The following is a 72,089-nucleotide window of genomic DNA, read 5'->3' as shown; positions in this document are numbered from 1 at the left end:
CTGAAATGACAATTCATCACTCAAGTCTACATTTTCACTAGCTGTTCTACATGCCTGGAATGTTGTCCTTCTTCTCCATCTCTTGACTTGCTTGGCTTCCTGTAAACCCTTGCTAAAATCCCACTTTCTATATGAATCTTTTCCTTAACCCTCATAATTCTGATTTCTTCCCTTTGTTGATTATCACCAACTTATCCTAAATATAACTTGTTTGTAAATAGTTGCTCCTACCCTGACTCAGACTGTAATTTCCTTGAGGACATGGACTCTCTTTTTGTTTGCATTTGTATTCCCAGGGTTCAGCACAGCCACTGGTACATAATAAACCCTTAATAAAAGCTAGTTGAGAGACAACTAGGTGGAAAGTGGATAGAGCACTGTCCCTGAAGTCAGGAGGACCTGGGGTTAACCTGGCCTAAGCACTTACTAACTGCGTCACCTGTGCAAGTCACTTAACCCTGACTGCCTATCCAAAATAAATAGATTAAATAAATTTTGGTTAACTAAGTAACTGAATAGTTTCAAAGAAGTTCCATTCAAATTCTAGCTCTGAGACTTATAGGATATTTGGTTAAGTCATATAGTTTCTCAGGGCCTCAGTTTGCTCAGTTATAAAATAAAAGGGGTGGGCAAAATGATCTTTCTGGTCCCTCACAGTTTTAGATCCTTGGAAATCTATGAGTTCATATTTACTTCTTTAAGAGACTCTCCCCACCTGTTCTTCATTAGGATTTTTAATGTTTCATGGATTTCCACAATATGGAAGAATAAACAGAAACTGATAAAAAAAAGTTACTAGTATGGTATGAAGGAGAAAAATCTTTGCAGCTACTCTCATGAAGAGTATTTATGGATTTCAGGTGACCTTATGAGGCCCCAGTGTGATGGATTGAGACTGTTAAAGAAAATTTAGCTTCAGATGCTAGTTACTGTAAATGTGAGTCTCCATTGTTAAGATTACATCTAGAATATTGCATTGGCAAACAGGAGACTATCTGTATCATATCACTAAGACATAGAAGGGTATGGAAACTTTGTATCATATCACTAAGATATAGAAGCATATGGAATAACTTTGTTACTTTAGAAATAATTGGAGCAACTGGGGATTTAGTTGAGAAAATAGATATGAAGGGGGGACTCAGGAATTTTTCTTCAAATGACTTCAATGGAGGAAGGGAGAGAAAAGTTCTGCAGACTTAATTTCAATAGGAAGGGGCAGGTTATAAGTATATCAAAGACACATAATTTGTAACTTGTAGAATTAAACATAAAGGAGTAGGGGAAGGGACTTTTTCAGGATCATGAAACCAGCATATGTCAGAGAAGTGACTTCAATTCAGATTTTTCCTGATTCTGAAAAAGGGCCAATAGACACTATACTGGCTAGCTGTCCTTCATTCTCAAAGAGGACTAAAGACATCACTATTTTTCGCTCAAAGCACTGTGTGTCTGACTGTGGCCAATCAGATCAATACAAACTAAGGTTCTACAATGGGTCAGGCACAAATAGTCCACATTAATATTTGGAGTGGAGATAGTTCTAAATTTTCATATCTTACATTTCTTTGTAATTATTGAAATTCTGCTCATAGAGCATATTACCTTCTTTAATTCAGGTATGCCATTCTGGGTTATCCTGTTCCAATGTCTCCCATATATAATGAAGGATACCAAAGTTCTTCAGAAAGACCTTGTGATTGGCCTTGTATCAGTTCTTCTGACCACCATGTGAACATTTGCTTTGTGTGAGTTCTCTGTAAAATAGTCTTTTAGGCAAATGTACTTTTGGCATTCGAACAATATAGCCACTCCATCAGAGTTGCACTATCTACAGTAGAATTTGAATTTTTCGCAGTTTGGCTAGAGAAAGGACTGCTCCCCAGATTGCTTCTGGTACTTTATCTTACCAAATGATCTTGAGAATCTTCCTGAGAATTCAGATAGAAGTGATTCATTTTTCTGACATGGTTCTAGTAGATTGTACAGGTTTTACAATATAGTAATTAGGTCAGAACAAAAACTTTGTTGATCTTCACTTAGGTGGGCAGTTTCATACCTCTTCTCTCCCACACTTTCCTTCAGAACCTCCCAAATACTGAGCTGAATCTGGAAATCTATATATCAATCTCATCATCTATGTGGTCATCCCTGGAAGGTATACCACTTAGGTATGCCAACTTATCCACAGAATTCAAAAATTTCTTCATGTATTGTAACTGATAGTTCCACAAGTAGATGCTGTGGTACCGACTGGTAAAGAACCTCTAAAACAGAAATGCTTGTTTTATTCCACAAATTAAAAACAAAATATTTTCTTTAAAAAGAGAGTTCCTATGTCCAAAGGGCTATAAAACTGTAAAAAACAGCAATATCACTACTAAGTCTATATCCCCAAAAGATTATAAAAAGGGGAAAAGGGTATACACATGAACAAAAAATATTAATAGCAGCTCTTTTTGTAGTGGCAAAGAATTGAACCTGAGGGGTACCCATCATTTGAGAAATGGCTGAACATGTTGTGGTATGTGAATGTGATGAAATACTATCATTCCATAAGAAATGATGAGCAGTCAGATTTCAGGAAAATTTAAAAAGCCTTCCAAGGACTGTTGCTTAGTGAAGTGAGCTGAGATAGAAGAACATTGTCTATAGTAACAGCGACATCATCCAATGATCAGCTATGATAGACTTAGCTTTTCTCAGTTAATACAGTGATCAAAGACAATTCTAAAAGACTTGTGATAGAATGCCATCCACATCCAGTAAAAGAATTATGAAGTCTGCATGTAGATCAAAGCATATAATTTTCACTTTTTTAAATGTCTTTTTTTACTTTTTCTCTATCATGGTTTTCCCCTCCCTTCACAGCATGACTAAAATGGAAATGTGTTTAACATGATTGTGTAGATGTACCCTATATCAGATTGCTTGCTGTCTTCTTAGATAGGAGAGTAGTCAGAGAGAGAGGGAGAAAATTTTACAAAAATGAATGTTGAAAATGATCTTTATGAAATTGCTAATTTTTCAAAATAAACTAAAAAAAGATTAGGAAACGAAAGTGCAGATTATGAGTATATGACAAAGCGATTCAGTAATTTGTTAAGGTGCTTAATACAATGTAAGGCACAGTATTAGGTATTGGGAATGAAGAAATAAACTGTAAAGCAGAGAAAGAAAATCAATAAAAAGAGAGCTCCCTAAGGATCAAGTATAAATTTGGAATTTTAGACTAATGCATAAAACTTTATCAAGACTAACAATTGGGAGAAAGTCAAACCAATCAGGCATTTATTATGCATCTACTTTGTACTAGACACCATGCTAAGAAATGGAGATACAAAGAAAGGCAAAAACTCAATCTTTATTTCAAAGAGCTCACAGTCTGATGAGGCAGACAAAATGCAAACAACTGCATAGGAACAACTAGACATGGAATAAAATGGAGGTAGCCTCAGAAGGAAGGTATTGAGATTAAAAAGGACTGAGAAAAGTGGGACTTGACCTGAGCCCTGAGGGAAGCCAGAGAAGCCAGGAAGTTGGGTCTTCAAGTGAAAGGAAAGAAAGATAATTTTTTCTATACTTTAGTCACAGTCCTCTCAAAGAAGCCAAAAGTCAACAACAATATATCTAGGTATAGAATCACAAATGATAAAGAATTATGGGAGTCAAGTAAGAACTGGGGAATTTTTGATAAAGGTTTAGTTTGCCTATTAAGTTTAGGCAAAATAAAATCTAGGCTAGATGGTAGCTATTATGTGTACTTTTGATTAATTACAATTAATTTTATTTTTAGTTATAGTTCTTGTCTTCTGTGAATAAATAAAAGAGCACTGCTTTTAATGGTCCACAATGTATAATGGATCATAGGATAATAGATTTAAAACTATAAGGGGTTTCAGAGCTTATCTATAACAAAAATGTTGTTTTACAGATGACAAAAATGAAGTCCCAAGAGATTAATTTGCCTAGGATCTCACCAAAAGCAAACATCAGACTGGATTTAATCCAGGTCTTCTGACTCCAGACAAGTAATTTTATATATCAGGAAAATGATCAGAAAGGTAAAGTATCTTCTCTATATCTGCACAGCTTGTAAAGCATCAAAGGAAAAATTTTGTCCCAGGTCTTTCTGGCTCCAAGTCCCTATCAGTCCCTTGGCAGAAGAGAAAGCCCTCAAAACAAGAAGTTCTACTGGATTGATCATAAGAACCAATATGGTTCTTATGAGAAATTGATAAGGTTAAGTAAGCCTAAGAACCAAGATCGATCACTTAATATAAATTCTATAATCTCCTGCATACATTCTCATACTTTTCTCACTACTTTATGTGACTTACCAGTGAAAAAGTGTCCATTTCAACTATAAACCTCACTCAGGATTGATGGAAGTATTTTTCATTTTACATGGATCTTCCCCAGTATCTAAAGCAATTCATAGATATTAACTGATTATCCAAGGACATAATAGAATAGTAATAAGAATCATTGCTTCTAACCTTTAAAGACCCCAATAAATAAAATCAGCTTACTCAAATTCAGACAAATTCAGACCTTCCCTTCTCTTCCCTCCCTTCCCTTTTCGATTTCATTTTATTTTCCCCTTTCCTTTTCTTCCTTTCTTTTCCTTTACCTTCTAATACTCTTGGATATACCACTTTATGATTCTCTGCAGATTCTTGTCTATTTTCTTCCTCTCCAACCCATCATCATTCTCCCCCCAACCCAAATTCCTTTCCTAATCACTCATTTCCCCTGAGTTAACACATAGAGAGTCATCAAGCAGACCTTGATTAGCCTCTGATATAATATGCCAAATTGATCATTTCACTATGCTTATGTTTCTCCATTTTCTCATTAGTGTTGAATATTACACATCACAAAGAACCTGCCATAGTTTTCCTATTCCGATCCATAAGTTGGAGAGTAACTTAAGCATCAAGAAAAACCAGTCTTCTAAAATCTACCTATGATACTTATTTGCTGTGTAATCTTGGGTAAATCACAGTCACTTCCTCATCTGTAGAATGTGGATGGTAAATCCTATAGGACCTCCCTCATAAGTTTGTTATAAAGCTGAAATGAGTAAAGTGGTTTTGTAAAGCAGTATTTAATGCTAAATATTATGGGTTCTTCTCAGAAAGGATTCTTAACCATTTTTGTATGTTATAATCACTTTTGGTAGGCCAGTGAACCTATAGACCCCCCTTCTCAGACCAGTGTCTTTAAATGCATAAAATGCATAGGATCACAAAAGAAAAAACTCTAAAGAGCTAACAGTTATCAAAAAAAAACCAGCAACCAAAAACAAGTTCATAAACATCAGATTAGACCTTCTCCCCTATATCAGAGCACTTTTTGATGGTGCCTATTTGAGCATAAGATTTTATATATATATATATATATAAAATGCTAGACAGAGTCATGGGGCCATTAAGCCCACCTTCTAACCCTATTTGACAGATGAGGGAAATAAGGCAAAAGGAGTTTGTCATTTGTCCAAAGTCCCATGAAAAGGAAGTATCTGAGGCAGAATTTAAATCCAAGTCTGATTCTAAACACAACATGCTATCATTAGACTCTACCTCAAATAAGGAGATCATTTTAGGGATTCTGGGAATGAGTTTCCCAAATAAATTCCACCTTTCCCATTTGTCTGACTAGTTCCTGACATTGCTTAAAAAAAAAAAAAGTTTTCAGTACCAGACTATTTGCCAAAGGTACAAATGCCTGAGGAGTATAAATGTTTACTATATTTTATACTAAGATGCAAATAACTGATATCAGATCTATTCCAGAGATTCCTTTTTGAAAGGGAAGAGGCAAAGCAAATATGGAAGAGTGAAAAAATCACTTAATGCCTGAAAAAAAAAACCAGACCAAAGATTTCCCAAGGGGGGGGGGGGAGAAAGGAAGAGAATTGACAATGAAAACACACCAGCTAGATTCAAATTTTTGCTCTGAGATGATTCTATAAGTGTTGGGACTGGGAGGAGTACAAATAAGGAGATATTCATAAAAGGAAATACTCAAAGAGTTCCCAAGAATCAGGAAACAGAAAAACTAGATACTGCAATTGTTTTTTCAACCACATTTCTGCTCTCATTCTTTTTACCACAATGTGGTTATGTGGACCTTAAACAACAGGTGATGGGAATTGGCCCAGAAAAACCAAAGGTTTGAAATGTTTCAAAACAAAAATAAGCAACTAAAGTTTTATTTGAAAAGATTATGAGATTGCAAAGAACATTGTTCTAGGGACCTGTGGTTTTTCACTTGTAATGAAGACAGATAGGTCTCCTTCCCTCCCCAACCTGCCCCCCAGCTCATTTTGTTGAAAATAGATTTAGTAAAAGAGTGACATTCTCCATTCCATCCCAGGCCTCCCCAAAATACTTCCTCATGCCTCCATAGCCTCACAGTTCCTTAAATTCTCATATTTAATGATCGTTTTTAAACTGTGGATAGTCTTTTTTGTTTTGTTTTTTTAGGGTTTTTTTTTTTTTTTGCCAGGCAATGGGGGTTAAGTGGTTTGCCCAAGGCCACACAGCTAGGTGATTATTAAGTGTCTGAGGTCAGATTTGAACTCAGGTATCCTGATTCCAGGGCCAGTGCTCTATGTACTGCGCCACCCAGCCGCCCCTATTGGATAGCTTTTGTTGAAATATAAATGTGATTTAAAAAGAACAACATCTTAAGCCATCACTACTCATTATCACTTTATTTTTTCATCTGTGACATTTTAGCTTTAATCACCAGACTAACAGGCCCTGTAGGGAAATTGGAATGTTGTAAAGAAAAAAGGGATTAAGTCCTTAACTTCAAACAGCAAGACAGCAGAGAGTCTTGCCTATCAACTGAGAAATGGCTGATTAAGTTGCATATGTATATTACTATACTATAAAAATGCAAAGAAATACATGATTTCAAAATAACAGAAAGACAAATAAGTTTCATAGAATGAAATAAGTAGAATTAAGAAAAAAATTTATTCTATACCATTATTATTTTAAAAATGAACAAATATGGGGACAGGGTAGGCAATGAATAAGTAAGATGGAGGGAAAGAGGATGTAAGGGAGATAAAATAGTGAAAATGCAGACTGTAACATTGAAACAGATGCTCAGATCCCATTTCATAGCTACCCTTTTTACTTTTTAAAAAATTTCATTTTATTTTATTTTTCCCAATTAATGCAAAGATAGTTTTCAAAATTCATACTTTTACAGGCTTTTTAAGTTCCACATTTTTCTACTACCCTCTCTACCCTCTCCTCTCCCTGTGGCAGGGAACAATCTGATTGATATAGGTTATACATTGCACAATCATGTTTAACATATTTCTATATTAGTCTTATTGTGAAAGAAAAAATAGAACTAAGGGGCAAAAACATAAAAAAGAAAGAAAAAGCATAAGTTTTTAAAAAAAGCAAATAGTATGCTTTGCTCTGCATTCAGAATCCATAGTTTTTCCTCTGGATGTAGATGGCATTTTCCTTAACAGGATTGTCCTTGATCACTGAACTACTGAAAGGAGTTGCATACTTTGTAGGTGATCAATTCCTCAATGTTTCTGGTTCTGCTCAGCATCAGTTCATACAAGTCTTTTTCTAGGCTTTTCTAAAGTCTGCCTGTTCATGATTTCTTACAGAACAATAGAAAATTCATCACATTCAAATTCAAATCCACAATTTGTTTAGTCATTCCCCAATCTCTTCAATTTCTAGTTCTTTACCAAAGAACTACTATAAATATTTTTGTACGTGTGGGTTTTTCGCCCTTTTTATGATCTTTTTGGGATACTGACTTAGTAGTGGTATTGCTGGATCAAAGGATATGCACAGTTTAATTGCCCTTTTGGTCAGAGTTTCAAACTGCTCTCCAGAAAGTTTGGATCAGTTCACAACTCCATTAACAGTGAATTCATGTCCCAGGTTTTCAACATCCTCTTCAACATTGATCATTTTCCTTTTATGTTATTTTTATCAACCTGATAGATGTTAATTTGCATTTCTCTAATCAATGATTTAGAGCATTTTTCAAATGACTATAGATAGCTTTAATTTCTTAATCTGAAAACTGCCTGTTCATATCCTTTAATCATTTATCAGTTGGAGAATGACATATTCTGATAAATTTGACCCAGTTCTCTCTATATTTTAGAAATTATTTCTTTGACAGAAATTCTAGCTGTGAAAATTGTTTTCTGCATTCCTTCTAATCTTGGTTGTATTAATTATATTTGTGCAAAACCTTTTTAATTTAATATAGTCAAAATTTTCAATTTCATATATTCTCTATCTCTTGTTTTGGTCATAAATTCCTCCCCTTTCCATAGACCTGAGAGATGACACTTCCTTGTTCTCCTAATTGGTTTAAAAATATCACCCTTTATGTTTAGATCCTGTACCCATTTTGACCTTATCTTGGTTAAAGGGTCTTGTTACATGATTTGTATTCTAGAAATTTGGACTATACAAGAATGCCTTAAGAATAGAACTGAAATTCATAATCTACTAAAAAAGAACATATAGAATAAATTTTTTTAAAAATCACTTTGATTTTTAAACTTCTGGTGAACTCCTCATTCCCTGTTGATACAGAAAACTGAACTATAGGGTTTAAACAATTTGAATTAAATTATCAGTCTATCAACAAGCATTTATTAAATGTACTGGATCATGCAAGCCACTGACAATATAAAGACAGAAATGTATCCTTTCCCTCAAGGAGTTTCTATTCAATGCAAGAGACAGTAAATTCAGGTGGAAGTATATTCATTATGTATACAAAATAACCACAGGATACTTTGAGTGAGGCAGTAGATGCTGGAGAGATCCAGGAAGGCCTCATGTAGAAGGTGAGCTTTAAATGAGCTTTGAAGAAGGCAAAGGTGAAGAAGGAATATATTCCATGACTGAAGGGCAACCTGTGTAAAGCATGGAAATGGGACATTGGAAATGCAGTAGCAAGTGTGTAAGAAAGCAAGGAAACCAGTTTTGCTAAGTCAAAGACTACCTGAAGAACCAGGCTTGGAACCATGTTGTGAATGCCAATCAGAGGAGTTCTGTATTGTATATGAGAGATAATGGGGATCTACCAGACTTTATAGTCTGAGTAGCAGAATAACTATGTAAAACCTATATTTTAGGAATATCATTTTGAGAGCTGAGCAAAGGAAAATGGATGGGGGGGGGGGGGGAAATGGAAGTAGCCTTTACTCAGCTGAAGGGCCTCCCTTTAGTTGCCATCATAAAAAGAGATGCTATAAATACTTTGGTACAAATAGGACCTTTTCCTATTTCTGTCATCTCCTTTGATTATAAACCTATCAATTGCATAGCTGGGTCAAAAAAGTATGTTTTCTTTAGTAATTTATTTTATTTTAATTTCTGATTGTTTTACAGAATGGTTGCATCCATTCACAGGTCCCTTTACACTTGCAAAAGTCCCTGTAAGAGCAGTCCTTTTATTAGATAAAAGGATAAGAGAGATGAAGAGTCAAAGATGACATTTAACTTTGAGCCTGAGGGACCAGGAATATAGTATTCCCTTTTATAGTAAAAAAAAAAAGGTGGTGGGGAGGGGGGAAAGAGCTTGGGGGAAAGATGTTTGGTTTTGGACATATTGAGATAAGATATCAACTGGTCTGAAAAACAATTGGAGATATGAGATGTATACATATACACATATGTATATTATAAGTATATATATATATAAATACATGCATGTGTCATTTATATGAGATGATAAACTCATAGTTGATGAGGTCACTGACAGATTGTAGAAAGAAAAAAGCTTAAGATATAAGTATACTTTATTCAATGAAATGAATGTTAACTTCTGAAAAACCATGTTAGCCAAGCTGTAGTGGAGATGAAAGATCAGCCAGAAAGATCAATATTGTAATATAGTATCAGGTGTCTACCCAAATTTGTATCCTTCTAGCTTTGGTGATAGAAACTTGTGTGGGAGGAGCAGATGAATAGTTTTTGCACACAAATTCCAATAAACCTTTACCCCAAGACTTATTGTCTTCTTACAGGAAGAAATGACAAAGATTTCATTTCTAAGATACATAAAGAATTCAGTAGAATTTATAAAAAGAAAAACCATACTCCAATTGATAAAGTAATTGACAGCTATTTCTCAAGGGAAGAAATCTAGGCTATTAAAAAAATGCTTCCAATTCAATATTAACTAGAAAAATACAAGTTAAAACAATACTGAGGTCCTACCTCATACTCACAGATTGGCAAAGATATCAAAAAAGGAAAATAAAAACACATAGGAGGCATATTGATTGGCAGACCTGTGAATGGGTATAACTATTCTGTAAAACAATTTGGAATTAAACACAAAAAAATTACTAAAGAAAACATACTCTTGACTCAACTATGCAACTGGTAGGCTTATAGACAGAGGAGATGACAGAATAAGAAAATTTATACCAAAATTTTTGTGCCTAAGTATTTGTACCAAAATATTTATAGCATCTCTTTTTTGTGGTGCCAACCAAAGGGACACCCATCAGCTGAGAAAAGGTTGAAGAGGTATAATATATGACTAGGATAGAAAAATGAGGAAATACATGATTCAAAAAGATAAAAGTTATATATGTATTGATGACTGATGCTGAGTTAAACAAAGAGAAACAGAATATACTCTAACATCAATATTTTAAAAATGAGCAATTTTAAAGATTTTTTTTAAAAACTGATAATGGAATTAAGTGAGCAGACTAAAGACAACAATTTATAGAGTAACAACACTATAAAGACAAATAACTTTGAAATTTGAAAGAACTATAATCAGTAAATGATCATCTATTTTCCAAGGGACCAATGATGAAACATATTGTCTACCTTCTTACAGAGTTGGTGGTTTTAGGCTAGAGAATGAGGTGGAATAGAAAATAGTTTTCTGTTAACTAAAAACAATTTTTTTTTTATTAAATAGAGAAGCAGGAAATTACAACAGATGTACAATGATGCATGCACTTAAGAGATGAAATCACTTTATTCTTGTTGTGTCTGGTCCTCCGTGACACCAATTAGGCTTTTCTTGGCAAAGATACTAGAAAGGTTTGCCATTTCCTGCTCCAATTCATTTTACAGATGAAGAAACTGAGGCAAACAGGGTTAAATGATTTGCCCAGGGTCACACAGAAGGCCAGAGAACTCACAAATTTGAGTCTTTGTATTTTTAGTTTCACTTAATTGTTTTACTTTGTTACATGATGCCTTTCACAGAATTAGTCAATGTTTGTAAAAAGCAAAGAACACCACATTTTTTAAAAAGAAATAGGGAAAAGAGGAATTGTGAAGGGATTTAATAGTTCTGCAATTCTGAAAGAGATTAGAGATTGCTCTTTAGAAGGGAAATAAAAATAAAAATCTTATGGAAAAGATAAAGGAGAAGAATGAAACAAAGAACTACTTGAGCTAAACAAGAAAGACTAGAGTTAGAGAAGAAAAGAAGTCTCAAGCAGGAAAATGTGAAGAAGGCCAAAAAAAAAAAAAACCAGATAGGATTCAAGCTGAAGAAGCAGGAAGACAGTGATGCAAGCTCTTTGGAAGCAGGGTCTACTTTCTTTTTTGTATTGTCATCGTTCTCAGGGAGTTATTGGTCCTCTTCAAGAACAAAGGACAAACAATAATCTGTCTATATACTCAGTACCTAGTAAGTAAAGTGCTTGGCTACAGAGCAGGGAGTCAATAAATGTTTGTGGGATGGAACTGAGTTCTAGAGAAAAAGAAAGGGGAAAGTTAAGTGAAATAATAGAAAATGAAATGCTGAAGCAAAAACTATATAAAGAGGAAAGGAAGTTGGGCAGGTGACTGTAAAGGGACTAAGAAAGGAGAGAAACCTATGCAGTTGAAGATCCTTAAAAGCAATTTAATATGGCAATTATCCAGGGAAGCAACTAAAAATAATGACAAAGGACTGATACTCACTTTTCCTAAGTAGGATGACCAGGGGAAAATTTGCTTGCTGAAATTTATACGTTTTGCAGCTTGTATTTTTGCCATAGCCAAATGATTCCTATCTATTTTCAAAGTGTATTCCTCTTACCCTCCTAGAAGACAAAAGGAGAGGATTCAAGGAAAGCCCCTCTACTTTCCAAGTAATCAGAGAGAATGAAGTTTCTTTTTTAAAATTAGAAAAGGGCCTTCCAAATGAAAATTAAAAAAGAGAAAATTCTCACAAAAGTAGACCTCTGATTTGTCTTAAGAGAGTGGAGAATAAGAAAAAATATGAAAGGAAAGAAAGGAAAGAAGGAAAATGAAATAGCTGGAGCTAGGAGTCAGATCTGTGGTTCTTTCCAATTAGGAAAATGCTATTCCCTCTGAGGAGGAAGCAGCTGTTTGTTCAAATATATCCACAGGTGCTATCAAATGAGAAACTATCTGGTAATGATGCAGGGAAGTGATGTAGAGAATTATGAATGTAGCAGAAACAAAATTTGTAATCTTAAATGCTATTAAATCTTGTTAAATGGGTGGAACTTCCCCACTCTTGAGATGTAAATGACCCCCTGTTGATTGTAACCTGACTCCCATTGACACTATTATCTTGTCCCCCATTTTCCCCTTCACTGAACTTTGGCCTAGATACTGGCATGGCAGGAAATGACATGTTGAACTTGGGTGTTGAGTACTTTGGGACAGGAAGGACCAACACCTAGCTTGCCATTGGAAGATACCTGGCCCAAGGTGTAAGACCACTCCCCAAGCACCACCCTCTGGCCAACCTATCATAGAAAGGTATAGCTCAGTCATTCCCAGGTTGAGCTACTTATCCTTTCTGCAGTTAGCCTACTCTGGCTATTCCACTACATCTATGTTCTTCTTTACTACTTATTCCCTGATTGTTCCTCTTCTACTCATTCTCACTATCTTGTTGCTTCTCTAAAGATTCTAACAAACTTTTTGTAGTAACCTATGAACTTTTGTGGTAACCTGTCAATTAAAATTTAAATTTTTTTCTTATCTTCCTGAGTCAGAATTTGATGATTTCTTCACCCAAAATGAACCCTAACCCCCCACCTTCCCTGAGGCATTTTCTCATCAACACAATGGCAACCTAGATGGGAGTAGTTCTGTGGACTTTACCTGGGCAAGATGAGATTTGGGATTTGTGTAATGATTTGTTTTTTTAAAAGGGGAAAAAGATTAATATTTCTGGATTAAAGCTTAAAATGTAGTAATGCCAGGCTTCTGACTGGAGACAGCACACACTTAAGTTAATAAGAATATATTTTCCTGCAGTCTAATAAATCTAATGAAAAAGATCTTTAAACAGAAAAGGAAGGAAAATGGGGAAAGCTAGCTATATATATCCAGCAATCTAGATGCCATAGAGAGAAGCCATAATGTAACAAGTTAAATAGCAGTAGAGATGACTCGAATTCACAGGTAACAAAATCCAAAAAAGAATCCAACAATGAAACCATAGACCTCCATTGTCTATGAATGCATAAAGCAGTACTCATAAGCAAGAAAAACTAGAGATCCTAATGCAGGAAGGGAAAAACTAATTGTATTATTAATAATAATGCACAGATATTGTGCTTTAAAAATAACTAGACAGTTTATAACTAGACATAAAATAACTAGACATATATTTTTTGCATTGGATAATTTCATGAGTATCATGAGACCTGCTTGGATTGATTAACTATTCATCAGGTGTTGCCAGGTATTCTATTAAATGCTAGACAAACAAATTTGAGGGGAGGGAGAGAGGGGAAGAAAATACACAAAAGAAATTTAAAACAGGGGAGGGATTTTGTAAGTGTTTAGGAAAGTCCAGAGGATTGTAACCACAAATGACTGACCCAAGAGCCAATGTGAGTTTTAGGAGGCTCTCTTCATTGCCATCTCATCCAAGGTGCTCCAAGGGCAGAAAGTTATGATGAGATCTGATTTTCAGGACTGTTGTAATTTTGTGGGATAAGAAAGTTTCTGGAAAATGATTGAGAAGACCAGCATTTACCATCACAGGATGGTAAATGAAGAGATGGTTGGCTTGGGCTCTTTAAATAAAGGTTCTAGAAGAAGTTTTACACTTCTAACCTCTCCAATCCTCTGTGAAAAAGTCCCAGGGCAGGACATTTAGAGACAGTGACAAAACTTATCATTGAACTTCTAGAAAGAAGGCAGGATAGAACCCAAAGGGAGAAGAAAGACCCCAATGACCACATTGCAGGTCTACGGATGAGGATAGGTTTCCTGGGATCAGTTTGGTTCTAGTGCTGAAGAGTAAAGCAAGATAGAGCCCCATTAAGATAATTCTATCAGTCCACAATATCAGCTACTAGTGAGCTGGATTGCCAAGTGAGAGGAGAAGGACAAATGAGGATTGTGGATTTACTGACTTTCTGTCACCCACAAACCTCTCCCACATCCAGGCTTATCTGTCCCTAAGGAGACTACTAAAATGCATTCCCTGGGGTGAGTGAGTTTGAGGCCAAAATATGTCTGGGAAAGACTGAAAGACTCCTTTCCCACTTGTGTCTCATTCCTGAATCTTGAGTAAGAACTGGTGCCCCAAGAGAGTCTTAAATGGATAGAACAAGCATTTATTAAGGATTTACTGTATGCCAGGCACTGTCTTATGGTCTTTACAACTATCTCATGTTATCTCACAATAACCCTAATGTAGATGCTTTTATGATTCCCATTTTACAGTGGAAAAGACTGAGTCAGAGGTTAAATGACTCAACAGAGACACATATAAGTAAACATATAAGGCTGGATTTGAACTCAGATCTTCTAGACTCTAGATCCAATATTTTCTCTATTATACTACATAGCTTCCCTATATTTAAAAAGGCCACATTTCAGTAATGTGACAGAGAGAACACTATTCTGGTAGACAGGAAATTTGGGCTCAAGGTTCCACTTAAACATTAAACCTACTCATTTGCTTCTTCTGTAAAATGAGAAGAATCTTAGTTCTGCATCTGAGTTTATGACCTTTGGGGGTTCAAATGATTCTATCTCAGCCCAGGCCCAGAATCAATAAGAGTTGAATGAACTTTTCCTCCATGACCTTGAACAAATCATACCAGTTTCCCCCTCTCTCTGGGAACTCGTTTTCTTCCTTTATAAATTAAAGAAGTTGATTTAGAAGTTTCATAATGTCCTTCCAGCTCTAACATTCTGTATGAGGATGGCTTCCTCCCCCTTCCCCAAAGTAACTGTATTTATGCTTATAGGGATTACCGCTCCATTTCCAACCCCCAGAATTCATATGTCTTATATATCAAGTGTTAAAAAAAATGCCCCTGTCACCTAGCTATAATGAATTTTTTTTTCTTTTGGTTCAAACCTGTGACTTGGTCAGTATAGGGATTATGATATAACATCATATTTACCCAGAGGCAGATATTTTACTTTTCTAAGTCCTCCCCTTCCTTCAAGGCTCAGTTCAAGTCTCAGATCCTTGCAAGAGTCTTTTCCAATAATTCCAACCTACATTTGTCATTCCTATCCCCATTTTTTATGTGAATATCCTTTCTTCTCAACAAAATGGCAAAATCCTACTTGGGCAGGAAATTAGTTCATAATCTATTTCATATGTCCAATATCTAGCTTATAATAGGAGCTCAGAAAATTATTTTCTGAGTGGTTTTAACTTCAGTATCCATGAAGTATCTTCATCCTTATTAAAAACTGAATTTCTAGGGGCAGCTAGGTGGTATAGTGGATAAAGCACTGGCCCTGGAGTCAGGAGTATCTGGGTTCAAATCCAGTCTCAGACACTTAATAATTACCTAGCTGTGTGGTCTTGGGCAAGCTACTTAACCCCATTGCCTAGCAAAAACCTAAAAAAAAAAAAAAAAACTGAATTTCTTTGTGAAACTTCAGATATAACTTTCAAGAGTTTGATGATATTTCCCATAACCCCTTCCAAATCCAAACCCAGCACCCAGCTACATAGCTCATCAAAAAAAAAAACCCTACTTATTTTATTAATGTTTGAATAGACCAAAAAAACACATTATAACAAATATTGCCAAATACATATTGAAAATATGTTATCAGTACTTGGAATTTCTTTTTTAAAAAAATTAATTATTTATTTTCATCCATTTGTACATGTATGTTTCCAAGTTACAAAATTTTCCTCCACTCTCCTTTCCCACCCACCCCCCTACCCTCAGCAGGGAATAGTCAGATTAGCATTTTACATACATATTTTGTTAAACATATTAGTGTTTTTGGCATGAGGAATTAGGATTAAAGGAAAAAGATACATAAGAGATCATTTTTTATAAAATATTCTTCAGATTCAGAAGGGTTGTTTTTTTCCCACTGTGTTTTGTTTTGTTTTTCTTCCTCTGATTGAGGATAATATAGTCTATAACCAATCAAATACAGTTGGCCTAGCTATCTGGACTGTCAAGAAGAGTTGCTCCCATCAAGATTGTTCATCTCATAATATTGATATGTACACTGTTCTCTTGGCTCTACTCCCTTCACTCAGCATCAGATCCCATAAGTCCTTCCATGCTTCTCTAGAGTCCAACCATTTATGATTTCTTATATAACAATAATATTCCCATAGTATTCATGTACCATAACTTGTTCAGCCATTCCCCAATTGATGGGCATCCACTCAATTTTCAATTCTTTGCCACTACAATAAGAGTTGCTATAAATATTTTGGAACATGTAGGGCTTTTCCCATTTTATAATTTTTTTCTGTATATAATCCTAGAATTAGAATTGCTGTATCAAAGGATATGAACATTTTTATTGTTATTTGGGCATATTTCCATATTGCTCTCCAGAAAGGTTGAATCCCTTCACAACTCCACCAGCAAAGCATCAATGTCCCAATCCTCCCACATCCTCTCCAACATTGATCATCTTCCCTTTTTCTCATCTGGGCTAATCTAATAGGTGTGAGATGATAGCTCATTGTTGCTTTAATTTGCATTTCTTGAATCAACAGTGATTTGGAGCATTTTTTTCATATGATTATATATATATATATATGTATATATACATATATATATATATCTTTAATTTCTTCATTTGAAAACTGTCTGTTCGTGTCCTTTGACCATTTATCAGTTGGGGAGTGACTTGTGATCTTATAAATTTGATGCAATTCTTTATATATTTTAGAAATGAGACCTTTATCAGAACTGGTTATAAAGATTGTTTCTCAGTTTTCTGCTTTTCTTCTAATTTTGGCAGCATTGATATTATTAGTGCAAAAACCTATTAATTTAATATAGTAAAAATCATTCATTTTGCAGTTTATAATGTGCTCTAATTCTTATTTGGTCATAAATTTATCCCTCTTCCATAGATCAGATAGAGTTTTTTGGTCTATTTATTTATCCATGGTATCTCTTTATGTCTAAATACTGTACCTATTTTGACCTTATTTTGATATAGAGTGTGAGATGTGGTTCTATGCCTAGTTTTTGCCATACTATTTTCCAGTTTTCCCAACAATTTTTGTCAAGTAATGAGTTCTTATCCCAGAGGCTGATGTTTCTGAGTTTGTCAAATAATAGATTGCTGTAGTCATTTATTGCAGTTTCTTTTGAACCTATCCTTATCCACTGATCCATTACTCTACTTCTTAAACAATGCCAGGAAGTTTTGATGACTGCTGCTTTACAGTTTAGTTTTAAATTTAGGAGAGCTAGACCACCTTCCTTTACATTTTTTCCCAATAGTTCCCTTACTATTCTTGCCCTTTTGTTGCTACAGATGAATTTTGTTACCATTTTTTTCTAGCTTGGTAAAGTAATTATTTGGTAGTTTGATTGGTATGGCACTGTATAACTAATTTGGATAGAGTTGTCATTTTTATTATATTAGCTTGACCCAAACATGAGCATTTGACATTTTTCCAATTATTTAGATCTTACTTAATTTGAGTGAGGAGAGTTTTATAAATTGTGTTCATACAGTTTCTGAGTTTGTCTTGGGAGGTAGATTCCCAAGTATTTAATGTTGTCTACAGTTATTTTAAATGGAATTTCTCTTTCTCTTTTTCTTGAGCTCCATTGTTTATATATAAAAATGCTGATGATTTTATTTTGTATCCTGCTACTTTGCTGAGTTTGTTAATTGTTTCAAGGAGTTTTTTAGATGATTTTCTTGAGTTAAGTGTACTATCATATCATCTCCAAAGAGTGAAAGTTTTGCTTCCTCATTGCTAATTCTGATTCTTTCAATTTCTTTTTTTTATCTTCTTGTTATTGCTAGCATTTCTAATACTATATTGAATAGTAATGGTGATAATGGGCATCCTTGTTCTACCCCTGAATTTATTGGAAATGCTCTGAGTGTATTCCATTAAATATAATATTTGCTGAAGTTTTAGATAGATACTATTTATTATTTTAAGGAAAACTCCATTTATTCCTAAACATTCTAGTGTTTTTAAAAGGAATGGATGGTGTATTTTATCAAAGGCTTTTTAAGCATCTATTGAGATAATCATATGATTTCTTTTGGTTTGGCTATTGATATGCTCAATTGTGTTGAGTGTTTTCCTAATACTCCTTACCTGGAATAAATCCTACCTGATCATGGTGTATTATCCTGGTAATAACTTGCTGTAGTCTCATTGCTAAAATTTTATTTAAGATTTTTGCATCAATATTCATTAGGGAGATTGGTCTATAATTTTCTTAGTATGTTTTGGTTCTTCCTGATTTAGGTATCAGCACCATGTTCATGTCATAAAATAAATTTGGCAGGACACCTCCCTCTCCTATTTTTTAAAATAGTTTGTGTAGAATAGGAATTAATTGTTCCTTAAATGGTTGGTAGAATTCACCTGTAAATACATCTGGACCTGGAGACTTTTTCTTAGGAAGTTTATTGCTGGTGTCTTCAATTTCTTTTCTTGATATGGGGTTATGTGATTTATTTCCTCTTTTGTTAATCTGGGCAGGTTGTATTTTTGTAAATATTTATCCATTCCACTCAAGTTGTCCAATTTATTGGCATACAGTTTGGCAAAGTAGCTCCAAATTATCTCTTTGATTTCCTCCTCATTGGTAGTTAGTTCATCCTTTTTATTTTGGATACTGTAATTTGGTTATTCATGTAGGCATTTAGAGATATAAAGTTTCTCCTCAAAACTGCCTTGGCTGCATTTCATAAATTTTGGTATGATGTCTTGGATATAATTATTGATTATTGCTATTATTTGCTTTTTGATCCATCCATTATTTAATATAAAGTCATTTAATCTCCAATAAATTCTTGGTTTATCTTCCTCTGACCCTTTATTACATGTAATTTTTATTGCATCATGGTCTGAGAAGTGTGTATTTATTATTTCTGCCTTTCTGCATTTGATTTTAAGGTATTTGTGCTCTAGTACAGGGCCAATTTTGGTGAAGGTGCCATGTACTGCCAAGAAAAAGGTATATTCTTTTCTATCCCCATTAAATTTTCCCCAGAGGTCTAGCATATCTAAGTTTTCTAAGATTTCATTCAGCTTCTTAACTTCCTTCTTGTTTACTTTGTTAGATTTATCAAGTTCTTAGAGAGGAAGATTGTGTTCTTCCATTATTAAAGTTTTGTTGTCTATGTTGCCTTATAATTCACTCAGGTTTTCCTCTAGGAATCTAGATGCTATACCACTAGGTACATACATGTTTAGTAATGCTATAGCTTCATTACCAATGGTGCCTTTTAAGAAGATGTAGTTTCCTTCCTTATCCTTTTTAATGAGATTGATTTTTGCTTTTACTTTGTCTAAGATTAGGATCACTACCCCAGATTCTTTTTACTTCTGCTGAGGCATAATATATTTTGCTCCAGTCTTTTATCTTACCCTTTGTGTATCTCTCTGCTTCAAATGTGTTTCTTGTAAAGAACATATTGTAGAATTCTAGATTTTAATCCATTCTGCTATCAACTTTCATTTTATGGAACAGTTCATCCCATTCACATTTACAGTTAAGATTACCAATTCTGTATTTCCCTCCATGCTATCTTTCTTACTTTATATTTTTCTTTCCTTTTCTCTTATTCTTCCTCACCAAAATTTTATTACCCTTCCCCTTTGATATTTCTTTTAAAAGTTTAACTTTCAGTTTATTTTCACTTATACCTTCACTTCCCTTTTATCAGTCCCTTCTTCCCTTACCTTTCCCTGTCCCCCACCCCCACCCCGGTAGATTAAGTTAGATTTTTAAACCCAAGTGGAAATGTGTTTTATTCCCTCACTGAACTATTGAATAGAATTCTCAGCATTCACATTTTCCCTTCTTTCCTTCTGAAATTATAAATTTTTGTGCCTCTTCCCTTGTTGTTATTTATCACTCTAATATTATTAATCAGGTATCATCAATCACAGGTCAATTATTTGATTGCTTGACAAGCTCCAATTGTTATCAATATACCATCACAGATTGTTTACTTGATTGCTTGATAAGCAGCATTGACTCAAATTGTATCAAATTATAATTATAATCATTTTTTACCTTTCCCTGTTTTTCAATTACCTTTCAAGTACCCACAATCTTCCTCACAAGCCAAGTATCATCCAAAGCCATATACTTCTTGAGCAATTTGTGCCCTTCCCCCCAGTCCTATTTGCTTTCACACTTTACCTCCTGCCCTCCCCATGTAATATACTTAAAACCTTGTTAGGGAAAGAAAGGACTATTGTCTCTACCCCTTTAACCCTCCTCCCTACCCAGGGTACTTAACCCCTTGTTAAATGAAGCACTGGTTAATTCAAACCCTGATCTAATTTACTGAGAGAATCTTGAAGATCTCTAAAGTTCTGGGAGGCTCTGGAGGTCTCACCTGAGAACTTTACAAATGATTGTTAAGTAACAGAGACACTGCCTCAGGTCCTCACACTCTATGATGCTCTCATTAAACAAGGTGTTTAGCACCTTGTGAATAAAGTGAGTGAAAGTATAAGGAGACACATAAGTTAAAGTTAACATTGGACCTCTTCATTTGAGAGACAAGACCCAGTTATACCTATATCCTTCAGGTTCATTCTCTTCAATTATATTCTATACTCTAATTATCCTTAGAGAAGTAAAGTTCTAAAGAATTAGAAGTGCTATATCTTCCCTTTTAGGGTTGTATACAATTTGATAGCTGACCAACATTTGTTTAAAACAGTTTTGTTTTTTTAGTCCCCTTATAATTTACCTTTTTTATACAACTCTTCAGTCATGTATTTGAATTCTCTGTTCAGTTCTGGTCTTTGTATCAGGAAATTCTGCAAGTCCTCTATTTCAATGAACGTCCATCTTTTCCCCTGACAATATATGCTGAATTTTGTAATCCCAGGTCCTTAGCTCTCCAAAATATACTATTCCAGTTCTTCTGATCCTTCATTGTTGAGGCTGATAGATTCTGTGTTAGTCTGATTGTGTTCCCTTTATATTTGAATTGTTTTCTTTTTTCTGCTTGCTATATTCTCTCCTTTATTTGAGAGCTCTAGAATTGGGCTATTACAGTTCTTGGAGTTTTTAATCCTGGAGCCTCTTTCTGGAGGGGTTCTGTGGATTCTTTCAATGGTTATATTGTTATCTTGTTCTAGTAGATTGGAGCAGTCTTCCCTTATAATTTCCTACATGATGTTTTCCAGGTTCTTTTGTTGATCCATGCTTTCTGGTGGTCCTATGATTCATAGATTGTCTCTCTGGATCTATTTTCCAGGTCATTCATTTTCCCTAGAAGGTACTTTACATTTTCTTCAGTTATTTCAGTCTTTTTATTTTGTTTGATAGAATCTTGAAGTCTTGTAGATTCATTAGTTTCTAATTGTTCAATTCTAATTTTTAGGATTTTATTTTCTTCAATTAACTTCTGTGTTTCCTTTTCCAGTTGGTTATTTTTACTTTTAACAGAGTTGATTTCTTTAGTCAATCTTTCACAATTTTCCTGCATAACTTTCATTTCTTTTTTCTATTTTTCTTCATCCTCTTTTCTTTGGTTTTTAAATTATTTTTTAAGTTATTCAATGAGCTTTGTATTTGAGTCCAATTTATAGACTGTTTTGATACTTCCTTTGTGAGTGATTTTTCACTGCTTTCTTCTTCAGACATGGCATTGCTGTCATCTTTGTCTATAAAGTAGTTTTCTATAGTGTGCATTCTTTCAGCTTTTTTGTTCATCTTTGCTGTTTTAATTCTGCTCCTGGGATATTTGGAATATAGATCCAAACTTTTATTTTGCTGAGTCTGGGGTCTGATTCCTAGTTCATTGTTGACCAAGATGTTGCCTATGTATTCCAGGCCTTGCTTTTGCAGAGGTTTGTTTGGTTTTTTCCCCTCCTTTATGTCCAGATTCTGACTTAACAGGATTGTTCCCAACCTAGTCCTGTCTTGTACCCCAATGTTTTCAGGATTCAGACTTTGTTTAGGGTTGGGATCCTCTCTATTGGATGGCTATCTAGGTGCTGGGACTTCTGTTATTATGAAGCTGTCAGGGACCTGGATTGCACTGTGGCTAAAGCTTCCTGCTGGCTTTCTTCACTCTCCCACCTCCTGGACTTTATTTCCTCTTATCCCCCAAAGAAACAGACCTTCACAGAAGATCCTCCATGATATCTACAGTTGAAAACTTCTTTGAATTTTCTCTTTTTCTTGGTGGGATCTGTAGTATGAACGTCAGATTAGAGACTTCATTTTTCTTTGGTAGGGAAAGGCTCTGGGAGCATGTTAGCTTTGTACTATCATCTTGGCTCTGCCCTGGAGGTCTCCAGTACATGGTACTTCAACATTAAAAAATCTATTATCATTGAAAATACATTATCTCCTATGTGTACTGTAAAATAATAACTCACTAACATGTATAAACAAACAATAATTAAGAGTACTAGTTCTTTTACTAGCACTCTAGCTAAAAAAAGAGAGGAAAAATCCATTCCAGTTGGATGGTTTCGATGACAGCTGTGAATTTTCTTATCTAAACAACACATTAAGCTATGGCAGGGCTTCATTGTAGTGAAGAAATAGACATGGCTCTTTGCCTTCAGACCTTTAATTAATGTTTCCTATCTAGCATTAATGTATCTGCTGGGAGAAAATGCAGTTCAGAGACATTAGGTCTTAGGTTCCTTGACCTTAGGAAGAATAATACAAGACACAAGTAAAATTATGTGCTTGGAGCACATAGGAGAAAGAGGGAGGGAAGGAAGGAAGGAAGGAGGAAGGGAGGGAGGGAGGGAAGGAAGGAAGGAAGGAAGGGAGGGAGGAAGGGAGGAAGGAAGGTTATTGAAGTATTTTTTTTCTTTAAAATGCAGATGACCAAAGAAAGACAAGAAATAAACAAGGTAGTCAAAACAGCTTTGAAAGATTCAGTTTTAATTTATTATGTACTTAAAAGGAAAAGCAAGTTGTTTCTTGCAGAGATCTAAAGTTTTCCGGTACAATCCATTCTCTTTGTCAGTTCTATTATGAATATGAAAATACTCATATTAGAATAATAAAAAAAGAATGTTTAAAGAGAGGAAGAAAGAAGAAGAAGAAGGAGGAAGAAGAAGAAGGAAGAAGAAGGAGGAGGAAGAAGGAGGAAGAAGAAGGAAGAAGAAGAAGAAAGTAGGAAGAAGAAGGAAGAAGAGGAAGAAGAAGGAAGAAAAAGGAAGAAGAAAGAAGAAGGAAGAAGAAGAAAGTAGGAAGAAGAAAGAAGAAGGAAGAAGAAAGAAGAAAAAGAAGGAAGAAGAAGAAAAAGAAGGAAGAAGAAGAAAGAAGAAGAAGAAGGAAAAAGAAGGAAGAAGAAGAAAGAAGAAGGAAAAAGAAGGAAGAAGAAGAAAAAGAAGGAAGAAAGAAGAAGAAAGAAGAAGAAGAAGGAAAAAGAAGGAAGAAGGAAGAAAAAGAAGATAGAAGAAAAAGGAAGAAAAAGAAGGAGAAAGAAAGAAGAAGAAACAAGAAAGAAGAAGAAGGAAAAAGAAGGAAGAAGAAGGAAGAAGAAAGAAGAAGAAAAAGAAGGAAGAAGAAAGAAGTAGGAGGAAGAACAAAGAAGAAGAAGAAGGAAAAAGAAGGAAGAAGAAGGAAGAAGAAAGAAGAAGAAAAAGAAGGAAGAAGAAAGGAGTAGAAGGAAGAACAAAGAAGAAGAAGAAGGAAGAAGGAAGAAGAAGAAAGAAAGAAGGAAGAAGAAGGAAGAAGAAGAAAGAAAGAAGGAAGAAGAAAGAAAGAAGGAAGAAGAAGAAGAAAAAGAAGGAAGAAGAAAGAAGAAAAAGAAGGAAGAAGAAAGAAAGAAGGAAGAAGAAAAAGAAGGAAGAAGAAAGAAGAAAAAGAAGAAAGAAGAAGGAAAAAGAAGGAAGAATGAAGAAAAAAGAAGATAGAAGAAGAAAGAAGAAAAAGAAGAAGGAACAAGAAAGAAGAAGAAAGAAAAGGAAAAAGAAGGAAGAGGAAAGAAGATAAAGAAGAAAGAAGAAGGAAGAAGGAAGAACAAAGAAGAAGAAGAAGGAAGAAGGAAGAACAAAGAAGAAGAAGAAGGAAGAAGGAAGAACAAAGAAGAAGAAAAAGCAGAAGGAAGAAGAAAGAAGAAGGAAAAAGGAGAAAGGAGAAAGAAGAAAAAGAAGGAAGAAGGAAGAGGAAGAAGAGAAGGAGGAGGAGGAAATAGGGATGTTTAGCCTGAAGAAAACAGGTAGCAACAAGATCTTCAGGTACATGGAAGACAGATAAGCCTTGTTCTGCATGACTCCAAGGAGCAAGGGAAAGATAAATAATGTAAGGCAATATTTTTTCCTGGAAGCAATCTATGAATTCTTTTGATTAACATTTTGTTTTCTATATTCAGATGTATTGAGCAATTAGGTTGGGGGGGTGTTCTTGTTTTGTTTTTACATTATTTTTTACATTGCAGCATTCATGTTTTTTGATTTGTCATATTTTTCTGGGAAACCTTTAGACCTTGTGCTGTTTCTATGTATCTTGTCTTCAAGACCAATAAATTTTGATTATAAAGGTACCATGTATTCTTTTAACTTTATTGCATTTTGATTTTTTTTCTTCCGGATGGCTCTTCACTTTAGTAAAATTGTATTTATAATCAGTTGTTCTCTCTTTTATTTCTTTGGAGAGACTCATTACTGTGCATTCAAGTTTTCCTCTTCTGCTAATTATTTATGCTATGGAGTTGGAAATGTGTTAATAAATACTTAGCAATAAGTTTTCCCCAAAAATGTACACATCTCACTTTTAGGTTTAAACTGCATTATTAATATTTTATCTATCATTTTTTCTTAAGTCTAAAAATCAAAAACAATAAGGCATGTCCTGAAATGTAGCATTTGCTAATTTCTAAGGTATGCTCATACTGGAAAATTTAACAAAGATTTCTTATAAACTACTTTAAGAAGGTTCTAGTTTGCCTCTGTGTGCAAGTCATAAAATTGCCATTTGTTTCTTTTTAACTTTTATTTTAGCCTTTATTTATCTCTTGACTCATTCAAGATCATCCTATATGATTTCATAGTCTCTTGAGAATTCCCATGGTCTTTTGCCTAGTAAGCAGTTGGTTCAGTTTTCTATTTTTTTATAATATTTATTAGACATAATTGAACTTGTTTTGATGCCATCTTCCCTGTTGATTTTCTTCTTCTGTACTAATTTTAATAATTAAATTATTTCCTCCTTTTTATTTTTAGTTATCTATTAATTACTTTCTGACTCCCCTTTTATGGTAAATCCCCTTGAAGTATAAAATAGCTTGAGTTCAGCCTTTCTCTCATTTGGGGGAATTAACTTTTCACTGACCTCATTCCCTGTGTCTTAGTGACTTCTGAGAAGATAGATTTGGCCCCAAGTGGATGCTAGTCCTCTTTACTTCAGACCTGAGATAACGCCATATACATCCTGATACCCTGCCCCAGTATCCTTCATTTTTAAGTTTTCTAAGTACTGTAGTACCGAAGTAGTACAAAAACTGTAGTACTGTTTTCCTATACCTCCTCTTTCTCCATAAGGAAATGGCGGAGTTAATATTTGCTCTTGGGTGCTATAGAATATGGGATAAAGGTAGATACAGGTTATTATGGTGGAACATTGTGGTAGCAGCAAAGAAATTGCTGAATGGTTAGAAGAAATCAAGCTGATGGGATAGGTTGTTCAGCTCTGTCAGAATGTGGAGGATTTTGAGGGACAGAGCACTGAGGGATTGAGTTAGGGATTATGGATTAGACATCATTGTTATTAATTCATCAGAGTGTTATATTCTTAGACTTCTTATTATCTTGGCATGAGGAATCAGTTGCAACTGTTTTACTTTTTGCACACAAATTATATTTGAGGAAGTTTTGAGAGTTCATGAGAATTGGGGGAGGGGGCAGGGGAATATTTAATCTTCCATCATATTGGTCATATAACCTAGAAAAGTCTTCCAATTATATTACATAAACTTTTTTGGAATGGGACCTATGACTTCTCTGCCTTGCACATGGTTTTAAGTTAATGTTAAATTATTCCAGTTGTCATTCTTCCATAGCTGAAGGCTTCTGACCTAGAAGCTTGCAAAATCTATGACAAATATCTGTTGGTAAATAAACTGTTAGATTTAGCCTCTACATGCCTTGAAGTTCTACACATGAAGTCCTCTAGTAGATTTGATCAGTTCATAATTTCTTGTCTATATCCAGAAGTTCAGATCTTCCATAGTATATAACTGTCTAATATATTAATTAAACAATAGAATAATGACTAGAGCATTGGAATTAGAGTTAAGAAGATCTGAGTTTGAATCTTGTCTTTGACTCTTACTAGTTGGGTGGCTCAGGGAAGAGAGGCCTAGGTTTATATCAGGAAAATCTGAGTTGAATCCAGCCTCAGATGCCTACTAATTGTATGACCTTGGGAAAGTCACTTAATCTCTATTTTCTCATCTGTAAAAGGGGGATGATGATATCCTCTCTCAGGACTGTTGTGAAAAATCAAATGATAATAATAATAATTATTATTATTATAAAGCACCTAGAACGGTGTTTAGGAAAAAAAACATTGATTGATTGTTATTATTACCCCTCTAACTCTCAGTTTTCTCATGAGTGAAATAAGGCTAATAATATCTATTGTATATATTTTCATAAGGTTGTGGGAAGAATAAAATAGTATGTGTAAAAAGCTTTGAAAACCTTAAAGTGTTCTAGAAGTAGCTATTATTATTATTATTATGTATTATAACTATGAACATTGGTGTCTTATTTCCTTACTAGATTGTAAAGTTCCTTCTATCTAAGAACTTTGTCTAATTTAAACTTTGTTATTTTCCACATGCCTAGCACAGTAGGTGCTGAAGAAATGTTTTATTTTATTTAACTCAATACAAAGACAACTGGCAAGGCAACAAGTCTTCTAAGGGAACTGAAGTGATCTGAAATATTGTTAGTATGACTAGTCATTCTACATAATGCAAGTCTCCCTTCTTATCTTACCTTTCATTTGTAGAAACTGCTTTATGCCTCTTGCAGACATAAGATGATACCAAGAATTGACATCAAGAGATAATTTTTTTTATTTCTGTAGCACTATGAAAGTTTATAAAATACTATGTGATAGCAACTATGAAATAGATAATATACCATATCAATCACTATACCCATTTTACACATGAGAAAACTGGCACAGTCAAAGTTAAATAGCTTATGTAGGTTTACCTGGTTAATAAGTACCAGAGGCAGAATTTGATCCTAAGTCCTTTGAATAATGGTCCAGCATTCTTTATATCATGAAGCCTTAAGAGTCTATTTGAGGGGGCGGCTAGGTGGCGCAGTGGATAGAGCACCGGCCATAGAGTCAGGAGTACCTGGGTTCAAATCCGGCCTCAGACACTTAATAATTACCTAGCTGTGTGTCCTTGGGCAAGCCACTTAACCCCGTTTGCCTTGCAAAAACCTTAAAAAAAAAAGAGTCTATTTGAGGGCAAGATATTTAATATAATCAAGCTGATAAAATGATAAGCATAAAAGATAATATCAAGTGAGCATAAAAATGTCACCCTTATCTCAGTTGGGGCACAGCCATTCCATCCAAATGGACTGAAATATTTCCCATGGATCCAAGTTTTCTGTTATGGAATAATATTTGAATGCAAAAAAGGATATTGTTTATATGCACCCAACCCTCCATTCTGGGATTATTTCTAGATTCAAACCTCTTCCATCTATCTTTTTACCCTACTTAGGTTACAATGACTAATATTACTGTGGGATTTCATGTGAGATAATTTTCATGAAATAAAATAAAAAGGCTCATGTCAGGTCAAGAGTACCTAAGGAACGATCCTTTCTTTGGTCCTTTAAGGTTCCTTCCTACTGTGAAAACTCTGGTGATATACAATCATTTCAACAAATGTACTTCCTGCTATATTAGCATCTGAAAGCACAGACACAAAGAATTTGCAGAGGATGGAGACATAGGAAAGAACATTGAAGATATATGTAATTGTAAGCCAATTAGAACACTAGGTGAGATTGAGTTTGACTCATCTCTCTACTTGCCTCATAGAATTACTTGATCAGGTTATCTTTTTAATTTCCTTTTAAAATAATAGTCATTTCAGGAGTTTTCTTTACAGTTATTCTTTCACTGGAATTAGATTTTTTTTCCAAATAAGCACAGGAAGTGATTTTTTTATTATCTTCTTTTAAAATTCAATAGCAGTAACATCAATTTGAAATAGATATCAACTTTTCCTTACTTTGGAGTTCAGTTGATTTTAGAGATGATGTTATTCAGCAGAATTGCCAACCAAAATTCACCCTGAGAAACTTCTTGTCTTTTACTCAAAAAGAAAAAAAGTAATAAGGTTTGGGGAATTTTTAAAAGTTGAAATTCACACAATTGCTGATAGAGTCTGGAAATTTTTCTACTAAAGAAATTCGAATGGCACCTCTTTATGAAAATGTAAGGAAGGAAGAAATTTGAAAGAGATGGGATTGATTTAAACTTAATCCAGGATTTCAGACTAGACTCAGAGTGAATTTCTTCTGAAAGTTAACCCAAAGTGATCTGTAGTTTTACCCTTTCTAGTACCTCACCACCCAATTATCCCTCCCAACCCATGGACTGGCTGACCTGAATCTGAAACCAACCTGAACTCTGGCGAATCTTCAAAGCTGAGACCTAAAGTTCCATACCTCCAATAATGTCAACAAGTTATATTACTAATAATTATATTACTAACATGTGCCTGACCCCTCAGCTGGGCTACACATTCAAGAAATAAGATAATCCCTCCTTGCAATGAGCTTACATTCTAATGTAGAAAACAAGTACATATGAAAATATATACGTATGTCAAACCCTGAAAATAAAACTGAGTCACAGAGATTGTGCAACCACTAACTCTGAAGGATAAAACAAAACAAAACAGCTAACAACAGTTATAAGCAAAAAGTATTCTTTATTCTGTTGGAGGAGAGAAACTAAATATGTGTGCTGGGGTCTGCTTTGATACAGAAAAGACCCACTTTAGCATGGCCAAGCCTTGATACATATATAAGTGGCTAGACAAAGAAACAAGCAACAAGTTGTAAACCTGGCAATGAAGAGTAACAGTAACAGTGAGGTGAGTTGGAAATGATAGCAAGATCTCATGACTGGAATATGGTTCCTGCAGGTGCTTGTCCAAGCTCAGGGACCCCTGAGGGTGATGTGAAACAATTATGGAGATTCAGTCGAGTCCATCCAGAGGGTGAGTACAAAGGATTGTCATCATGCCAAGCTCAGGGTACAGCTATCTCCTAATAGTAAAAAGTAGCAAAAAGACAGGAATGAAAAGAGAGGGTGGTTTTGCTTGGGGATTCTGACAAGTATTAGAATAAAAGTTAATTTAAAAAAAAACAAATATACACAAAGCTGTGAAAATCAAGGTGGTTTGGGAAAGAGGGTACTAACAATTTTGGACATCAGAAAGGAAAGACCTTATGTAGAAGGTAGTACAATGGATAGAGCTTTAGATCTGGAATCTGGAAGACCTGAGTTCAAATTCAGCCCCAGCCACTTCCTAGCTATGAGTCTAAGCAAGTCATTTAACCCTGCTTGCCTCTCTTTATTTGTAAAATAAGCTGGAGAAGGAAAGGCAAACCACTCCTGTAATTTTGCCAAGAAAAGCATATATACCATAGATACCATAGATAAAGTAATAGAAAATATCATAGATATGTTAATAAACCAAAAATACTCTATCTGATCCATGAGAAAGGGATAAATTTATGACCAAATAAGAATTAGAGCATCTTATAAGCTGCAAAATGAATGATTTTCACTATATTAAAATAAAAAGGGTTTGCACTAATAATATCAACGCTACCAAAATTAGAAGAAAAGAAGAAAGCTGGGAAACAATCTGTATAACCAGTTCTGTTAAAGGTCACATTTCTAAAATATATATATATATATAGAGAGAGAATTGAATCAAATTTATAAGATCACAAGTCACTCCCCAAGTGATAAATGGTCAAAGGATATGAACAGACAGTTTTCAAATGAAGAAATTAAAGCCACATATAATCATATGAAAAAATGCTCCAAATCACTGTTGATTCAAGAAATGCAAATTAAAACAACAATGAGGTATCATCTCACACCTATTAGATTAGCCCAGATGAAAAAAGGGAAGATGATCAATGTTGGAGAGGATGTGGGAGAATTGGGACATTGATGCTTTGCTGTTGGAGTTGTGAACGGATCCAACCTTTCTGGAGAACAATATGGAACTATGCCCAAAGAGCAATAAACTGTTCATATTCTTTGACCCAGCATTTCCAATTCTAGGACTATATTCAGAAGAAATTGTAAAAAATGGGAAAAGTCCTACATGTTTCAAAATATTCATAGCAGTTCTTTTTTGTAGTGACAAAGAATTGGAAATTGAGGGGATGCCCATCAATTGGGGAATGACTAAACAAGTTATGGTACATGAATACTATGGAATATTATTGTTCTATAAGAAACCATAAATAGTCAGATTCTAGAGAAGGAAGGAATGACTTATGGAATCTGATGCTAAGCAAAAGGAATAGAGCCAAGAGAACAATATACACATCAACAATATTATGAGATGAACAAGCTTGATGGAAACAGCTCCTTTTGATGGTCCAGAGAGCTAGAACAACTGTATTAGATTGGTAACACTCTATATTATCCCCAACCAGAGGAAGAAAAAAACGAAACAAAACACACAGAAAAAAAAAATCCCCACCAAATCTGATGAACACTTTATAAAAATTATCTCTTATATATCTCTTTCCCTTAATCTTAATTCCTCATGCCAAAAATTACTAATTTGTAAATATGTTTAACAAAACACGTATGTAAAATGCTAATCTGACTGCCCCCTACTGAGGGGAGGGGGGGTGGGAAGGAAGGGTGGAGGGAAATTTCATAATTTGGAAATATGAATGTACAAATGGATGAAAATTTTAAAAAATTTAAAAAACAAAACAACATTGTCAGTTAATCAACTTTGATGGATCCAGCTCCTCTAAGAAGTTCAGAAATATAGTACAAGCCTGGGAGACCTGCAATGGACAATCATATTCCCATCCAGAGGAAGAAAAACAAAACAAAACAAAACCAAGAAAACCTACAGAATCTGAATGAATACTACATTCAATTTTTTAAAATTTCTCTTATATTTTTCTTTCCTGTCTCATGGCTTTCTTTCTTTTCCCTTACTCCTAATTCCTCATACCAAAAATGACTAATCTGTAAACATTTTAAATACAAATGTGAATGTGCAATATTCACCAGACTGTTTGCCACTGTGGGGAGAGGGGTGAAAAGGGAGGTTGGAAGGAAATTACATAACTTAAAAATATGCAAATGCATGTGGATGCATGTAATTGGAAAAATAAAATAAAATATCAGTAAAAAAGCCCAAATGGGTTCCCAAAAAATCAGACATGTCTGAAATGACTGAACAACATGTAAAAGATGGTTTATGAACTTCATCTTAAAAGAAGACAGAGATTCTTTAAGGCAGAGGTAAAGGAATACCTTCCAGACATGGGAAATGACAAGTGTGAAAGTACAAAGATGCAGTCCTGAGTATAAGAACAAAAAGGTCAGTTCGTTTGCATTGTCAAGTTCAGGAGTGGGGAGTAATGTCCAAGGAGGTCAAAAAAATAGGTTGGGTCCAAGACATATAAGACTTAAAAAAAATAAACAGAGAAATTTGTACTTGATTCTCAAGGCTATAGGAATGCACTGAAGTTAGTCAAGTAGAGGAGTTCCATGATCAGATATGGAATCAGGAAAAAATCACATTGGTAACATTTCAGGGGATAGGCTGGAATGAGGAGAGACTTTAAGGTAGGAGATCAATTAAGAGGCTGTTGCAATAATCTAGGCAATGATTATTGAGTGGTAGGACTTTGAACCAAGTTGTAGTTATGTAAGAGAATTGAAGGGTCAAATTCAAGAGACGTTGCAAAAGTACAAAAAGAGAGAAACAGTAACTAATTGGCTATGTGTGGTGAGGAAGAGTGAGGCATCCAAAATATTTCAGAAATTGCGAATCTGAGATGCCAGAAGGATGAATTCAATAGAAACTTAGAAGTGAGAAGACTTTGGGAGGATAGATAATGATTTCAGTTTTAGACATGTTGAGTTTAAAAGGTCCCAGGATATTGGTGACCAACAGGCAATGTTGACGTGAAACCAAAACTCAAAAAAAGAGAATAAATGAATATGGATATATACTGATCTGGGAGACTTTTGTGTAGTGATGATATTAAACCTATGGGAGCAGAAGAACTACAGAGACAGAGTATATAGAAGGAGGAAAAAGTCCAGGAGTATAAAGGATCTAGTTTAGAATCTAGAATCCTCTAATTAGTCTCCCTTTGGAAAACTGCTTTCAAGAGAATAGTAATGAAGTAATTTGACTTTACCACACAAAGATGCAAATAACTGATAAGGCTAGATTTGCATTTTAAAGGAGACAAAATCTAAAACCAAAGGGATAAATCTATGATAATAGAATTTCAAGTATTTGGGAAGAAAGAAGTGGAATATTATACCCAGAGGAAGTATAATTCTGAGCCCCTGAAATCATACAACATAGGTCATTACCTATCTTATCTAAGTATAAGGATAACCCAGAACATCATTTAAAGAAAAGTTCTTAGTCTGAATTTTAGTTATTTTTTAATAAATATTTTGTAACTGTTTCAATATAACTGGTTTATATTAAACCCTACAAATTTTATTTTATGCTTTTAAAGGCATTATATGCTAAGAGACTTTTCCTGATAATTATTGGTAATCATGACACAAAAAAGTTTAAGAACCTCTGATTTAAAGAAATAAATATTAGTTCCTTAGGGTAACTGACCTATAAGGAACTCTGATACATAAATACAATCCACAAAAAAAAAATTGTGATAAGAACAGAAGATTTTCAAAATCATTCAAATCCACTCAGGTACATCCCTGTCTAGTGTCTATAGCATCAAGTTACACAGTAGAGTAAGGAAGACATATTCAAATCCAGCATCAAACACTAAATATATGACCCTGGGCAAACCACTTAACCACTCTCTGCCTGTTTCCTCAAGTGTAAAATGAGGATAAAAATGACTTCTTAGTTTTGTTGTAAGAATCAAATGAGATAATATATATATAAAGTGCCCAGCCCATTAATAAGTGCCTGTTTCCTTCCTTCCTCCCTTCCTCCCTCCTCTCCTTTCCTCCCTCCCTCCCTACTTCCTTACTTCCTTCCCTCCTTCCTTCCTCCCTTCCTTCCCTCCCTCCTTCCCTCCCTTCTTCCCTCCCTCTCTCCATTCCTCCTTCCCTCCTTCCTTCCTTCCTTCCTTCCTTCCTTCCTTCCTTCCTTCCTTCCTTCCTTCCTTCCTTCCTTCTTCATAACCTTTGCCCAGAATTGACCAATATTAGATTGGGGGGAGGGTCAAGGAGATTTAATGGAGATGATCTGACTTCCTTTAATTCATGTCTAAGATTCACAACCAACAAACCCATTTAAAAAGTGATAAAATTAATCCAACAGATGAAAAAAATTGATGGGACTGATTTTTTTCCCCCTGCAACTAATTTACTGAATTGATTGTGGCTTTTGGGTTTTTTTTTTAACATCCAGCTCAGTCTCTATTGACCCTGTTATATTTTGCATAGCAGAAGAATGAATGTAGAGAAATAAACCAGGTAGGGTAGCTGCCAGAACAGCTCAATAGACCTATAGATGAGACAAGTACTAAGTCATATTAATAAAAGAATAAATGCCAAGGTAAATGACAAATTCTCTAATTAAGAATAAAATGTAGTCATCAAACATTTTTATCATTATCAGTTTTCATGTATATCCATTTTCCATGGGCACCAAGACCCTAGAGACAGTTTTCCAAAGATTAATGTCTTCTCATAAATTTAAATTTACTTTTCTTAACTGCCTTTTAGAACAAAGTGCTATTATGAATTTTCCACCATGATTCATTCTATTTCTGTGCTTCTAAATCAAGGCCTCTTCTGCTTCTACTCAACCTTCCCACTCTATTATCTCCCATCTTTCAGTTCCATTATTTTCTAGTCACATCTTGATGTTATATTCCTCATCTTCTGAAGATTAACATAACTTGATCTTTATTTGCACATTTCACCTAAGTATAAAGTTAGTGTGTGGATATACGTCCAAAGTTTTCATTGTATATTTCAAGATAAGCTTTTATAAATAAAATTCTGTAAACATAAAAGAAAATTTGGTTGAGAAAAAGAAACCAGGGGATAGCTAGGTGGCGCAATGGATAGAGCACTGCCCTGGAGTCAGAAGGACATGAATTCAAATTTGAATTCAGACACTTAATAATTGCCTAGCTGTGTGACCTTGGGCAAGTTACTCAAGCCCCATTGACTTAAATAAATAAAAAAAAATTTTGAAAGAGAGAAAAAGAAACCAATTGGATGCACAAGGAACTCTTGTACCAATATAGGTTATGGATGAATGAATGAATAAGTATTGATTAAGGGCTTTCTTTGAGACAAGTACTATATTAAATCCTCAAGATATAAATATTCAAAAGTGAGACAGTTCTTATCTTTAAATAGAAAACAACACATTTAAGAGCGTGATAGCCACAGAAGGGAGTTTTGGCCTGGCAAGAGAGTTTTGGTCTGAGAAGTTATAGAAATGGTGAATTCATCCTCAATTAATTGAGGATGGGAGAAGGGTACAACTATGATATCAGGAGAGGTGGCAAGATGGACTCAGTGAATGATTGGAGAGCCTCCAGGATCTGAAGTATAGTCTGTCCTTAGTTCAGCTAGATATAGTAGTCTATGTGAATTTATAAAGACTCACAACAGACCTGAGGACAGGAATTTCTAAAGTAAGTGAAATAATTGCCCTAAAGATTGAGCCATACTTTCTGAAGGATGTTTTTCTGAGTTAGAAGAAGCTGACAGCGGCAGGGAAGCAGGTAAGATGATCTACATTCTAGACCTAAGGAAATGGCAAGCCAGGTAGTTTTGAAAGATCACTCAAATGAGCCTCGATAATCAGAGAATCCAAGATCACACTGGATTTTGTTTGTTTGCTTGTTTTTTGCAAGGCAATGGGGTTAAATGACTTGCCCACATACAGATATGTGACCCCATGAAAATAGACCTTGATCTTCTTGATGTACCATTTGCTTTTATCCATTTTAGTGCAGGAAATTAATTTGGAAGCTCATACTTTTGAGTTTTGACATTTGAAGAACTTTGAAAGCTAAACTTTTCTTGATCCAGTCATACTGGCAGATTTACTATTGAGCAAACAAGGCTCTCCATTTTCCATTCTGGACCTATGCCCTAACTGACCCTTGCCGGAAACCTCCTCCTTCCTTTCCTCCACTTCTTGGAATCCCTGGTTCCTCTGCTGACCTTTCCTCTCATCCCCTTTAACAGCTAGTACCTTCTCTTCCCAAAATATCTTGTGAAATAGGAGTTGAACTGGAAATGTTTTCATAATGCATAGATTCAACTGTGCTGGCTCTTTCCTAATGTTCAATATGTAGAACTCAGGTGCTTTGGGAAGACAGCAAAGTACCAATGATCACTTTGTCACATACTCTGTGATAGATGAATGTTGGGGTTGTAGCAAGAGAGTGAGAGGAGGATGCATTGAAGATGTGTTAGAGAAGATAAGCCAATAGGCCACTAAACCAGAAATGCCTCTGCTCTCTGTCTCTATATCTTTCCATATACTTAATTTGCCAAGACTCTAGAAACTCCCCCTCTACAATTCCTACAAGGAATCAAAATAGAACCTCACACTCCCTTCCCTTCCTATCCTAGGAAAAAATGGTGAAGTGGAACTCTTGGAAACTAAAGCACAAAAATCAGGTTTCCTGGCCATGTGACCAAGTGATCCTGAAATAGATTCTTGTACTAGGTCCGGCTTGGTTCCCCAAGGTGGAAAGGCAGGGATTTGCCCCTTCCCTTCTTCCCCCACTTCTTGGTTCTTACAACCAAGTTCTCTGTCTAATCAGGAAAGGGTGGGTGAGAGCTGGGAATTCTCAGAGTCACTTTCATAGGACCGGACAGGATTTCAGTAACAGAAATAAACAAGGAGGGTGAGGTGACATGAATTTAGAATGGACAAGAGAACACTCTCCTTCTCAAACTTCAACAGTTCTACATGCAGTTTGGGGCAATTTCCCTCAAGCTTTGAAATTTTTATGTTATGAAGTATTTCTTCTAAAAAATAGAAAAGTTAATAACAGAGGGGAACCTATGACCTTCAGACAATCAAACTACCACTTCAAAGAATTTCTAACTTGAAACTAAGACTGTGGGAGAAGATGGAAGGCATAAGAGTATTTGAAATCATTAAGCCTCCAGGAACTGTATCAATTTTAAGATCACTTTTGTCAGAGATGGAGTTCATTCATTTCTATGTGATGTTGGGTTTTTTTTTAATTTTTGCAAGGTAATAAGGTTAAGTGATTTGTCCAAGTTCACACAGCTAGATAATTATTAAGTATCTCAGACCATATTTGAACTCAGGTCCTCCTGACTCTAGGACTGGTGCTCTATTCACTGTGCCACCTAGCTGCCCCAGTTCATCCATTTCTGGTCCAAACTTAGATTCCCCACAAAGAAAGGGTAGTGATTAACTTATATCCTCTTTCCCCCCCATACCCACACTGCCACACAGAAACACCATAAAATATTTCCCATCTCCAGCCCCAACCTTCTTCACTGCACTTTTGATAAGAAAAAAACCAGCTGTAGTCATTACTCTTGGACATACTGCCATAGGGAGTAATCAGGTCAGCATTATTTTTAAATTTATTTATTTATTTATTAATTCCTTCCATGTGCTAGGCCTTGTGAAAAGTACTAGAGACATTAAAGGAAAAAAGGTTATCTGGCTCTCACATTCTAATGGGAGAGATAATTTGCCAGCAATAATCATATACAAGATATATATATATATAGATAGATAGATATATAGATATCTATAGATATCTATATATCTATCTATATATATATATCAAGTAATCTGAGAGAAAAAACACCTGTAAAGGGAGTGAGATAGGAAGGAGAAAGGAAGAAAGAAGAGAAAAAGAGAAGGAGAAAGATATATGAGCATTTGCTCCTTAGAAATAAGCAAAGAGCATAAAATAGAACTTGATTTATTTGTTGTTGTTGCTGTTGTTAGTCACTTTAGACAAAGTGATAGAAAAATGTTAATAATGCAGATTCAATGAAAAATGTATCATGTATACATTTTATTTTTGATTTTCTAGGAGAGGCAATTGCTAAATATTTAGCATTGCACCCCTTGGGGAGAGAGGCTGGGAATAGAAAAGATTCTAAGAACAGGTAAAGTTCATGGAAAGACATGGAACTGGGAGATAGAGTCATGTGTGAAAGCCAGTAAGAGGATAGACTGGATTATATTATGTGGAATGTGTAAGAAGACTGGAAAGGTAGGAAGGAGCTGAGTTATGATGGGTTTTAAATTTAGAAGCATGAGCTTCAGCCTTCTTGGGAGACTTTGTAGAGATCTCTAGAAGTTAGATGGTAGAGACTGACTCCCAACTTTATCTTACCCCAATTTAAGAAGATGGGTCTTAACAAGAACTCTGGGGGAAATGCGACAATTAATAGATTGTGAGAAGCAAAAAAGCTAGGGGCAAAATTTTACCTATGGGAAAAAATCTAAAGAGTTTTGCTTTTACTGAAACAAATGTAGACTTCTGCTATGATTTAGTTTCATAATGGTAATTTTCCTTTATACTGATTGATGAATAAACAAATTTAATTCGATCTGATACTATGAAGAAAAAATTGTGTCCGAAATCGGGAGAGTATAGTTCTAGGGTACCATGCCCAGGACAAACCAGTTTTGTGTTCCAGATTTAATAAAGTCTGGAGAGCATTCAGGGAAGTCCAACAGGATAGTGAAATGTCATGAGGACATACCACATGAACTGGAGAAACTGGAGCTGCTTATCCTCAAGAAGAAATAGATTGGGTGAAGGGGGATATGGAATGAAAATTGTCTTCAAATATTTGAGAGGTTTCCTTGTTCCACCTGGTACTAGAGTGCAGAAATATTGCTATAGGTGAAAATTGCAGAGAAGAATATATAGGATTGATTTCCAGTAAACTACCCTGTTTGCCTCAATTTCCTCATCTGTAAAATGGATTGAAGAAGGAATGGCAAACCACTGCAGTATCTTTGCCAAGAAAACCCCAAATGAGTTCATAAAGCATCAGATACCACTAAAACAACTGAACAGGATATCCAAAATTGAAACAAGGTCCCTCAGGGAAAGTGAAATTCCTCCTCAGGAGAAGTCTTTGAGTAAAGGTTAGATGATTATTTTTCAGGTATGTTTTAGATGAGATTTTTGGTCAGATACAGGTTGGATTAAATGTCCTATTCTGCCTCTTCCCATTTAAATTTTATAATTTCATGAGTTTGTGAATTTACACATAAATAGCAAGCTGTTGATTCAGAAATATTAATATCAATTTGAAAAAGGTCCCTAGAATTCTAGTAAAGTCTGTGCCTACCATAGTTTCACCAAATCAACATAGTTGGTTTTGGTCCCTCACATTCAGCTCATAGCCCATAGTTATATGACACAATACAAATGGTAGTATCCCCATTTTACAGATAGGGAAACTGAGAACTAGCTGAAGTAATTTGCAAGGAATCACACAATTAGTAAGTGTCAGAGCCAGAAATAAAACCCAGTTCTTCTGATTCCAAATTCAGGGGTTATTCTACCACATTGATCATATCTTTTTTCAAGAAATCGTAACACACATATTAAGGAGAATTACCATTTAGGTCTGAAAAGAACTATATTGTTCTCTTTTGTAATATAATATTGACATAAAACTCCCACATATAATCAAGTATTGAAGGTAAAGGATTGAATTCAACATGTGAAGGAGGTTCCTAATGGCCCAGTAATAATAATAATAATAATAATAATAATAATAATAATAATAATAATAATAATTACAACAATAATAAATATTTTCTGACTTGTAAGGTCTAATAAGGTCTGGGTTTAGTGTTGGAAGAACTCCTTGCTAATTGACGATATGCTCAATACCAAGCCTTAGCCTCAAACATTAAGTATGAGTTATTCACTCCCATGTGAAATTTTTGTCCATAGCTCAATTTATCTTACTTGTTCTAGGAGAACATTTTCAATCACATGGATTCTTTCTCTCAGTCACCTTCATATTTGTTTATGGAAATGAAAAGGATCATGGTAAAAATTAAGGACCAGGTCATTCAGGATGTCATTCAGCATTTTTGTCAATGAAATCAAGTCTAATTTACATAACACATCATATATCAGTGTACCATGTTCTTAAACTGAGGTTAACTTAAATAAGAACAGAAATTAAGGGAATAGGAATCTGAAGAGGGAAAACTTGAAGAATCTGTAGGCTTTGAAAATTATCTTAAAGATCATTATCTTAAAGAAGTCAAGACTCAGTGATCAATGGAGATTATGTAAGAACAGTGGAACTTGTGTTAACTCATTGCACAATGACTAGCATACAGTAAGTGCTTAATAAATGCTTAATGATTGGCCAACACCACTATAGGCTGTAAAAATTTGGTACCTACTCAATCCTTAACTAGACATGGACTAATGGTTTGAATTACATCAGAAATTCACTATCTTTCAAGGGCTGATAAATGACAGATCTTCATGGTCAATGAGTATGTATGTAGGTGTGATATGTACACATACCACAGTGAGGGGATACAGAGGGGATAGACATGTGTTTTACCTGTGCCTCACTTGGTGTATGTACCAGGTATATGCATTCTATCCTTTGCAATCAGAGGTGAGGCTCAGTACTGCTTCCTCTGCCTCCTGATCTTCACACATCCCTGATACACACACACACACACACACACACACACACACACACACACACACACTCACACACACTCACACACATATGTATATAATATGCACATATATTTATTTAAATTTATATCTGGATAAATACATATATGGATTTCTATAACATATATATATAATGTATATGTATCTATGTATCTAAAGATATTTGATATAGTGATATTCACAACATACATGTTTTAAGCTTTTATGACCAATATTATGTCTGAAAGACTAGGTAATAGTGCAGTCTATAATAATGGTCCAGTAAAGTTTATGATTGAATTCTCCAGGTTAGTTTCTAGTTATGCTCACATTTATATCTATATCTATAATCTATATTGAGATCTAAGGACTCAACCAATAAACTGTACTGGACCCTTATTACAAACTGAACTGATTCCCCATCTTAAGTTTTTAAAGTACAGAGACCTGGTCTAGAGAGTAAAATCATATGGGTACCTATTATTCATGTTGTTCTGCTTGTTAATGGAGTTAAACCCAGGATGCTTTCAGGGAACCCAGAGAGTTTGGTCTTACATCTTAATAGTTTTCTCAAACTATGAAAAGTAGTTTGTTTCAAGTCAGCTAGGTGGCAAATGGATAGAGTATTGGACCTGGAGAAAGAAAGACATGAAACAAAATCCATTTCTAGAAACTTAAATCCTGTGTGTCCCTTGGCAAGTATGCCTCAGTTTCCTCAACTGTCAAATGGAGATAATAAACAGCATCTTTCTCACAGAGTTAAGAAGATCAAATGAGATGTTTGTAAACAGCTTAAAATAGTGCCTTATACATAGGAGGTACTATATATGATTACTAGTGATGATGATGATGATGACATATTTCCTAAGTACACTGGATAACTGAATGAAAACCTGGCAGGAAATATAAAATGTTGGTCAATAGGGTTAGTACTATAGTCATTGTGACATAACTATTCTTATGAAGCTAAGGAAGAGATTACTCAGCCATCTCTTACTTGAAACCATACTGATGACAAGCTTGACACCAATGACAGAGAAGCAAATTGTGTTTCTTTGTGTTCTAATGTCACATGAAGCCAAGATGCAAAAGCTTGGAGGTAATACAGCAAACAGTAATGCTCCACCCATTGGAAATGCTTTTGCAAAATGGTACTATCAAAGTGAGCTATGCATGAAATGGACTGAAGATAAGTGTGCTTTCATTATGCAGTCATACTGCATTGGAAACAAATCTCACAAGTTATAGATAAGGATGTCATTTAGCATTTTTTCAATGGAATCAGGTCTTATTTACACAACATATCACATATCAGTATACTGTATTCTTTAACAGAGGTTAACTCGAATAAGAGCAGAAATGAAGGATTTATAGGAATCTGAAGAGGGAAAAGTTGAAGAATCTCTAGGCTTTGAAAATAGATAAGTAACAGAAACTCGGTTGTGCAATTCATAATGAAATGGGAAACAAAAATAATTCTAATGTACCAAATATTTTAAAAGGAAATGGGGATACTTTGAATGGAATTTTGAAATAGACCCTCAATGGTTTTTTTCCACAAAATGAAGGCTATTCAAAGGAATATTTATTCCAGGGTAAGGCAACTGAGTCAAGGCCATAAATCCTAGAGAATTAGAACAACTAGAAGGGGAAAAGAAAAAGGGTTTTGTTGATTTCATATTTTTAAAAGAACTAATTTCTAGAAAAATGGGAATTTTAAATCTACCTCACATGGTTTTTGTGAGGATAGCATCTAGGAATACTCCTAAGAACAAGTATAAGATTCCACCATGACAGAAATGGCAGAAAACTATTGGTATATAAAAAGACATAGGAAGATTGTATATCACTATTTAGCTGAAAGAATAGTAGCATACTTGAACTCCATATTTCTCAAAACTAACAAAGAAACAAGTGGAATGGAATCCAAAGGGGAAAAAAAACTATATCAGAATTCTGTATTTCTGGCTGAGAGTCCAGAATTCCAATTGGAAACAGAAAGCCAAAAAGTTAAACCAAAAAGAGTTCAAAGCAGTGGAAAGAACAAAATAAACAATCATTGATTGAAGTAAACAATTAGTCAGTTGAAAATGATACTAGAGAAGACCAACTGAGTAGCAAAAAATTAAGGGAGAGAGGTGAACTCTCATCAGAGTAATAGTTTAGGACCCTGTTAAAGTCAAAACTGAGGAGGTCTTGAATGCATGATTAAATATTTAGACAAAAGGAAGTCATTGAAGATTTTGGAGAAGGGGAATATAGTGATCAAAATAATCTTTTATAATGATGATGATGATGCTTGTTCTTCATTCTCAAAGAAGACAATGACATCAGGGGAGTTGATGCCATGTCAAGCACATGAATTGGATTTGAGTGAAGGGGTGCAGTTTTGAGCCACCAACCTCTCTTTCTCCTCCAGAACCATCTAGGTTCAGTGAACAGATATGAATCAGGATGACTGGAGATAGCTTTGGATGAGAGGAAATCAGGGTTAGGTGACTTGCCCAAGGTCACATATCTAGGAAATGTTGAGTGTCTGAGGTCAGATTCAAACTCCCGACCTCCTGACTCCAAGGTCATTGCTCTATCCACTATACCACCTAGCTGGCTTTTATAAAGATCCATAGTGACACTATGTAGGATGAATTGACTTTGGAGAATAGGAGCTTTAGGGAGTCATTTCTCACAATCTAATAGATTTGTACAGTAGTTTCACAAAAGATAGGCTCTAAAACAGGAACCATTTGATAATATAAATGCAGAGAAGTTTCCAGCCTCTAGTCTTCAATGCAAAAGAGACAAAGAAGTGAGGAGGAAAAAAATGCCTCAGCTCTTCCAGGTTCCTCCTGTTGTTCTGGTGTCTTCCCCTTAGTCAGAGGAGGTAAATCCTATCATAGACTCACTAGGGATGTACCACAGATCCTGAATCACACTATAGGTAAACACAATGAAGCTGATGTCACAAGGCAAAGGCCTTCCTGAAACTCAAAGACAGTAAATCCCAAGGTCAAATTTAGATATAGACCTTGCAGAGTACTTTTTCATGGGTCAATAAAAAATTTTTTAAGGTCCAAAATAATTTTTAAAAATTCTTACTGGCATAAATAGAAGGGAATTTAGTGATACTTCTTTTAAACATACTTCTTAAAACATCATTAAATTTCCATTTATAATGATTCAAAGATAATATTATATACCCCCATCTCTCTACAATTCTACTTTATGACTAAACTTTTAAGTTAGGAAGAGAAGTTTCTGTCTTCCATCACCTTGTGACTTGTTTGTAGAAGTAATTTCTTTTGTAATGATCCAAAACATAATTTGTTATTTTTTAAAAGCTTTAAAATATCTGGTCATTTAATTAATATTTATCCTCCTTTGTACCTACAGTGATAGCTTATTATAGATTATAACATATGTATATATACATACATTGTAGATTGTTCTATACAACTTAGATCAGTATTTTCTGGAATATGCAGTAGAGCAAATAGAACTATAAAAACAGCATAGATTTTTTTCCAGGTATAAGGAGTGGCAAATTATTCAGGTTTCCTGACTATCAACTGAATTCCCATCCAAAAAAAAAAAAAGCAGAGATAGTAATCCAGTCAACATCAACTTCAGATCCAAAAAAGACAAGGTACAATTCTATTCCAAAAGAGTTATAATGTTGATGGTTACTAGTCCTCTTGTGGTGTAGCTAAGTGATACAGTAGATATAGAACATCAGGCCTGGAGTCTGGAAGATTTATATTCCTAAATTCAAATCTGACCTCAAACACTTAAGTAGCTGAACAAGTGATGAGGAAACTGAACAAGTTATTTAACCCTGTTTGACTCAGTTTCTTCATCTTTAAAATGAAATAGAGAAGGAAATGGTAAACCACTCCAGTATCTATCAAGAAAATCCCAAAAAGGATCATGAAGAGTCAGACATAAGTGAAAAATAATTTTAAAAATCTCTTGTGCACTCTAAGTCCTATGCCAACCTTTAGAAAAACAGGAATCAGATGACATATCCCAGTTACTTCACTATGGTCAGCCCCCCCAGGAAGAGGTCACTCCCATGGAGACTTTTCGCTAATATGTCATCCATCACTAAGACTCTCTCTCTTTTTGAGGGAATAAGGGGGAAATTATGTTGCATGACAAACATTGGGCTAGGAGAAATAAAGTCTGCCAGCCATTAACTTGCTATGAAACTTTGATCAAGCAATTAAGCCTCTCTGGGCTGCCTTTTCTGCGTCATTTAGAATATGATTAGGAGAAAAAGAAAGATGACTTGGCAGACTTTTCCTTATCATGCATGTACCATACCTGCCTCTCTTCACAACCTCAATTTATAGATTGACAAACTCTGCTGCTGCATCAAAAGAGGCACTCAAAAAATAACTGTCAAGTGAAAATTTATTCACTGTTTTTAAGTTGTATCAGTCGTAACCTATTCTTTGTGATGCCATTTGGGGTTTTCTGAGCAAAGATACTGGAGTGGTTTGCCATTTCTTGAGGAAAAACTAAGATAAACAGGGTTAGGTGACTTGCTCAAGATCACATAGCTAGTAAATATCTGAGACCAGATTTGAACTCATGAAGATGAGTCTTCCTAATTCGAAGCTGCACAATTTCATTTATTAGATTTCTCAAACATACCTTTCCAGTGCCAAGCACTGCAGGAGCAAAAACCCTTTAGTTGCCCAGGTATTTTCTTTTTCTTTTTTCTTTTTTCTTTTTTGCAAAGCAGTGGGATTAAGTGACTTGCCCAAGGTCACACAGCTGGGTAATTATTATGTGTCTGGATTTGAACTCAGGTCCTACTGACTCCAGGGCCAGTGCTCTATCCATTGTGCCACCCAGCTGCCCTGTGTTTTCTTTTTCAATTCCTTGTCCCACTACTCCTCTTTATTCATTTTCTATCCAGAGTCCAAAACTCTAGAAAATGAGTCAGTTATATAATATGATTGAGTCAAAAATTTCTACTGGAAGTTGGCATGATTCATGCATGAACCACAGGTGGTAATTTTTTTCCCTGTGATAAATATCTAAATGACTTGGCAGTCCTTCCACCATGAAATTTATATTCACCCCACCCCCAAATAAGTTCCACATGGATTGGGAATGACAGTGGGGCAGCAGAAATGTGTAGAAAGCCATGTGATTTTCATATGCTTTCCTTGAAATCAATAATGTCATAAACAAGATAAAAACCCCAAGATAAATTTAATTGTGATTTTAGTAGGACATTTTTTTCTTTTAAATTTATTTTTTATTCTCATTTTGTACAAATGTTTTTTTACATTAATAAAATATTCTTGTTTACAAGTAAACAAAATACCCCTCCTCCCCCATGAATATAGATAGACTTGTTTAGGCGAAAAAAAGTAAAGGGGAGAGAAAAAAATTAAAATAAAAAATAATAATAGTAATAATTGTAGGTATGGCCAGGTGGCGCAATGGACGAAGCACCAGCCCTGGAGCCACGAGCACCCGAGTCCATATCCCTCCTCATAAACCTAACAAACACCCAGCCGTGTGACATGCAAGCCACCCAATCCCCACTGCCCTGCAAAAACCAAAAAAAAAAAAAAAAAAAAAAAAAGACCCAAAATAAAATAAAATAGTAATAATAGTAGGGGTGGCTGGGTGGCAGACAGAGCATTGGCCCTTGAGCCAGGAGCACCTGGGTCCAAATCCGGCCCCAGACACCCAAAGATCACCCTGCTATGTGGCCCCAGGCAGGCCACCCAGCCCCACTTGCCCTGCACCCTCCCCCAAATAATAATAACAAAAAATGTGCTTCAGTCTTTGTTCCAACACCAACAACTCTGTCATGGGTGGATCTCATTCTTTATGATAAGTCCATCACAAAAGTTATTTCCATATTTTTCCACCGTTGCCATTGCTGATCGTAACTTCCTCCTTTCTTATTTCTCCACTACCATGTACTCTATTTTCTCTCTCCTTTCACTCTGACTTTGCTGTAGGGTCGCTGAGTGGCGCAGCAGACAGATCCCTGGTCCTGGAGCCAAGAAGCCCTGAGCCCCCATATCACCCCTTAGGCCCAGAATCCACCTGGCCTTGTGGTCCTGGGCAGGCCTTCCATTCCCAGACCCTTGCAAGAAGTAAGAAAGAAAATGTGTTATATCTGGCCACTCTCCGTGGTCCATCCTCTCCTCCTTTATTCACATCCCCACCCCTTCCCCCTGCTCCCCACTCCTTCTTACTCCAGATGTCTATACCCCATTGAGTATATTTGCTGCTTCCTCTCCTAGCCATCTCTGATGAGAGCAAAGTTTCCCTCATTCCTCCTTGCCTCCCCCCTTCCATATCATTGCAATAGCTCATTGTAATAAAAAAAAAAATCTCATGTGAAATATCTTGGACTATTCCCCCTCGCCTTTTTCTTTCTCCCATTCCATTTCCCTTTTTTTCTATTGACTCCATTTTTACACCATATTTTATCTTCGAATTCAGCTTTCTCCTGTGCTTCAACTATAAAAGCTCTCTCTACCTGCTCTATTAACTGAGAAGGTTCATATGAGTATTATCAGTGTCATTTTTCTATGCAGGAATACATGCAGTTCAGCCTCATTAAGTCCCTCATATTTTCCCCCTCTCCTTCAATCTCCGTGCTCCACCTGAGTCCTGTATCTGAAGATCAAACCTTCTGTTCAGCTCTGGCCATTCCAAAAGGAACATTTGAAATTCCCCTGGTTCATTGAAAGTCCATCTTTTTCCCTGGAAGAGGACATCCAGCCTTGCTGGGTAGTTCATTCTTGGCTGCATTCTAAGCTCTCTTGCCTTCCGGTATATTGTATTCCAAGCCCTACGAGCTTCCAATGTAGCTGCTGCTAAATCCTGTGTGATCCTGACTGCAGCTCCACGATATATAAACTGTGTCCATCTCGCTGCTTGTAATATTTTCTCTTTGACTTGGGAGTTCTGGAACTTGGCTATAATATTCCTAGGGGTTGGTTTTTTGGGATCTCTTTCTCTGGGGGATCGGTGCATTCACTTCATTTCTATTTTGCCCTCTGCTTCTAGACTATCAGGGCAATTTTCCTGTAGTAATTCTTTGAAAATGATGTCAAGGCTCTTTTCCTGATCATGACTTTCAGGTATTCCAATAATTTTTAAATTATCTTTCCTAAGTCTGTTTTCCATATCAGTTGTTTTTTTCAATGAGATATTTCACATTTTCTTCTAATTTTTCATTTTTTTGGTTTTGAAGTATTGATTCCTGATTTCTGGCAAATTCATCCATCTCCCTGAATTCTATTCTTTGTCTGAAGGATTTGTTCTCCTCAGAGAGTTTTCTTATCTCTTTTTCCATGTGGTCAATTTTGCTTTTTAAAGCATTCTTCTCCTCAATAACTTTTTGAACTGTTTTATCCATTTGACCTAAGCTGTTTTTTAGCATGCTATTTTCTTCAGCATTTTTTTTGGATTTCCTTGACTAAGCTGCTGACTTCATTTTCATGTTTTTCCTGCATCTCTCTCCTTTCTTTTCCCAGTTTTTCTTCCAACTCCCTCATTTCATTTTCAAAGTCTTTTTTGAGCTCTATCATAGCCTGAGCCCAATTTCTGTTTTTCTTGGAGTCTTTAGATGCAGGAGCTTGTGCTTCCTCATCTTCAGACTGAGTATTTTGGTCCTTCTTGGGCTCATTTGCAAAATATTTCTCAATAGTCTTCTTTTTGTTTCTGTGCTTGCTCATTTTCCCAGCCTGGGCCTGGTTTGGGGTGTTTCTTGAGCTTTTGGGACACTTCCACAAGGGTCTCAGTGTGTGAGGCTGTCTTCCCTCCTGGTCTGTGAATGACCATAAGCACCCCCCTCTGCAAAGGGGCTGAGGTGGGGGGGGGGGGCCTGCTGTTCTATGGGGGGGCCCAGACTGCGATCAGGATCTGAATGTGGTCAGAGCTCCAGAGTCCTGTTTCAGGGGCAGAGATCAGAGCTAGGCAGTCTCTCTTCACTCCCCTCCCTCAGCTCAATGGGCTCATGCCCTGGGGGCTCCTGCTTACCCGGCTCTGCCTGCTTCTGTTTCCTGGATCAGGGTTGGGGAAAGACCAAGCTGCTGGCTGTGTGCCCTGAGGGCTGGGCTCCACATGCTCCCTCTGGCAGAGGTCCTGTGCTGTTCCCCCACTTTGTGCCTGCTGCTCCTCGGGGTACAGCTCAGGAGACTCCCCCACTGCTGTGACCTGAGACTCCCAGCGCCCTGGGGCTGCCTCCGGGAGGCTGAGGTTCTTTGGCTCTGGCGGGCCACCCCTCTGGCGGCTGCCTCTCCAATCCCAGGGAGCAGAGCCTTTCTGCTCTTTTCCAGGTTACCTTGAGTAGGAGAGGTGCCTCACTGGGTCCCTTTGTGGGTTCTGTCTCTCGAAAGTTTAGTTCGAGTCCTTAGCTGATGAATTTTATCAGAGAGCTCCTAAGACTCGATCCCTTCTTGTCGCCATCTTGGCTCCGCCCCACAAAAGATCTTAGTAGGACATTTTTACCACTTCTCATATCATACCATCTTACCTATGACAGTTTTATAAAATATAGCTTTCATTTTCAATGTTCTGCTCATTGTATCTTAACCCCACTTGCTTCTATATGTTTCTCCATTTTTTCAGTCTACTGTGTGGTATCTAACAAATCACTAGTATTGGTGCAAGGAGTTTCCTCACCAGTATACACACCAAAAAAAATCACAGATCTTCCCCACCCCCAAAAAAAATCTTTCCTATTTTAAGAAAACAAATATGTAATTAAAAGTTAATTCCTTCTTACTGATCCTTAACAGATATCAACTTATCCCTTACCATATTAATGACTCATGTTTATATAGTACTTTAAGATTTAAAAAGTACATACTATGCATATTCTCTCTCATTTATTTCTTACAACAACCTTGTGAGGAAGGTTCTATAAATATCGTGTTTATTAAACTGAGGCTTATTGAGGTAGCACCCTGGTCATACAGCTAGCCAGGACAAACCAACTACAAACCTAAAACACTGGGTTTGTATATAGTTCTATTTTGATAGCAAATCCAGCATCTTTTTATAACACTGGGTTGACAGAGACCCTGATTAGAATAGATAGTATATAATGACTTTCTTGTTATTGTTAATGATTGTCATTTGGTTTTTTTTTCATTCGATACTTGATTCATTTTGTTACATTGACAACTCACTGAACCACTCCATGTTTCATTCTCTACTCAGTAAAATGGAGAATATCTTTCTTCCTACCTCTGGAACGAAAACCAAAAATGATCAAATAATTTGCCCATAGTGGCAGAAGAGACTAGAGATCATATCAAATGAGGATTAATAGAAGAAATTGAAAATGATTATCTTGAAGAAAAGAGAGGAATGATGAGAGTAAGTGACTTGCCTAACTAAAGTCACCCAGCTATATAAAACAAGATTTGTACTCAGGTTTTTCTGACTCCCTGTCTAACATTCTATCCACCATACTATTTGTTGCCTATAAATCATATCTCTACCCACTACCTACCAGTATATAGTTTCTTCATCTTTAACAAAAAAAAGTGTTATCATAGATGACTCCAAAGATCCCTTCCAACTATAAATCAATAATTCCCTGTTCTGGGTTTTAATTCTTCCTCTCAAGTACAGTAACGCTATGTGACCACATCTAGTTATATAACCTCTATCTGACCTTCAGTTTTCTCATCTGTAAGATCTGAGTAATAAGTTATTCTGTTAGTATTTACCTCCAAGGGTTGTTTTGAGGATAAAATGAGTTAATGCCCTTTGTCAATATTAAAGCACAATAGAAATGCCAGCAATTATTCTTAGGTCTGTGTTGTAAGATTAGTGCCATGGAAGGTCTCTCTAACTTCCTTTCAACCCTTATCACAACAACTCAGTACTTTAATAATAGATCATAATTTAGAAACAGGGTTATGTCCCAAAAGTTCAAAACTTTTAAAAAGAAATTGAAGCATTTTGAATTTGGTAGAATCTAAAAAAAAAAAGAGAGCACTGGAATTGGGATGAGAGGACTCTGACTTTGCTTCTATGAATATGGGTAATATCTTGGGAAGCCATTTAAATTTTATGGGTCTTGGGTTTCTCCTCTTAAAAAAAAGGAAAGAGTTGGAATCAATGACCTTGAAATTCTATTCTATTTCTAAATTCTAGGGTTCTCCATTTCCAGTCAGACCATAAATGCCAGTTTAAAGCAAAATGTATCTAGAGTATTGTACTGTTATTAAGCTAACAAGGACTTTCCCTGCCCCTAAACTCCCCATTTTAGTGACAATGAAAGGTGAGGAATACTACTTGAAACAGTGAGGAAGAGCAGTAAATGTAGAGGAGTGATGGAGAAGTTTCCTTTCTCTTCCTCTTTCTCCCTCACCCTATAAGACTCTCATAGTTTTCCCTTCATTAATGGCCACCCACAGTGAGGGAGAAGGAACAGGAGGGTATATAAGTATTTTTTTTATTTTAGGTTTTTTGGTATTTTTTTTTTTTTTGCAAGGCAATGGGATTAAGTGGCTTGCCCAAGGCCACACAGCTAGGTAATTATTAAGTGTCTGAGGCCAGATTTGAACTCAGGTACTCCTGACTCCAAGGCCGGTGCTCTATCTACTGCGCCACCTAGCCACCCAGTATATAAGTATATTAAGGGTTATGTGGTATTGGAAGAATGGGATTTTCTCCTCTCCCCCTCATTGAACTTTTTTCCCCTCTCACCTTTTATTCTCACCTCCTCCCTCTGCCACCACAGAGTCATCCCTGCCACTCCAGGCACTGGAGCTTGATGAGAAATGGTGAACTGGGGGGTAGGGAGGAGCATCAACTGAGGGAAATCCCACTCTCCGTCAGGGTCTTTAGAGCTGGGGTGTTCAATAATGAGGGTACATGAGTGGAGGAGTAAAGGGAAATCCCCAGCAGCCTTCCAGATGCAGCAGCAATTGGCAGTTGTCACATGGTTGATAAAGTGAAGATTGTTTGCCAGTACTAGGCAAAGTGAGAAGGAAAGAACCCCTTTCCCCTTACTGTACATAGGTACCCTACTGACAGACTGATTAGAGTAAGGACTGGGAAAGAGGACAGACTCCTTTTATTTGATCAACCTCTATTTGGGAGGAGAGTAAATGAAGAAACTGGGAAATGGAGGTTCCATAAAGCCTTGTCCACATTCAGTCTCTCCGTTCCTAGACACTTCCTCCTCCACCCTGTGGATTTCCCCAGTGTTGTCTTCTTCCAAAAACAGTTGTTGCGTCTTCATCAGTTTATTTGAACATATCAGAATAGGGAACAATAATTAGTGAAATGAAGAAGGGAATCTCCAAAATTGAGTGATTGGGTTAATTGCTTGGGAAATACGTATGTACACAATTTCAGGTTCCTTGATTTCAGAGGAGAGGAGAATAATTTTTAATGTAATTCAACTAATGTTATTTGAGGGGTCTAATATTACTAAAAAGTGAGGAAGAATCAAAAGTATAATAACTTATTAATTTTTATTGGTTACAGAATATTGCCTAGTACAATTAAATATTAACCACTATAATAGTTCAGTGGAAGAGTACTGATTTCAGAGCCAGTCACTCAGAAAGAATGACAAAACCTTATCTATCTCTTGTTAACCATTTGAATTTGATCAAGTTACTTAACTTCTAATGGCTTCTGTTTCCTCATCTGTAAAGCAAGGAGATTGGATTTGGCTACCACTGGGGTCTCTTCTTGATCCTATGATAGTATATAGATAAGCATACAGAGATGTGCTCTAGAAATTTATGAATAAGACTATATACAAACAACTCTTATACTTACTAAGGTCAATGGAATGTTTCTTCTCCCGACTTTCCTATTTTTCTTTTCTTTACCAACAAAATTGCTATTTCTTTTCTTGATATAACAGACTCACTCTGAGCCTCACTTCTTGGAAGGCCAAGTAAATTGGATTTCAGTCTTCCCTCAGTATATTTCTGGTACCCTTAAGGAGACTGGGAGGAAGGGTGTGTCTAAACTCCCCAAATAGCTCTACCATCCCCCCCATCATTAATCTTTGAAATCTCATAGTCAAGATGACTTCCTTCCTCCATTTCATCCTACTTCCATTCAATCACTTGGCAAATCCTCCATGGTGTCTATCATTCATCTCTCTGTCTCTCTATAAAGTTACTAGATATACTGGATTTATCGGATTGAATTTCAAGTCTCACCTGCAGTTGCCTTGGCATCAACACCAGATTAATATGGCCAGAGGTTCCTTGCCCCTGTGTCTACACACTTGGTTATAAAACACAGACAAATGAAATTTCTCAGCAAATTTCTCTCATTATGTATCTTTCCCTCAGAAATTTTTAGTTGTCAAAACTGCCTACCTAATAAAGTCCACATTCCTTAGCCTGATACCAAAAGCTTTCCAAGATCTGATTCCATTTTACCTTTCCAACCTTATCTAACATTACTCCACCCTGAAAGTAATCTGAATTACTCATCATTCCTAAAAATATTCTGAATACCATGCCTCTGAGTCTCAACTAATGACAATCTCTATGACCAAAATGCTCTCCCCACTATTTCTAACTGTTAAAATCCTATTCATCTTTCAAAGCAAACCTTAAATAAGTCTTTTCCAATAAGAACAACCCAAAGGGATCCTTGCTTTCTATAAACTCTCACAGTTATTTTCTTCTAATCTCTTTTGTGGGCTTAGCAACATTTTATATATTTATTTGCATAACTGACTTGTTTTCCTTGTTAGATTGTCAGTTGCTTGCAAACAAAGAATGATATCTTATTCAATTCCATATCTAACCTCATTGCCTAGAATATTGCCTAGCCCAAGCATACCCAGTAAATATTTGCTGAACAAAAAACAAAATGAACAAATAACCACCAGAGAAGGCAATATATGATAAGCACCACAAGAGTAGGTGCAAACAAGATGTGCTGTAGATTTTCAGAGGAGAAAGAGATCACATCCAGTTAGCATGGCCAAGGAAGGATTCATTGATGATGTAGGTTTTAAAATTAAGACTTGAAGGATGACTAGGGATTTATCAGGTGGAGGAGTGAAAGTTCCCTCCCAGAAGAAGGAACAATAGAAATGAAGACATGGAGGTCAGAAAGCAAGAGTCCTACTTGTCCTACAACTGGTAGATCAGTCTGGCTAGCCTATAGAGCACACTTGGGGAAATAAAGTTGGAAAGATAGGTAGGTTTCATATTCTTCTTGGTTTCTGCTGAGAGTATCCTTATTTTTCCAGGTTCCCAGATTTTCAATTGCAAAATTATCCTTAACCCTCTCCACCCATATTCTCCATATCTTTCATCCCTTTATCCAATCGGTTGTCAAGTCTTCTCATTTCTATCTACCTATCTCACTCATAAATCCTAGATTGCTACCACCAGGAACAACTGCCAGAGATTAGTGAAGGCTGGGTATTAAAAATAATCAGATCTGACAGTAAACTATTCCTTGATCTCCTAGCTTGCTTATAATATGGAGATCAAGGAATAGTTTACCTGCCAGATCTATGGAAAAGAAAATAGTTTATGACCAAGGAAGAGATGGAGAACATCATTAAAAACAAACTAGATAATTTTGATTACATTAAATTAAAAAGCTTTTGTGCAAAGAAAATCACTGTAACCAAGATCAAAAGAAATGTAGTAAATTGGGAAACAATTTTTACAACTAGTATTTCTGACAAAGGACTCATTTCTAAAATATCTAGAGAACTGAGTCAAATTTATAAAAAAGACAAGCCATTCCCCAGTTGACAAGTGGTCAAAGGATATGCAGAGGCAATTTACAGATGAGGAAATCAAAGTGATCCATAGTCATATGAAAAATTGCTCTAAATCATTACTGAATAGAGAAATGCAAATTAAAGCATCTCTGAGGTGCCACCTCATACCTCTCAGACTGGCCAATATGACCAGAAAAGACAGTGATTAATATTAGAAAGGATGTGGGAAATCTGGGATACTAATACGTTGTTGGTGGAGCTGTGAACTCATCCAAACTTTCTGGAGAGCAATTTGGGATTATGCCCAAAGGGCAATAAAAATGAGCATACCCTTTGATCCAGCAATACCACTATTGGATCTGTACCCTGAAGGGATCATGAGAAAGAGTAAAATCATCACTTGTACAAAAATATTCATAGCAGCCCTGTTTGTGGTGGCAAAGAATTGAAAATTGAGTGAATGTCCATCAATTGGGGAATGGCTGAACAAATTATGGTATATGTACGTGTTGGTACACTATTATTCTTTTAGAAACCAGGAGGGATGGGAATTTAGAGAAGCCTGGAAGGATCTGCATGAACTGATGCTAAGTGAGATGAGCAGAATCAGAACATTGCACACCATAACAGTAACATGGAATTGATGATCAGTCTTAATAGACTTGCTCATTTCATCAGTGCAACAATCAGGGACAATATCCAGAGAAAGAATTGTAGAGTTTAAACAAAGACCAAAGACTATTACCTTTAATTTTTAAAAAGTTATCTTATTATGTAATTTTGCTATCTCTTTTATTTTTTCCTTGAGGATATGATTTCTCTCTCAACACATTCAATTTTGATTACTGTATAGCATGGAAACAATGTAAAGACTTATCAGACTGCCTTCTGTGGGCAGTGGGGGGAGGCAAGTGAGATTGAAGGAAAAGTTGTAAAATTCAAAAAAATGTAAAAAGTGAAAAAAAATAACCAGATACCCACTTAATCATAGTAAATGGGAAACTTCTTAATCTTCCCTCCCATCTTTGCTATAGTGCTTTTAAAGATACAGTGTGGCTTAATGGATAGTGTATCAGATGTGTAGTCAGGAAGCCCTGAGTTCAAATCCCAGCTCTTAAAAGAACTGCCTGTAAGTAATTTGGTCAAGTTAGATTTTTCTGTGATTCAGTTTCTTCTTCTCTAAAATGTGAATGATCATAGTACCAACCTCTCAGATTGTCATGAGGACAAAATGAGATAATCTTTGTTAAGCATTTTGCAATCCTTAAAATCTTACTTAAATACTAATTATTATTCTAAAGATGAAGAAACTGAGGCCCAAACAACTTAATGGAGTTGCCCAAAGTTTCGTAACTAGGTGAGTAGTTGAGGCATTCAACTTCAGGTCCTCTTGCTATAGAAGTTCAGTTCGGACATCTCCATACATTATATTCCAAGAAGGATCTATCTAAGCAGATCTATCTTTAAGCCAAGGTAAGTAAGGCTATAGACACAGAAGTCCTAGACAAGAAACAGTGTCAACTTATTCCATGTTTGCATAGACTAATAAGCAGAATCTTGCTTTCAAAGATTTGCAGTCTTTGATTTGCTATCTTACTGTTTTGGACCTTTCCTTTGCCTAAAATTGTTAACTGTAAGTTACTGGGTATAGTTCTTGGTATACGTGGGGACAATAACTACATTTGGAATTTTCTCTAGAGTTGCTTACAATAAGTGAACAGAGTTATCCTTCTGCATCACTGTATAACCCTTCCCCTCTCCTCACAACTTAACCCACACATTATGAGGTAATGATTTCATTCTATGTTTTCCTCTTGGTGGGAGAAAGAGGAAGGATAATGAAGGGATTTTTTTTCTTGTGGATTCTTTGAGACCTCAGCATCTTAAGCCACTAATTAATTATATCATTCTCGCACGAAACTGCTGACAGGCTTTTTGTAGTACCCACTAACTTCCTCTCTCCTGTCATCATTTCCTCTTAAGAGGTTATTTCCTATGACTGTCAGTACTTTCTTTCATCTAATAGCTATATAAAAAAAATGTTAAGATTGAAGATTTTTTTTAAAGACCATACCTATTGATAAATCTGTACTACAAACTGACACAGCCAAAGTCTGACATTGCTATCAAATGGAAAATCAATGACAGTGGTAAAATAGTAATAAATACCACTACAAATATTCTCTCCTTGACCCCCAAAAAGAGAGGAAGCAGATTTTCTGCATTGCCACATCCTTAAGGGTAGAGATTTCCTCTCTTTCATATTTTTTATTTGTTCAAAACTGAAACCATTATCTCTTTCCCAGGCTCTTCCCTCTTCCTAACTTCCCTTTCATTGCTAAGGGTACCATCATCTTCCCAGTCAGTCACACAGGTCCACAACCTAAGTGCAGTTCTTAATCCTCATTCGTTCTGTCTCATAATAACAAAAGTGCAACCAAGTCCTGTCAATTATATCTTAGCAACATATAAGTATATTTTCCTTCTCCTCCACTGCTACTACCATAGTGCAGGCTCTTATCACCTCATGGGTAGACTATTGCAAGAGTCTACTGGTTGGTCTCTTTCTGCCTCAAGTTTTTCCTCACTCCAGTTCATCCTTCACTCCACAGGTATGACTATTATGCTCTCTATTCCATCCAATAAACTCCAATTTTACCTCCACAATCCCATTTAGCTTTTAAAGTCCTTGACAACCTGGCATCTTCCTACCTTTTTTAGTCTTCTTATACCTTACTCTGTTCTTCCACCTCTTCCACCTTCTTGTAATTCAATGACACTGGCCTCTGTGCTGTTCCGTCTTCCAACTGGAAGGCTGTCTCCCATTCCTGGACTTCTCTTCCTCCTCATCTCTCTATCTCCTGATTTCCCTGATTTCCTTCATATCTTAGCTCAAATCCTTCCTTCTGTAAGAAATCAAGTTCCTTTAGTGCTAGAACTTTACCCCTTCAGATTATCTGCAATTTTTTTCCTATCTGAATCTTGTTTGTACACATTTATTTTGCACAAGGTTTCTCCTCTCAGATTGAGCTCTTTGAAAGCAAGGACTACTTGTTTTTTTGTTTGGGTTTGAGTTTATTTGTTTTGTTTTTAATAATTGTCTTTTTTGTTTCCTTTTCTTTTATTACCAGTATTTAGCACAATGCCTACCATCCCAGAGGCTTTAAATAAATGTTTATTGATTTTTATGCGTCTAGTATGGCATCTGCTACATAGGAGCTTAATCTTGGGTGAATAAAACAGAAAATGCTATTGTTATCTTTGAAGAATTTATAGCTATATGGATATGTGGATATATGGATATGTGAAACCACATATTTAAAAGCATCTAGGAATGAGGAAAAGTATTATAAACTACCTTGTATATAAGGACTAATGGGAAGAGCACTGGACCTAGAGGCAAGAGAAACTAACTCAAGGTATAGCTCAGCCCCACTCTCCATCTTTGCCTTGAGCAAGTTATTGTACATCTTTAGGCCTCAATTTCCTCATCAGCAAAGTGGGGATAATATTGCAATTGCCTTTCTCCAAGGGTTATGGTGAGTATCAAAAAATATATATAAAATACTTTATACTGTATAGTGATGCAGTATTAACATGTTATTATTTTAGTTTCATTCGTCACTTCTTTTTTTCCTTGATGAAGTAAAAATAGAAATGTTTGCAGGACAAGTCACTATTCTTTCATATTTAATATTCTGCAGATCATGCAGGACAAGTGGATAAAATGATTGCTTTTTGTCATTTATTATTAGAATTATATAACAATAAGTGGACATTTATTAAGAACCAATTGTAGACAAGACACAGGGAACACAAAACCAAAAAATAAAATACTCCTTGACCTCAAAGAGATAATGTTATGCTAGGATACAATATATGTACATGTAATTCAATGAAAGTACAACATAACTTCAAGAAGCAGAGAATTCTAATAATTAGAGAGAACAGAAAAAAGATTCATTTAACATAGATTTGGACTTTCAAGGAAGTATCATTCCTTCACATTAACTTTGACTTTCCCTTTGACTCCTGGAAGAAGATAATCCTAATGAATGTATATTAATTAAAATTATGTCCATTTATTAATCTCCTAGATTACTCTTCCTACAGTTCTCTTTACTCTTATCTATTTGATGCCAAGACCATTGTGTCCTTTTATGTTCCACTTGCTACTTTGAATGGTGTGTAGTTTTTGGATAAACTTTTGGATTTCTCATGGGTAAAGTCTGTCTAGGGAATGAGACTGGTGACCAAATAATCTGTTATTCCATGAGCCTCTAGTTTAATTACCAGCAGGATCCTTCTGGCATGTTATAGCCTAGTCTATACATGAGTCTTATACTCCATCATTGCAATAAACTATGAAGATTTTTCAATGATTAATGGGAGGGGCAAGAAGGAAAAAGCTCCTTAAAAACATCCCTGCAGATGCTCACAGTTTCCCACAGTACCAAACTTCAGAATTCCCAAAGGCAAAGCATCGGGGATTTATGATACCCATAACTGCCTGACTTCATCATCTCTGAGCTTCTCTTCTCTCTCTCTCTGTTTCCTGAAAAATATTAGTTAAAAATTCAAGCTATGGTTCTTATGGGAGAAAGGAAATAAGAGGAAGTAATGCTTCATGTAGAGCTTGAATTGATCCTATTCCCATAGCACTGATCATGATGCTGTTGTTGTTCAGTAGTTTCAGCCATGTTTGACGCTTCATGACCCCATTTGAAATTTTCTTGGTAAGAACTGGAATGGTTTGCCATTTCCTTCTCCAGTTTATTTTACAGATGAAGAACTGAAGCAAACAGACTTTAAGAGATTTTCTCAAGGCCATATAACTAGCAAATGTCAATAAGAGGTCAGATTTGAATTTAGAAATATGAATCTTTCTGACCTTGGGCCTGAATCTCTATCTGCTGTGCCACCTAGCTGACCCATTGAAAATATACTCACCTGAAATTCAAATGAAAAATTTTGCCTGTACTAAGCATTTTCTACATGGAGTTTTTAGGAATGAGCTATCTTTGTTTCATCACCCTTAATCCTCATTTCTTTCCTAATAATCTCTTCAAATACTTAGCAGTGTTATATAAACTATGGCAGAGTCCCCAGACATCATTTGGGAAAATTCACTTTTGTCCTTTATTATATTCAGGACATTTTTAAGAGGGACATTAACAATCTGGAGAGATTCCAGAGGAAATCAATGGAATAGTAAACATATTTCAAATCATTTTAAAAAGAGATAAGTATATGAAACTAAAGAAGCTAAAGATGTTAAAGATGTTAAATCTGGAGAAAAGAAAGGTTGACAAGATTTTGTGGGGGGAGAAGAGAGGGATATGATTGCCACCTCAGGTATTTGAAGGCTTAACTTTCTTCCACCATTATGAATCTATTCACCTGTGAATTCTGATTGCTGTTGTCCTCCTAACAGTCTCTTCAGGGTCTGAAGAATGCTCTGTAAATGTGGAAGAAGGACAAAAGTCATGAAATTGACACTGAGTTTCAATAGTTCCTGCAAAAGTTTAAGCAATTTAAGGTATTAGCCATAATATGATGGTCATAAGAGCCCAGAATCAGCTTTAGCTAATAAATTCTTGATCTTGCCAAGATCTCTGACAAGCATAAAGATGTTAGCCAAGGGCAACATCAATTTGGAATATAAACACATCTGTATATCACCACAGATGGGAAGGGTGGGAGATTTATAAGCAGTATTGCTTCATAAAATAGTGAAAGTTTGTCATAAGACCCAAAGCCAAGCAATTCCAAATGAAACTGGCAACAAATAAACAACAAAAAAACAGAACTGGTTTTTCTTAATCTCTATAACAATCTCTTTTCATTGCAAAGTACACCCTTATGAATCTATTCTGAAGATTAATATATATACTCTTAGAAGGCTTTTGAGTTCATTTCAAAAGACATATCAGAAAGGAATTTTACAGTAATTAAAGAGAGCACAAGCTATTATACGCATCAAATTAACATTAAAGATATCATAGGAGGATTTCTCATTTCAGTAAATGATTTAAGAGCATATTTTAATATAGAAAAATAGAAATGTTAATATGAAAGAAAAAATTCACTTTGAGCTATGAAATAGATATGAAACCAAAAATATATGAAATCATTTGATTGCTTATCTGACAACCTAGATTCTGTTGAGTATTTTTCTTTTTCTTTCTTTCTTTTTTTTTTAGGTTTTCATAAGGCAAATGGGGTTAAGTGGCTTGGCCAAGGCCACACAGCTAGGTAATTATTAAGTGTCTGAGACCAGATTTGAACCCGGGTACTCCTGACTCCAGGGCTGGTGCTTTATCCACTACGCCACCTAGCTGCCCCTGTTAAGTATTTTTCAACAATATAATAACCTCTAAAATATATGAATATTGACAGAGCTTCTAGTTCATTTTATTGCTACTGAATCTATGTGATGCTGATGTCTTATAGTTCTTAAAGTTCAACTGTTCAACAATCTAAATTACATTATATCATCATACATTAAAATTTCTAATAGATTTTTAAATACTTAGCTCTAGAAAGTGCTATCATAGTATAACTATAAGCCAATCTGTCATTTGAGCACAGAGAAGTAATTGCCAAATTATATTTTTCTTTTCCTCTCCACCAAGAGGTAGTGAGAGTGATTTGGCGATGAGTGAAGAAGCAATCTCAGGAAAGGCTTGGAATCAGCTATCTTTGAGTCAGTCATGAGGAGATGGGCATTAAAAATATGACTGACAAGCATCACAACTGAATCTCCAGGAGACATCCAGACCAGTACTTTGAACATAAACTGATGTATTGTAGAAGGTAAAGGGTGATGGTTTTAGGATGTAGTCACTAGTCATCTTGTGATTGAGGTTAACACTTTGATGACTACTTCTTTATATTTTTGGTTGATATAATCATTTCCAAATTGTTCATTCTGAGCATCTTTCCTGCAGCAAGAGTGGCTATTAAATCATCCAGTCATTCAAAATGGATTTTTCTTGTTTTCAGTGAATAAAATTAAATGCTTTCAAAATTATTCTTTTTAAAACGATTTTTCTGCATTTCTTGTTCACAGTAGCATATCTATTGCATGAAAAACAATAAATATTTACTTTTCTTCAGAAATAGATTGGTTATAACAAGAATAGGGTTGGATTGGAATAATGAATGTTTAATAAGTAATAATTTAAAAATATAATAACACTGAAGTAATATAAAATGTACAGAATGTTTTGTGTGTGTGTGTGTGTGTGTGTATGTATGTATGTATAATGACCATTGTGTATTCAAATGCTGAAGTAACCAAGGGAAGATAAAGAAATTGAATAATGAAATTCAGAAGTTGTACTTCTTAAGAGGACACATATTTCTGATTATGAGAAATACTTTAAATTATACATTTGTAACTTTTGACATATATTGACCTTTCTTTTAATTTTCAACAAGAAAAAATGCTAGAAAATATTTGTAAAGAACAGTTTTTCAGTGAGAGGTAAGGTAAAAGAAAAAGTAAAAAGGGTAAAAAAAGAAGGAAGTCATTCGTTTACTCTTAAAAGTAGGACAATGCCAAACAATGCCAGGCAATAAATAATTGAGGTTACATCTGAATACCAGGAAGAATCAGTCTTGAGAACTTTGCATACAGAAAGAGCAGCAATGGGGTCTAGGTATTCTCCCTCTACCCTTAGCTCCAGCATGACCCTCAAAAGAGTTTTACAATGAATATCCTCTAGTTATGGGTAGTCATTAAAGTGTGGCAATTATCCAACTAAGGGAATGATCAAAATTCACTTCAAAATTCAAATATTTCCTCTGGGACATAGTGGCATTTTCTGAATAGTCTTAAAATGCTTTTACACAGCATCAAAAAAAGATAAAGATGAGAGGTAAGAAAAGTTAGTAAGGTAAAATTTAAAAGGATAAAGAATGGGTGAACATATTTTGTTCATGTGGGGGGGGGTTGGTTTCAGGGCTTTTATTCCATGCTTGCTTTACTATATTTATTTCTGATAACCATTTTGAACTTTGTCTACAAAGCACAATGAAAACTAATAGAAATTTCTTTCATTATACTTATCTTCTTTCAAAGTAGCTGAAAATTTACAAAAACTCTGAAGAATATATAATTACTTAAGTTTAGTGACATAAGTTAATACATTGCTAATTGTACTGTAATTTTTTTTAAACTTCTTATTTTTAACATAGCATTTAATTTCAATATTGATACTGGCTTAGATTGAATAAAGAATTTTTTTTTCTGTTCAGCCCTATAGGGCAAAGTAGAAATAGAAAAAGTTTATTCATTACCTCCCAAAGTGAAAACTCTAAGAAACATCTTTTAAACCAAAATCGAGCTTCCAAATCAAATAAAAAATACTTCATGCATCAACAACATACTGAGAGTCACACTTGTATACAGCTACCATTATTATTTTTTTTGGGGGGGGGGTTTACAAGACAGTGGGATTAAGGTCACACAGCTAGGTAATTATTAAGTGTCTGAGGTTACATTTGAACTCAAGTCCTCCTGACTCCAGAGCCGGTGCTCTATATACTGGCCACCTAGTTGTCCCACAGCTACCATTATAAAAGGATCAGAAAACATTGTTTTTATTAACTTATTATAGGAAAAATTATAATATTTCAGAAGACAAAGGATATAGGCCAAGAATAATTTACCCAGCAAAAATGAATATAATTTTATGTAGGAGTAATAGAAGGTATAGGGTAGAAAATGGACTTTTCATCAAGTGAGATATGTAATACTATATAATATTCCTTTACCTTCTCTTAATGAAATAAAGGACTTATAAGCATTTCTGATGAAAAGACCTAAATTGATATATTCCCAAAGACATCAAAAAAAGGGGAAAAGATCTATTTGTAGAACAATATTTACAGCAGCTCTTTTTGTGGTGGCTAAGAATTGGACATTGAAGGAATGCCCTTCAATTGGGGAATGGCTAAACAAGCTGGGATATATGATAGTGATGGAACATTAATGTGTTATAAGAAATAACAAGCAGGATCATTTCAGAAAATCTCGAAAAACTTACATGAACTAATACAAAGTTAAGCGAGCAGAGCCAGGACAATGTTGTACACAGTAAACTGTAATACTATGAGATGAAGAACTGAATAATTTGGCTATTCTCAGAATTACAATGATCCAAGATAATTCTAAAGGACTAATGATGAAACATACTATCCACCTATAGATAAAGAACTGATTTGTCTGGATACAGTCTGAAGCATGCTATCTTCACTTTCATTCTTTATTCAAGTCATCTAGTGCAATTACTAATATGGAAATGATTTACATGACTGCACATATATCACCTATATTTGACTGCTTACCATCTCAAGAAGGGAAAGGGGAAAGAGGAAAAGAGTGATAGAGTTTGGGACTCAAAACTTAAAAAAAAAGTTTTAATATGTAGTAGGCAGAAAATAAAATATTATATATGTGTATATACATATATGTGTGTGGGTTTAAAGGTTGAAACTTTGAAGTACAAAAATAAAAGTCAAGAGAAACATTAAAAAAGTAAAGATGAATGAAAAACCATAAAGAAAAGTATTTACATTCTAATATGGGGAGTAATCCATATGTCCCCTCTGAACTCCATTACCATTATAGTAGATGCCTAATTATACTAAAGGCCTGGATGTGTATCTATTTGTTTTGACACTTAAAAGAATTGAAAGGGAAGGGAAAAGGAATATACTGAAGGGAAGAAAGGGAAAAGAAGGTTAGAATTCACCCAGGGTGTCTCAGACTGTTATTTGACAGAGCATCCTGACTTCAAGTTCAGTACTCCATCTACTGAACTACCTAACTGCCCTCTAAGGCAATTTTTTGGGGGAAATTACTTCATATAATCAAGGTGTACAATAAAGGGCTGTACAAACAATGAGGAATTGTTAGGGAAGGTGACTACTCTTTAAACTTCACTCTTATCTGATCAAAGAAGGGAAAAATACATATATACGTAGTTAGACCCAGAAACACATTTCTCTCCACAAGAGCATAAGAGGAAAAAGGAGGGGCAACTAGGTGGTGCAGTGGATAGAGCACCAACCCTGGAGTCAGGAGGACTTGAGTTCAAATCCAATCTCAGACACTTAATAATTACCTAGCTGTGTGACCTTGGGCAAGTCACTTAACCTCATAGCCTTGTAAAAATCAAAAAAAAAAGAGGAAAAGGGGGTATTGGGAGGGATAAGAGAGAATTAGTGGGAGGATAAAAAGGGAAGGATTTCCTAAGCAAAATAAACTCTAAAGATATGCAAAATATTTATAGTTCTTTTTATGGTGGCAAAGATTTGGAAACCAATAGAGTGCCAATCAATTGGGGAAGGGTTGAATAAGTTATTGTATAAAATGAGAAAGAAGATTATTGTTCTGTAAGAAGTGATGAAAAGAATGGTTTTGGCAAACCTGTGAAAACTATGAAATGATGCAAAGTGAAGTGAGCAGAATCAAGGGAACAATTTGTACAATGATAACAATGTTGTAACATCAATCAACTTTAAAATACTTTGAAACTCTGAGGATCATAATGATCAAAAAGGATTACAAAAAACTAATGATGAAATGGGTTCCCCATTTCCTGAGGGAGAGGTGAAAGACAGTGAAGAATGAGCCTTTTTTTAACATATCATTTGAGAAAATTTGTTTTGTTTGATTTTTTTTTGTTTTTCTACCTTTCTCAAATAGGATAGGAGAAAAAAGATAAAGTAGATCAATGTTGATTGATAAATAATAAATTTGAGACAGAGACAGAGACAAAGACAGAGAGAGAGAGAGAGAGAGAGAGAGAGAGAGAGAGAGAGAGAGAGAGAGAGAAAGGAACCAAATAAAAGGCTTTAGCAATAGTCCAGATGAGAGCCTGAACTAAGGCAGGGACCATGTGAGTGGATAGAAGAGAGCTGAGAGATACTGAGGTTAAAGAATTGCCAAAGCTTCACAATAAATTAGCTGTGAGGGAGAAAGGAGTGCCCAGGATAACTCTGGGGTTATAAACGTGGCTCTCTCCACGAAAATAGGGAAATTTGCAGGGATGGAAGTACAGGCATAGCAGGATTGGAAAAACAAATGAGGGAGGAAGAGTGAAATGGAACAATGACCTCCATTTAGACACGTTGAGTGTGCCTATAGAACAAATAGATGAAATTGTCCATCCAAAAGTTAGTAATGTAGGACTGAACCTCAGAGTTAGGTATTTAGGGTGGAAATTGGTGGGTGATGAGTTAGGCTCAAAATTAAATTAAGGAAAGAAATCAGGCTAGATTATATCTGAGAAATTTGCTCAGTGCTTTCACAGATGCCAAACTGATCTCTGGCACAAAACCTTTCTTGCAAAAATATCTTCTTGATGATGTTATTTAACTGTGACCTTAGAATATAAAAATCTCCAAAAAATTAAAGTTGCAAAATGATCCAAAGGAAAACAAAAAAAACACTTGGTATAATGTAATTATATTAGCAATAAATGACCTAGTTGCAAGAAATTATATGAGATAGATGATTGATAGCTAAATGGATAGATAGATAGATATAGTAGACAAAAACATGGATAGATAATGTACCTCTGGTTTCATTAATATGTTGGGGTGGCTAGGTGGTGCAGTAGATAGAGAACCAGCCTTGGAGTCAGGAGTACCTGGGTTCAAATCTGACCTCAGACACTTAATAATTACCTAGGCGTGTGGCCTTGGGCAAGCCACTTAACCCCATTGCCTTGAAAAAAAACCAAAAATAAAAAAAAAAAACATGTAACTGTTCAGTTGTGTTTCCTTGTAATCCTATTTGGGGTTTTCTTAGTAAAGATAGGGGAGTGGTTTCCACCCATTTCCATCTCCAACTCATTTTACATGTAAGGGCACTGAGGCAAATAGGGTTAAGTGACTAGTCCGGGGTCACACAACTAGAAAGTATCTGGGACTAGATTAGAACTCAAGAAGATGGGTCTTTCTGACTCCAGGTCTGACACTTTATCCAACACAATACCTAGAAACTCACTCCCGCAGGTCAGCATCTTCCCTTTTTAAAAGAATTGCCTAAAGCATAAAAGATTAAGTCATGTATCTAGGTTCACTCAAGTGGTATGTGTCAAAAGAAGGGTAATAACTATGATTATGATAATAGCTAACATTATTTCCTATGTGTGAGGTACTGGGTTAAGTAATTTATAGTTACTCAGGTCTTCCCAGTTCCCAGTCAGCTTTCTAAATGAACACTATGCCTTTCAAATATGTTTTATGCTTCTATATGTGGGTGGAGAGAAAGAGAGACAGAGACAGAGACAGAGACAGAGACAGAGACAGAGACAGAGACAGAGACAGAGACAGAGACAGAGACAGAGACAGAGACAGAGACAGAGTGGAGGGGAAAAAAAAAAGTATCAGACTTTGGACTTCATTATAAGAAAATCCCAGTGAGGAAACTCCTTCAACCAGCAGACTAGCACCTGCTTGGCAACATACAATTAAATATGTATACATTAGTTTGAGGTTTGTGTGCATGTCTATGTGTGTATACATGTGTAATATATGCATGTATGTAAATATGTAGAATATATATATATATATACCATCAGAGTTGACTATCATCCAGAAAACGGATGCTGAAAAAGGAAATGGACCTGCCAGTGATAATACTATAATACTGAGGGATTAACAAACAGGTGGGTAGCCCAAGTGCTACACGGACTCCCACAAAACATAAAAAGACCTAGAGGATGTGCCCCAGATGTGGCAGTTGGTGAAAAAAACAAAGAACAGGAACAGGTCAAAGCTATTTTTCCTGGAGAATAATCTAACCACCTTCCTAAGGAAGACAAATCAAAATAATATAAGATGGGGTGTCAGGAGGCCTGGGTTCTAGTCCTGGCTCTGCTATTTATTTTAGAGCCTTGAGCACAAAATGAGTCTTTTCAGTCTCAGATCTGTTATCTATAAAATAAGGGTATGCAAAGAGAATAACTAGAAGGATTCTCCCTGCTCTAAATTTCTAGATTTTTTTATTCCATTTCAGCTCATACAGCAATAGAGTTCCATTACTGGAATTGTCCCTACTACTCTTTCATACCTTCCTCCAAAAGGAGCAGTTTTCTTTTTGTTCTTTGCTTTGGGAAGAAGATTCTCCATTCCTGAATTTGTTTTGTCATTCCTTTTCTGAACTCTGCACTAAGCTTGCACGGTATCAGCATAATTGGAGTTTTCAGAGTCAGGGAAATAGTTGATCCATTCATAATGTGGAAGCAAGGGAAATCCCTTATCAAATGAGCAGTGCCCATGCCTGCCCTGGGGGTCATTCCCCATCCATCTTATTCTGAATCCTGCTCCTTCCCTCTGCCCAGGCTTGTCATAAGAATTTTTCTTTGTCTTCTTTGACTACTCCCTTCTCCTTTCTCACACTACACCCTAGCTATAGCATCTATAAAATCTCAATAGCTTCTGCATGAAGGAAAGGAGTAGTAGAAGAGGGCTGACATCTTTTCTATTTTTCCCTCAAGGTCATAAATCATCCCACCAAGATAACTTCAACTCACCAGCATTTTAACCACTATCATCTCCTCTGCCCTGTCACCTTTATTGGTACTTCCCCCATCAGTCCCATAGCTATCTCAGACTCCAAATTCCTCCTACTCCCAAAGGCTTTACCCTGGGTCCCATGAACTTTAAAAAAATAAGAGTTTTATAGGGGCAGCTAGGTGGTGCAGTGGATAAAGTATAGGTCAGGAGGACCTGAGTTCAAATGTGATTTCAGACACTTGATACACACTAGCTGGGTGTCCTAGGGCAAGTCACTTAGCCTCATTACCTTGCCTCCCCAAAAAATATTTTTATAATTGCATTTCAAATTAATTACTTTTCTTTCTAATCCTATATAATATATTTCTTTCATTTAAGTTTATATCATTTTGCAAAGAAATCCTTAAGCTTCACACGCCAGAGGTCCATTCAAATGTTGATGTGATGTTTGCCCTTCGTTCTCACAGACCATGATGATATCAGGGAGGTGATGCCATGACAAGCAGGTGAATTAGATTTGAGTTTGGGAGCACTGTGCTAAGTCTCCAACCTCATTTTCTCCTCTGAGCCATCAGGTCCTTGATGTGAGGCAAGGTCACACAGCTAGTGTCTGAGCCTGGATTTAAACTAAGATCCTCCTGACTTCGGGGTCAATGCTGTACTCACTGTACCATCTAGCTTCTGTACCCCCTTCTCTCCCAGACACACACACACACACACACACACACACACACACACACACACACACACACACACAGATTAAGAACCACTGTCCTATACCAAACCTTGGACTGATGGAACTAAACTGGGAACAGCTGCTACTTCAGATCCTAATTAGAAAGGAAAGTAAGATAAGGTGAGTTTATAATAATCCCATTTCCAAATTCTGAAATTTCAATAATATCCTGAGACCCAGCTCTGAAGGACTTAGGTAAAGAATGCTATCCATCCCCAAAGAAAGAGTTGACAGTGACTAAATACAGATTGAAGCATTCTTTGTCTTACCTTTTTTCTTGAGGTTTCTTTGGGGGGGGGGGATCTATGTTTTCTTTCACAGCATGACTATTATAGAAATGCTTTGCATGACCACATATTTATAACTTATATCAGATTGCTTGCTTTTTCAATGAAGGAGTGGGGTGGGAGGGAGAGAATTAGGAATTCAAAGTTTTAAAAACAAATATTAAAAATTATTTTTACATAACTGGGGGGGAATCAAGTACTGAATAAGGGAAGAAAATGAGGGGAAGAAATTCATTATCTAAAATCTTTAGGCTCTACATAGCATGAAAAGTACATCATTTTATATTAAATAACTGGAAAAGAAAGACTGTACCTTTCTTTGTCTTGAACAGAACAGAGTAAACCTTCCAGTAATTTGGAGGTTTAATTCAGAGCTAATTAAAAATGATCATTCCAGCAAAAAGGTTTAGACAGAGCTTCGGAAGCCAAGAGACTGAGTTACTCTCAGTCTTGGAGCCTGCCTAGGCATGAGGATCATAATAAGGAGTCTGAGATTTGATTTATATCTAGATGTGTCCTAACAGAAAGAAGGTTGGAATCAGAGGACCTGAGTTGGAAGCCTAGTTCTTCTGTTACCCTAGGCAACCTCAGCTAAATCATATAAGGTCCTTGGGCCTCAAATGCCCCATCTGTAAAATGAATAACCATATAACCTTTATGGTCCCTTTCTGCTCTTAAACTATGATTCTACATGCATGCAAAACTCTTAGAATGTACATTTCTCTTAGAAAATTAGTAGGTACAATAAAAAAAGTATAAATAAAACCTCTCATTTGAACTCTATATGGTTTTAGTTTAGGAACTGTTTAGTTCCTCTCTATTCAGTTGTCTAAATGATTTCCCTAAAGTACAGATCTGACCATGCCATCCCCCTCTTACTCAAAAAACTCCCTGTTACCACCAAGTGACTATCTAAAAACCATGCCACCTCAATGACTCCCTCCAGGATCCAATATGAAACCCTCTGACTTTTCAAACTTTACACAGCTTGACTCTTTCCTGTCTTTTCAGTATTCTTATACTTTACTCACACTGTGATCCCACTACATCATCCTCCTTGCTATTCCTTGTGCATCCTACTCCATCTTCTAACCACTGTATCTCAATGCCTGGAATAACTAGCCTTCCTCACCTCCAACTTAGCTTCCTTCAAGACCCAATTAACATCTTACTTTCTGTACATTTTTTTCCTAACTTCTCCCACACCAGCATCTTGCTGCTGAGTTTATCTTCCATTAATAATATTGTTGTTGAGTCATTTTAGATTCTTCATGTCCTCATTTGGGATTTTCTTGGCAAAGATACTGGAGTTGTTTACCATTTCTTTCCTCAACTCATTTTACAGATTAGGAAACTGAGGCAAACAGGATTAAGAAACTCCATATAGCTAATGTCTGAGTCTGGATACATGAAGATGAATCATCCAGATTCCAAGTCCAGCATTCTATCCACTGTACCACCTAATGAACAGTTTATTTATACTACAGACATCTAGTTTAATGCACAGTTATTCACATGTCTCCCCTCCCATTAAAATATAATCTCCTTGTGAACAAGCATGGTGTTTGTTTGTTTTTTCTTCATTTCTTTGTATCCCTATCCCTTAGCCTAGAATACAGTAAAAACCTAATGAATGTTGAATGACTGGATCTCCAGAAGGATTTGGTGATTTCGTATGCAACCCAAGTCAGTCTTTGAAATATAAATACAAACATGCCTAATAAATTAAATGGACTTGTGCTTCTGGCTTCCTTTCTGAGAAATAATGACATACTTCAAATGGCTTATTTGAGTGTTATTTATGTCAACCCTATGTTTATTTTTACAACTGGAATGTCACTCACCCTCTGCACAGAATTTGCTTTAAGGTATGATGACAATTTTCCAGCTATGGTCAGAATCCCTAAAGTTCAGTCGAAATCCAATAAACATCAAGTGTCTAGACTATGTCCCAGGCATTATGCTAAGGTCTAATAACATGTTGATTTGTGAAATTAAGCAATAATCTCTAATCAAGAACAGACTGAAAGAACACTATAAAATTTTAATATAATTGAATTCATTGGACATTTAATAGACACCTATTAAGCACCAAATTATACTAAATAATGAGGGAGATAAAAAAAATAGATATAACTCGGCCCTAGGGGCAGCTAGGTGGCACACTGGCCTTGGAGTCAGGATACCTGAGTTCAAATCCAGCTTCAGACATTTAATAATACCTAGCTATGTGACCTTGGGCAAGTCATTTAACCCCACTGCCTTGTCAAAAAAAAAAAGATTCAGATATAACTGCCCTCAAGAAGCTTACAATCTTACCTCCTTCCATTTCTAGGAAAAGTGCACTTCTTTTCATCTTGGGGGCTATTGTTTCTGAAGCCCATTGAGTGTCAGCTATTATTGACACAGGAGGGAAGTTCCCTACTAAACTACTCAACCCTTGGGTAGATCAAAGAATCAAGTGAGACTTTAGGGTAAGCCCCCAGATTCTCCCTTATCTTAGATTGGCTTTTTTTCACACCTCTTCTGCATATCAGCTGACTACTAGTGTCTCACTTTGATACTTTTCCCTGAGACAGAGATATTAGTCATGCAGAACTTACACATCTACTGTGAAAATCTGCATGAAAATATAAACAGGCCTTCTGCAGTCCTCCCTTTTGTTCACACTCTAGCAAACTGGTAGATTTCCACTGTGAAAAGTTCTGCATTTATTTAGCTGCTGTGTTAAGATAGGGGGATTTTGAGTTTCTAAAATTATTATTGTTTTAAGAACAGTTATTTTTCTCACTTCTGCAATTTTCTTCATTTACCCCCTATTATTCAGAATGGTCTTAGCAATCCTAATGTTAGAGCCCTCTTTTCTCACCAGCCTCTCAGAAAAATCAATGGGTCCCTGAAAAATTCTCCAAGTCCCAAGATTCTGTGGGTCAAAACTTGGCTCAAAAGCTCTCTGCCTCTGTTGGTTCCAGTATTTTTTAATGATAGCTGGCAGAAAAGCAAAAGATGTCACATCAACATGTGTTTTTGGTCATTGAAAAATCCATATTGCTTTAATTTGAATCTTTTATTTTGACTTAACCATCATTTCCAAATGCACCCCTTCTATTTCACACACCTAGAAAGTCTTCCCTTGTAACAAATATTTAAAAAGAAATGATAGAAGAAGGAGGATGATTCAGAAAAACTAAGCAATAGATCAAATGTTACATAAATTTCCAAGGGGAGGTACAGAGAGATCATGTTGTATTTGAATTTTCACCTTCATATAGTCTCAGAGTAAGAGGAAGCTCAAAGAAGTCACCTAGTCCAAATGTATCTTGAAAAGAATCCCTTCTACAATTTACCCAACAATTGATGGTCCCACCTTTGCTTGAAGACATTCCATAAAGAGGAATCTACTATTTCCCCTCCTTTGGGTATCTCCTCTCCACAGCAAACATTTCCACTTCTTTCAATCAAGCTTCATGGCATTGAATAT

At 35.7% G+C, this 72,089-nt stretch overlaps 1 long non-coding RNA gene across 1 annotated transcript; it reads right to left on the bottom strand.

Annotated features, from left to right (window-relative positions):
• Nucleotides 1-29,367: 29,367 nt before the first annotated feature.
• LOC141521201 (uncharacterized) lies at nt 29,368-71,040 on the bottom strand. The gene is made up of 3 exons (XR_012477865.1): nt 70,928-71,040; nt 59,450-59,507; nt 29,368-29,703 (listed from the first exon to the last, which is right to left on the bottom strand). It is a non-coding gene; the product is annotated as an uncharacterized LOC141521201 (long non-coding RNA).
• Between the last annotated feature and the right edge of the window lie 1,049 nt (nt 71,041-72,089).

This window comes from Macrotis lagotis, chromosome 1, assembly GCF_037893015.1.
Source record: "Macrotis lagotis isolate mMagLag1 chromosome 1, bilby.v1.9.chrom.fasta, whole genome shotgun sequence".
Lineage (NCBI taxonomy): Eukaryota > Metazoa > Chordata > Mammalia > Peramelemorphia > Peramelidae > Macrotis > Macrotis lagotis.
This window is presented reverse-complemented; position numbering and strand designations above follow the sequence as displayed.